General features: G+C 49.0%; 3 long non-coding RNA genes across 5 annotated transcripts; 1 reads left to right on the forward strand and 2 right to left on the reverse strand.

The window, feature by feature from the left end:
* Positions 1–11,936: 11,936 nt before the first annotated feature.
* LOC102899620 lies at positions 11,937–17,977 on the reverse strand. 3 transcript variants are annotated; one of them, XR_006587892.1, is made up of 5 exons: positions 17,846–17,977; positions 16,176–16,256; positions 14,962–15,738; positions 12,859–14,657; positions 11,937–12,661 (listed from the first exon to the last, which is right to left on the reverse strand). It is a non-coding gene; the product is annotated as an uncharacterized LOC102899620 (long non-coding RNA). The 3 variants fall into 3 exon arrangements; XR_006587893.1 differs by lacking the exon at positions 11,937–12,661 and having other exon boundaries at positions 13,023–13,059; positions 13,206–14,657; XR_006587894.1 differs by lacking the exon at positions 11,937–12,661 and having other exon boundaries at positions 13,023–14,657; positions 16,176–16,270; positions 17,846–17,920.
* A 22,492-nt stretch (positions 17,978–40,469) lies between these two features.
* On the forward strand, positions 40,470–45,729 carry LOC123381175. The gene is made up of 3 exons (XR_006587895.1): positions 40,470–41,226; positions 41,520–41,583; positions 44,856–45,729. It is a non-coding gene; the product is annotated as an uncharacterized LOC123381175 (long non-coding RNA).
* Positions 45,730–49,506: 3,777 nt separating this feature from the next.
* On the reverse strand, positions 49,507–59,605 carry LOC109493210. The gene is made up of 3 exons (XR_002147314.3): positions 59,292–59,605; positions 56,007–56,144; positions 49,507–49,815 (listed from the first exon to the last, which is right to left on the reverse strand). It is a non-coding gene; the product is annotated as an uncharacterized LOC109493210 (long non-coding RNA).
* Between the last annotated feature and the right edge of the window lie 1,343 nt (positions 59,606–60,948).

The raw sequence follows: 60,948 nt of genomic DNA on the forward strand, positions 1-60,948 counted from the left end.
CAGCACAGAGCCTGACGCAGGGCTTGAACTCGCGAACTGCAAGATCGTGACCCGCGCCGAAGTCGGGCGCTTAACCCACGGAGCCACTCAGGCGCCCTCTATAATCACCCACAGAGCATCACCCAAGACCGGGGTCTCTGTGCAGGAACGGCTGCATAATTTGAAAGGCTGGTGCAAGAGGAAAATGCATGGTCCTTGTTCTTAAAATAAAACCCAGCCCGATACCGCCAAGGCTACATTCAAATGCAGAGAGAGGAAGGGGCGCCTGGGGGGCTTAGTTGGTTGAGCCTCCAACTCTTGATTTCGGCTCAGGATCCCCAGGCCACGGGATCCAGACCAGCGTGGGGCATGGAGGCTGCTTGAGTCTCTCTCCCTCTCCCTCTGCCTCTCCCCTGCTTGCACACTCTCTGTCTCTAAAAAAAAAAAAATAAAAATAAAAAATAAAATAAATAACATAAAATAAAATAAAAGCAGAGAGAAGAAATGGTGGGCTTGGGGTCGTATGAAGTGTATGTCCTCGGCCATCTCTCCCTTGCTCGTTGTCCCCTCGGACCTCGAGTGCAAAACACAAAGATAAAGCTGTTAAGAATTTTGAGCGCTCAGAGGAGGGAGGTGAGGCAGAAGGAGGTGGACAGGATCTGCCCGGAGTCACTGAGCGGTCAGGCCAGGATTTGAGGGCGACTCCCCCTATCCGGCTTGGGCAGGGACCCTCGCCACCGCCCCCCCCAGGCCTGCCCGCACCTGTACACGGCCAGTCCCCACCAGCCCCTCTCCCCCAGCTCTGAACTTCTCAAATACAATAAGCCGGAAAAGCCATACATCTGGTGAGTTCCAAAAATAAAATGGAGGCCTTGTGGGTACGTCTATGATTGACACAACGTATTGGCTGGTTCCATTGTTAATTAATGCAGAGAGGAATCATTAAATCAGATCAGATCCATTTTCAGAATGTTCGGCTGTGCTCCGCTCGCGTCTTCGTGCCGTTGTGAGGGCTGTATGGGGGGCTGGGGCGGGGGAGGGCAGAGGGTACAGGTACCGCGATGTAATTTTTCAAGTAACACGGTTCAAATAAAAATACATTCGTTTGAATGAGATTGCCCTGAAACAGTGTTTGCATTGATGGTCTGGGGGTAATTCTATTAAGCTGAAGCATATTTTTCATCAGGAGGCAGGAAAACAGGGTGACGGAGGGAGGGAGGGAGGGAGGGAAGAACTGAAAGCAGAATGTAATGTTTTAGAGCCGCAAAAAATGGAATAGTTTAACCCATTTTATCTGGGGTTTCTCCGCTGAAGTTGCCAAGCCTTCTAGAGTGTGCCGTGGGGTTCAGAGGGCTCCCCCACTGTCTCACATGTGACTGCGCTGTGGTCTCCAGCCGGGCAGGCGGCCCCAGCTGGGCATACACGCGAGGTCTCTGGCCCGGCAGGTGAGCGGGAGATCATACACGCCTTCAGAATTTACTTCCTCCGTTGCTCCCGGAGAGAAAGGCAGCTTGAGGAAGCACTTTGTGTGGGTGTCCATGTATGTGCACACACACACACATGCATGCAAACACGTGCACACACGAATGCGCATGAACATGCTCAGGCATGCGCACACAAGCCACACGGGCGTACGGGTGTGCACGCAAACATGTTTGCACAAGGCACACACAAGCGCACGTGTGCCTACATGTGTCGCACGCGTGCACAATATACACGCATGAACACGCATGCGTGCATACAGAATGCACACGTATACATGCACGCACAGCTGAACGTATAGAGTGTGCATGTGTATAGATACATAAATGCATACACATATGCATTTATATCACCTTTGGATGAGCTTAGATGTATATGTATACACATGTACATATACAATGTGCATACAGGTTTACATATGCATGGAATCCATCCATCCATCCATCCATCCAGAAAATCATCTTAGGATGAGACTGTGTATATATGCACCCATATACCCACACATATATACAACATACATACACACACAACATGCACGCACGTATACAGCAAACACGTAACATGAATATACACACATGCTTCCTTCGGTTGAGACCGTGTGTATATACACGCATAAACATATAACACACATAGACATTGGATGCAACATACATATACATGCATGTGTATCCATACATATTATATAAATACCTTCAGATGAGACTGTGTGTATACGCACACGTTCGTCCTCACATATACCTTTGTCAGCGTCTGAACAAGTCTGCCAAATAAATTCAACGGTCACTTGTGACGTGCTTGCCATTTACGGGAGCCTGTGCTAAGTGCCACACACTAGGTCCCCACTCTAACCTGCAGGGTACATGTAAGGTATTCTGATCTCCATTTGACAGACGAGGCAACAGACTCACAGAGGGGAAGGGATTCTCCCAAAACTACAAGGGGTGAGTGACAGACCAGTGATAGATCCTAAAACTCGGGTTCCTCATCTGTTTTGTGTTTCTGAGTCGGTTGACAAATCCCCAGGAGGTCTCTGATGAAATCGCAATTTGCCTACTTTCTCAGCTTCCTTGTCTGTTCAGTGGGAGAAATGATCCCTGCCCTCTGCCTAATCGGGGAGGAGTGGGGGAGTGAGGGGGGCAGTTAGAGACCTGGAACAATCCCCTGATGCCCCCTCCCCCCACCAGAGAAAAGCAGTGCCCTTTCTCTTTGCTTCCCTTCCTTCCCTGTGCCTTCTCCCCTCCTCTCTTCTTAGAAGGACACTCCGTATTGGGTTTAGGCCCCACCCAGGGAACCCAGCATGATCTCATCTTGTGAACCCTGACTTAATTACATCTGCGGAGACCTTTTTTTTTCTCAATAAGGTCACATTCCCAGGTCCTGGGTGGACACGTACCATTCAAGCCACGAGGCTCACAGAGACTCTTTTACTCTCTTTCAGTTTCTAATCCTTCTTTCCTCGCTGCGCTGTCCCCTTCTGACATATTATTATGTATCTGGTCTATTTATTTTTCTTAGTGAACGTTTATCTCCCCCTGCAAAAATAGAAGCTCCCGGAGGGCAAGGAAGTTTGTCTCTTTTGCTGACCGATGCGTCTCAGATCTTCTAACAGTGCTGGCACACAGTAGACCTTTCATAAATATTATTATTCCTTCTGTTATTATTATTATTATTATTATTATTATTCTCTGCTATTATTCCCTCTGTATGCACCTGACCCCTCGACTGCTCAACGCCAGGGCCTCTGTCTTCCTCCTCACTGCACCTGTCGGACCACCTGTGGTCTGGTGCACAGGAGGGGTCCGATTAAAACGTGTTAAATAATTATCTTTATGGAGACCTAACTCTGTATCAGACCTTAGCCTCAGTGCTTCATGTGCGGTGAATCACTGAATCCTTACAATGCGACGGGAGAGGCAGCATCCATGTGGCCATTTTACAGAGGAAGAAACTGAGGTTCGGAGAGGGGAAGTAACTCATCCAGGTCTGTGGAAAAGGCCGTAAGTGTAGATCCTGAATAAATCGCTGTAATACCGTTGCTTTGTACCTCCACGAGTTTTAATGTCTAAGTCTTTAAAAAACACAACATACATGCACACATATCAACGCAGGCAACCCGAATACACACGCACACACACGCAGTTACCTTTGGATGAGACCATTTGTGCATACAAACGCACGTACATACACCTATGGATGCGTGGAAACAGTATTTGGCCAGGGGGAGGGACAAATGGCTTCATTACCCCACTGGAGGTCAACACCCAGTCGAGCATCCAACTCTTGGTCTCGGCTCAGGTCACGATCTCGCTGTTTGTGGGTTCGAGCCCCGGTTGGGCTCCGCGCTGTCAGTACAGAGCCTTCCTGGGATTCTCTGACCCCACCCCCTTCTCTCTCTTTCTCGAAATAAACAAACGTGCTTAAAAAAATAGGAAGTCAACGCCCATCTCTCTGGTGGACAGTCTGGAGCACGTGCTACACTTAGTTGCAAGCACGTCACCATCGTTTTTCCTGGTCTGGTCCAATGAGGGCTTTTCTCCGGTCGCCCACCTAACGCGGTAGGTTCCCACGGCAGGGCTGTAGGGACGCCGTGACATCTGGAGTAGGAACTGGAGGCTCTTGAAGCCACATGTGACATTTGAAATCAGAGGTGTCTTCGGGGTATGTCAAGAAATAGCCCGGGGGCGCCTAGGTGGCTCAGTCGGTTAAGCGGCAGACTTCGGCTCAGGTCATGAATGATCTCGCGGTCCGTGAGTTCGAGCCCCGCGTCGGGCTCTGTGCTGACAGCTCAGAGCCTGGAGCCTGTTTCAGATTCTGTGTCTCCCTCTTTCTGACCCTCCCTCGTTCATGCTCTGTCTCTCTCTGTCTCAAAAATAAATAAACGTTAAAAAAATTAAAAAAAAAAAAAAAGAAATAGTCCGGAGAGGGGCGCCTGGGTGGCTCGGTCGGTTGGGCGTCCAACTTCGGCTCAGGCCGTGATCTCACGGTTCGTGGGTTCGAGCCCTGCGTCGGGCTCTGTGCTGACAGTTTGGAGCCTGGAGCCTGCTTCGGATTCTGTGTCTCCTTCTCTCTCTGCCCCTCCCCAACTTGTGCTCTGTCTATGTCTCTCAAAAATAATAATAATAATAATAATAATAAATGTAAAAAAAAAAAAAAAGAAAGAAAGAAATAGTCCTGAGAGGGGACCAGACAGAAAAACAGAAAAGGCTGAGAGTTGGAACAGCCTTTGTGGAGGGAGGAGAAGGTGAACTTCATTTATCACTCAGTAATGAAAGTCCTCAAGATGAAGACTATGTTGGAAATTTCTTTATTGGATGGCTTAGAGACAGCTGCTCAATGTCACGTCCCATGTACTTCCCTTAAGGCAGTTGCGGAGAGGTTTAGAAAAAAAAACAGGTGCGGGGGAGAGAGAGGTAAGATCAAAAATCCCGAAATCCCTGCTGTGTCCCAGCCTCGGAGAGAGCCTAGCAGTCGTGGTGATTTTTAGCTCTGTCTGCACAGCAGCATCATCCAAAGAGATTTAAAACCATACAGGACACCCAGGACCCAGACCCAGAGATTCTGAACCCATTGTTCTCGGCTCGGCTTGCTCCGACAGAGGTATGTTCCAGAAGTATCTCAGATGATTCCATTATGAGTCCGGAGTTAAGGATCAACAGACTAACCAGGTCGATCTTTGCTGCAACTCTCCAAGGTCGACACTATCTGCACCTGCCTTTTAGGGATGATGAAACCAAGGCTCAGAATGACCAAGAAACCAGGCCAAGGCCACACACGGTGGAGCTGGGATGCATGCCCAGGGGCGTCCCGTTTCGAATTTGGTGCTTTTTCTACTGCCAAAGTGACCAAAGGGAGCTGGGCCCCTGGACACCTTCAGCCTCACTTGCTATGGCCCCCAGTCACGTAGGCCTGGTGATGATCGATGCCATCAGAGTCCAAGTGGCTCCTCCCAAACACTCCTCCCCAGAGGACTGAGCCTTGGGGACGCTACCTTGCCTGAGTCAGACTGGACGCCTGAAAACTGAAATAACCACGGAGGCAGGGCTGGATCAAGAGGAGGAGAGTTCCCCTGTGTCTGGATTTCAGCCTGGTCTCTTTTCTGACCCCAGGGTTTGCCGGGACCTTTTCCAATATCCCCTTGCACTGTATTTCCAGACAACAAGGAAGCACACGGGTTCCTTCAGGGGGTTTCAGGCTCCCAAGGGGGAGGGGGGGAAGGGGCAGTTTGGCCTTCTGTCTCTTTATTGCCTTAATTAGCTGTTTGGTGACCCGGCAGTCTCTTTGATGTACATCCAACGTCGGCCTGTGAAATATGGGGAAATGTCAGCCTGTCGAACAAGGGTCAGCCAGACTGTCAATACTGTCGTCCGTCAGGCTGATCCAGGCCGGGTGCTGACCTGCGGAGAGATGATTGAGCCACCTGTCCCCTCCCCCTGGCCACAGTGTTGGTGGCGTGTGGAACGTAGCCGGTGGCTGGAGGTAAGGTGACAGTGTCGAGGCCACGGGTCGGCCGACTTCAAACCAGGGGCCCAGGGCCGCAAACAGCAGGGAGAAAACAGAGGAAGCACAGTCCAAGTTAAACAAACTACAGAAAATCCAGAGGAAGACAAAAAGTCAACAAGTCAGGATAAGAGGAGGATCTTTGGGACACCCAGTGGGTGGTAAGGTTAACCCTGTCTGCACTGTTGGCTTCTGGGAACACCGGAATGTTCTCTGAATCACTGCAGTGATATGCAACACACAGAGAGAAACCAAAACCATTCGGTTTTGGAGAACGAAAACATCAGTCTACGCTAATAATATGACTTGGAAATACATCAAAGGGGTTGTGGATGCACTAATAAAGGCATCCTTATGACAGTAAAGGAGGTGAGTCATTCATTTCCCACGTATTAATTGAGCATCTGTTATGTGCCATAGATTATTAGAGTTGCTGGAGACGTTGCAGCAAACAAAGCAGGGACACATCCTTGCTCTCATGGAACTTTCACAATAACGAAAACAGATTTTAAAAGAATAACGATGAAATTGTGTTGTGGGCTAAAATGTGCGATAAGGAAACCGAAAAGATAGAGTTCAGGGGTTGGGAAGCGGTTTGTCACTTTAAACAGGGCTATAAAGAGAAGTCGTCTCTGAGAAGGCGGCATTTGAATACAGTTCTAAAAGAGGTAACAGAGCAAGAGACAGAGTAACACAAATACCTGTGGGAAGGGTTTTCCGGGCAGAGGGACAGCACGTGCAAAGGTCCTGAGGTGGGAGTACACATGGAACATCCGAGGAATTACACGGAGGCTATTGAAAATGGAATGAACCGAAATGCAGGCCAAGGTCTGTCAGAGATGAAGTTAGAGAAATAACGCAAGCTAGGCTTTATGGAGCCGTGCGGACCACGGAACAGCTTGTACCTTCCATTCTGAGGGAGACGGAGAGTTGTGGGAGGGTTTCGGCTGGGGGGAGTGATAGGCTGTGATCCCTGGGAGGATATGGGAGACCAGTTAGGAGGTTTCTAGGTGGGCTTCTCTGAAATGACACGGCTTGAAGTCCGTGTCTGTGTCTGTAATTACATTTGTATCTATACTTCTTTTTATATGCAGACACTGTATATGCCTATATACGTAAGCGGATGGAGGGATGAAGGGATGGACGGGTGGGTGGATGGCTGGGTGGATGGACAGATAGCTAGCTAGCTAGATGATAGATAGTGGTTTCATATAGATAAGTATCTATATAATGTTATAAATATATATATTTACATATATACCCAGATGTGTATACACACACACACACACACACACACACACATACATATATGGCATATTTATTTGGCTAATTGGAAAGAAGACAAACAAAAGTTCCAACGTGTGAGGAGTTGGGGAAAAAAGTCTTTAGGGAAGCATTTGGGCGGGCAAGGGAAGCGGAGACTGGGCTGGAGACACCCTCGGACAGCACCTTAAGGAGTTTGGACCTGATCTGTGAGTACCGAGGAGCCATGGCAGGTGTGAGAGCGAACCAGCGTGAGTAGCCTGGTTTCAGAAGGATCCCTGACTGCCGAGCAGAAGAGATACGTAGGGACCACAGAAAAGGCTTTGGGAGTCGTGCAGGTGGAGGCCCAGTAGCCTGGTCTAGAAGGTGGTGGTGAGGACGAAAACAAGTATGCAGTGTGGAGCTGGTAAGGCAACGGTGGGCTGAAGTTACCCTGGTGGGAGTTTATGATGTAGTCACATGTCCTCTTTGCGATGCCAGACGCCCCCAGCCCCTTCCCACCCTCTTCCGGAACCCCCTCTCCACTCACATGCTCCTCTCCACCTAGGAAGGCCTTCCCTGTGCCCCGTCTCCTTTTGTCTTCCTCTCTCCACTTGCTCCCCTTTCAAGACGGCTTCCATTTCCTCCTCTACGAGGCTTTACTTGGCACCTTGATACTGGATTCCTCCCTGATGTCACTTAGTCTGCTTAGATCCCACTTGTACGCTGTAGCAGTTTTTCTCAGGGCTGCCACACAAGGTTGTGCAGGTTGGGCATTGTGCGAACAGTCTGACCAGAGTGGCAAACAGGGGCTGAAAGCTATGAATATGCCAAACCTTGACTTCCCAGATGGGGCACCTTTTCACAGAAAGCATGGTGTAGGCTAGCCCTGAAGGCCACCCTGAATCTTAATTCTCCATCCACTTGTCAACCTCTCTCATCAGACTTGGATCATTTCTCCTTTGTTAGCACTTAGTACAGTGTCTCTGAGTGTTTACTGAATGAATAAATCAGCGTATAGACGGACGGATAGAAGAAAAGGTGCTATTCTTCCCGCAGGATAAGCAACTCATCACAGAAAAATAATCAAGTGGCTCATTAGAATCCTCTTGGAGCATCGTGTCAAGATAACCACCATCCTGGGGCACCTGGGTGTCTCCGTCGGTTAAGCCTCTGACTCTTGATTTCAGCTTAGGTTCTCATGGTTTGCGAGATTGAGCCCCTCCTGGGGATTCTCTGCTTGGGATTCTCTCTCTCCCTGTCTCTCTGTCCCTCCCCCACTCGTGCACACAACCTCTCTCTCTCGAAAAATGAACTTTTTATTATTTCTTTAAAAAAGATATCACCATTCCTCCAAACCGGGGGAGGACAATTTTTTTCCCAAAAGGCCGGAGAGTACTCAGCTCTAATGTTGTGTACGAAGGCAGAGTGGTAGACCATGAGTCAATGAAGGGGCGTGGCTGCGTTCCAATAAAACTTTATTGGCAGAAACAGGCAGCAGCTAGTGTGTCTACCCCTGGTCTAGATGTCTGTCTCGCCAAGAAATTCTCCCCTCGATTTGTTTCTTCCCAACAGTGCCCTTTCACCTTGTAATGATAGATGATGATGATGGTGATGGTGATGATGTGATAAAAGTGGTCATTGCTAACATTTAGTCTATGTTTGCCCCGGATCAGGCACTGGCCTAAGCCTCTTGTGCGTAGAATCTCAATTAGCTCCCACGGCCACCCCACAAGGTGCTGACGCTATCCTATGCCATAGCACGGAGAACAACGGAGGCACAAAGAGATAAGACAGCCCGGGGCACATAATTTTAATGGGCAAAGCAGGCGGTCTGGTCTGAGCACTGAGTCTGGGGCATGAACAACTCGACTCCACGTGTCAGAATAACCATGTTAGCAGTAAGAACCTCTGTTCTGAGCACCCAAACACACGCGAAGGGCTTTGCGACGACCTCTCTGAATTTTCTCAACCACAAGGCAAGGGTTAGCACCTCGCTGTGACAGCTACCCAGGGTGACACAGTCACAAGGTTGGAATCGTCCGTACCACCTGCCCCAGGCCCCAGTTGCTCGGAACTTTCCAGAAAATGGACCGTTTGACTCGATGGCCTTGTTCCCCCGACGCCTCGCTCCATCCTGAGTTTTTCCTTCCTGCGGGGGGCTGTGCCTTTGGACTCTCTGGGGGCCTTTTATCTTATCGGACCCTTTCCCCTGCTCACTTTGCTAGCTGTCACGTTTGTTATTCTAGGATAAACTTTCGGCCGATGTAGCACATACTTTGGGGTCAATGCCCTGTGTTATCCCCAGGATAGTTCAAATATTTGTGGCCTTGTCAACCTCCATCCCGCTGGACATGTGCGGTGGCGGAGTGGGAGGGGTGTTCCATGCCTGGAGACCAGTGTGGGCCAGCGCGTGGCAGGAGACCCTGCCTGGGAGGCCACTGAGGGCAGGTGGCAAACACATCGTTTCTTGGCCCCGGGTTGGATGCGTGCAAACGTTAAGAGAGAGAGAGGCGAGCATCGGCCGACCATCTCCTCTATGCCTGGTGCTTTCACACACGTTGAAATAAGTGATCTTCCAAATCCACCTGAAGGAAGGCATTCTTCATGACCATTTCATTGACAAGAACACTGAGGCCAAGAGAGCTTAGTGGCCACCACCAAAGGGATTCTTAATACTGTGCGTGCGTGTCTACACCGTATGCCGAGGCCTAGGAACCCCTTCTCAGAGTAGTGCTTCAGGATTCATAAAACAAAACTACGTAGGATTAGGGGCGCCGGGGTGGCTCAGTCAGTCGAGCATCTGACTTCGGGTCGAGTCATGATCTCACGGTTTGTGAGTTCGAGCCCCGCGTCGGGCTCTGTGCTGTCAGTGCAGAGCCCGCTTCAGATCCTCTGTCTCCCTCTTTGAGACCCTCCCCCACTTGTGCTCTCTCCCCCCAAAAATATTTTGAAAAATGCATAGGATTAGTAAGGAAACCAACCAGACTGAAATACAGTCATCAAGTAAGAAGTTGATGCAGTGTTATTTGTGCTTCTAAATCTTTTTTTAAAAAAGTGTTCTAAATGTTTATTTTTGAGAGAGAGAGAGATGCAGAGTGTGAGTGGGAAAGGGGCAGAGAGAGAGGGAGACACAGAATCAGAAGCAGGCTCCCGGCTCCGAGCTGTCAGCACAGAGCCCGACGCGGGGCTCGAACCCACGAACCGCGAGATCATGACCTGAGCCGAAGTCAGATGCTCAACCGACTGAGCCACCCAGGCGCCCGCCCCCCGCCGCCTTTTTAAAAATTTTTTTGCTAAATCAATTCTCGAAACGACAAGTCATAACAACCACGATGGCAGAGATGTCCTGTGACTAAGGAATTCGAAATTCTCTGTGACACCAGTGAGGTCGTAGGCCAGGATCTGTGATTTGTACCGGTGACAAGGTCGTGGGGACGGACGGTCCCTCCTGCCATGTGTCTGTTGCCTGCCTTCGTCATGGAAAGAAATTGCACTTTGATGTTCGTGATAACGAAGATGTGATATATTTTCTTCCCGATCGAGGTCACAGATGCCCTGAGTTGTATCCACGGAGCCCTTGGGGGTCTGGGGCCCCAGAGCGAGACCCTCTGAGCTGGGAGAAGCATGGCGGGCTGGGCCGGGCTCCAGAGATCCACACTCGCCACTGTGAGGTCCCCCCCTGGCTCCTCACATCCTGTCCTCTGGCTTTGTCCCCAAGTGAACCAGTTAGCCTGACTGCTGGCTGGGAGGGCAGGGCGGCCTTTGAAGCCATGCGTCTCTTTGATGTGCACATTCCATCAAGGCCCTTCCTCGAGTTGGGCAAATCTCCGTTGCCCCCTGCAAACCCTCCCTTCGTGAACATCCCCCCCACCCCCCCCGCCCCCGAAACAGTCCAAAGACCTCTCTCACACGGTTTCTGTTAGTTTTATGGTTTTTGTTTTTCCGACCCAGTAAACCGGCGGCCTGGGGGGGGGGGGGGCTGGACTTTCAGACAGAACTTTAGACTTTGGAGACCGACGTCGTTTTCAGAGAAGTCTTCATTCCAGGCCGGGCTTAAGAAACAGAGTGGCTTCGCTTAAGGAAACCATACACACGATTCAAATACAGCGGCACGATGACCGAGCCACGAGGGTTCTCGGACGTACACGGGGTTGGATTGAAACTCCTTGCTCTGTGGCTCTGGGGAGGTCACATACACTTGCTGAACAGAGAAGAGAGAGAAACCGAGGCAGGCTCAGAAGGGGCACCAACTGGGTACCTGGCACCGTATTAGGCATTTACAGGTGTTTTCTCGAACCTTCCCAACAGCCCCCCAACAGCCCTACTTTCTCCCAATGAGAAACCTAAGGTCAGAGAAGTGATACGGCTTTTCCCAGGTCACACAGCATGAATGGCGGAACCCAGGCCTCGCTGAGCCTTAACGCTCTGTGGAAGCAAAGCCCCGGAGATCACTCTGGGAGGCAGGGGACTGTCCCTTCCAGGGCAGGACTCCAAATGGTCCCACTCCCAGTGGGCTGCTCCTCCAGGATAAAAGTCAACATGGGCGGGGCATCTGGGTGGCTCAGCCCGTTAAGCAGCCGACTCCTCATTTCGGCTCAGGTCATGATCTCACGGTTCGTGGTTCGAGCCCCACGTCCAGCTCTGTGCTGACAGTGCGGAGCCTGCTTGGGATTCTCTCCCTCTCTCTCTCTCTCTCTCTCTCTCTCTCTCTCTCTCAAAATAAAGAGATAAACTTAAAAACAAGCTTTTTGTTTGTTTTTTTTTTTTAAAGTCAACAAAGGCTACTCGCAAAGATGACACAAGGGAAGGGCTCCAGGATCTTAGAACAGGCTGAAGAAGGAGGGGCAGTGGGGGCCTAACCCATTGGAAGAGGCAGCTTTCTGCCGACCCAGCAGATGCTCCAGGGCTGGCTGGGCTGCAGGGATGACACAGGGTTGTGGCTTATGTCCACGCCGATGCGGAGGCTGCAAGACGAGACAGCCGTTGCCCGGGATGTGCTCTGACAGCTACCCGCATCACAGGAGCGTGACCGTATCTTCAGCACCACCTTCCTGTTGCCAAGACTCTGTGAACTTGAACTCCCGGGACCCCCGCATCACGCTTCTGTGGCCTCCCGGGACCAGGCTTGGGGCCCGACATCCCATGCAAGGAGATGAGCTTTGCCTGTCCCCTGGCCTCTCTTGCAACCCGGAGCTCACATCTGCAGCCCATCTGGTGGGGCTGGGGAGCACGGTCCAGCGTCAAGGGGAAGGAAGCCTCTCTGTGGGTATTTCAGGCCTGGCCTGGACAGCCTGACCCGCCTCCTGGGCCAAGATCAGTGGAGAAATTCAGCCCAGAGGGCCGCCTGACAGAGAGGCTTCTGGCCTTGACTTTCAGATTCCTGAGTCATCTCTCCTTGGGCCCATCCTCGGCCTGACTTCCTTGCAGGGGCCTTTGATGAACAGATGAGATAATGGATCTGCTTTGAAAAAGATAAAATGCTGAACAAAAGGTTGTGCTGGCCACAGCAATGGGTGTGATGGGCGGGCTAAACCTTGAACTTCCTTCCCGTCCCAGGGCGAAGACGGCTTCCAACCTCCACATATCCGGGGCAGCCAGCTTGCCGGGTGACCCCGCCTCTTCCCACCCCCATTAGAGCGAGTCGCATCCACGAACCGGCGGAATCATCAAAAAGGGATGATCGGTTTGGCCGGCGTTTGAATTTGCCCATTTTACAGATGAGGAGACCGAGGCAAGGAGGACTTAAAGAACGGGCTCGAGATCGGACAGCTACGGGTACCGGCGCAGGCTTTGGACCCAGGCTTACTCATTCGAAACCCTGACCGGACACCAGGCATTTAGTTAAAATGTCTTCAGCTGGAAGAAAATACAACAGAACCATGGCAACAACAAACATGCGATTTTGCAAAAATGTCCGTGTCGGCTCCTCCAAACCTGTAGAGAAGATGACGCCCCCCCACCCCACCCCTCCCTGCAGCTGGAGCTTTTGGCGTGAGTTGTACCAAGCGGACATCCCACCGCAGAAGGAGGAGAGATTGTAGGATCACACACATGGAAGGAACGCCAACGACTATGTAGGGCCAGCAACCCCCTCCACCGCGGCTACGCCAAGAGGCTGTCCGGCCGATGCTTGGACGCTCACGGACATCCTGCAAAGTGGCTTCCGCTATTCCCACACAGCTTACCTTTGGACAAACCGACAGAATCTGTTAGCACAGAAAAAGTTCTCTTCCTGGAAATGCGCGAAAGAGGGATGGGGCTCTCACACGGTTAACAGCAAAACGTCTGAACCAACCTATGTATCTCCAAACAGGGCAATATGTGCATAAAACGTAGTACAATTAACCCTTGAACAACATGGGGGTCAGGGAGGACTGCCTCCTGGTGCAGCTGACAATCTGCACGTAACTGTGGGTCCCTGAAAACGTAACCACCGGTAGCCGACTGTTGACTGGAAGCCCTCCAGATCACAAAAGTAGGTGGTATTGTACCACGTGTTGGATATGTGCTGCGTAATATACGCCACATTCTTACAATGAAGGAAGCTGCAGGAAAGAAAACATCGTTGAGCCAATCCTAAGGAACCTGGCTGTGCTTCCTGAAGAAAATCTCACATAAGGGGACCCGCACACCGCATACCCGTGTTGTTCGAGGATCAACTGTATCACCCTTCAACGGAATATTATATAGTCGTGAAAAAGAATACGCTAAGTCTAGCTGCCCAGTCTCTCCGTAACCCCACCCACCCACACGTACTGTCGTGAATTCAGAATGCATATCCCCGTTTTCGTATGAGTTTTACAGACTGTACGTGAATTCTGAAAAACATACGGGGCCTCTCGGGGGTTTCAGTTTCTTAAATGGGCTGCGGATCACTTCGTGATCAGCATTTTCTCTCTCTGCCACGGTTTTGAAAGATCCCCCTGTTGGCACACAGACCTCTGTTTCATCTACTTTGATTGCGATCTTTTTTAAAAATTTTTCTTTCATTTATTCATTTTTGAGAGAGAGAGACAGAGTGTGAGCAGGGGAGGGGCAGAGAGAGAGGAAGACACAGGCTCGAGGCTCTGAGCTGTCAGCACAGAGCCCGACACGGGGCTTGGACTCCTGAACCACAAGATCTTGACCTGAGCCGAAGGAGGATGCTTAACTGACTGAACCACCCAATTTGTGGGTGTCCCCGACTGTGCTCTTAAAACATGTGCGTGCACGGAGTTACCTGTGTCCAGTCCCCTGTTGGTGGGCATCTAAGTCGATGCCGATAAAAATTCTATAGTGGACATACTTGGATATGTCTCCTTGGCCACACGGGTGAGGCTTTCTCCAGGGATGATGCCTTCGTTCCCCACGAAGTGACATGTATGTCTTTCTCCTGATAAGCAAGGGCGTCCAGAGTGGAATCCAGTCTTCCAACTGTGGCCTCGTCAGACTAGAACCTGCTATGTGCCCCTTTCCTAGGCATAGAGAACACAAGGCAAACATTCCACCCACCCCCACCCCCGCCTCATCAGGGTTTATGACCTCATGCAGGAGAATGACAGTAAGAGAATATTCCAGGCTGTTAAGTAAACATAAGGGTGCAGTGTTTTGTGATGAAGAAGGGGGGCAATGAGAGCAAGGAGGGGGACCTAGCCTCGCCCGGTTCAGGGAAGGCTTCCTGGAGGAAGTGGCGATTAACTGTGTTCCAAAGGTTGGGTGAGCAGAGAAGCATTTCAGCAGAGGAGACCTAGAAATGCAAGAGAATGAGTATGGTCCTACCTCAGGACTTTTGCACATGCTTTTCCCTCTGGTTGGAATGCTTCCCATCCGGTTTCTTTGTTGAGATCTTTGGAGATTGGCAGCTCCCCCTCATTTATGGTCCTGTCTGCCTCCTCGCATCACCAGGTCCTATTATCTGACCGCCGAATGCCGTGTTGGTTCCAGCAAGGAAGAGCAGAGGGTGGGAGGTGTCTCTGGCGTGGCCTCCAGCCCCGGCCAACAGAACCCCTGTTAAGGCATAGACTCTGGAGCCACACTGCTTGGGTTCAAATCCCAGGTCTTCTACTTTCCAGCTTCGTGACCTCAGGAAAGTGAATTCCCATTCCGAGCAGGCTGTAAAACCCTGAGAGTTATAGCAAGGACTCAATGAGGAAATGCATGTAACACAGTTAGCTTAGGGCCCCGAACACAGTGAGCACTCAATCGATGGTGGCAAAAATAATAACAGTGATAACAGTAATGACGTGGGCTGCTGCTTAAAGGAGTAAAAGGAAGTGGGCACTCTCCCCGGGAATGAGGAAGGAGAACTTCCCGTGAGACAGCTCCAGACTGTTCCCAGAGACAAGGTGGGCAATTCCTGATGACTGATGACCTTGAGGCCCAGCCACCTTTCCTGGAAGCCTTTCGCCTTGAACCCAAGGGTGTCTCTCCAGCCGGACTGTGGGCGGAGAGCTAAGTAAATACTTCATCATCGATCAGCCCCCGCGGTCCAGATGTTTCCCCAGAGGCTCAGATGGGGGTGAGTGGGAGGTCCCGTCCAGGTCTCGTTAGCTGTGCCTGCAGAAAAGGTGTAAGAGGAGGTGGGGTGGGATACATCTCAGCCCTGCGCCTTGGGACCCCTGGCCTCTGTTGTCACGACTGGACACCTCGTAACTCCTGACTGATGTAGGCGGGGAGACCTGATGTGGTAGGTCCTTGGGACCTCTGAATCAGTAAGAACAAAAGTGTATCGTTGATACACTTTTAATAAATACCATGCACTGGGGCGCCTGGGTGGCTCAGTCGGTTAAGCCTCCGACTTCGGCTCAGATCACGATCCCGCGGTTCACGAGTTCGAGCCCCGCGTCGGGCTCTGTGCCGACGGCTCGGAGCCCGGAGCCCGCTTCGGATTCTGTGTCTCCCCCTCTCTCTGCCCCTCCCCTGCTCGCTCGCTCTCTCTCTCTCTCTCAAAAATAAACAAACATTAAAAAAAAGTAAATAATACTAATAAATACCTGGCACCATACTAATCATATATCATCTCGCCAAAAACTCTCGACGGCTCTGCGGTGTGGGTCCTACTTTACCTCCGTTTTCTAGAGTGGGGAAACTGAGGTTCAGAGAGGTGAAGTCATTTCCCCAAGGCCTGTTTGGTCAGCTGCAAACGCAGGCTCTTATTTAGGTACTTAGAACAATCCTTTTCCCCTCTACTGCCTGTCTCTTAGCAGCTGGGATCTTGGGACAGGGACCTCAACCCCCGTGTGCCTTAGTTTCTATAGACATTACCTCTTACTGTCGCAGAAAGGATCAAAACCGGTTAGTGGGTGCCCGAGGCTCATGTCAGTATCTGCCCTGCCGCAACGATGCTGTGGGGGATTATCTGAATGATGAATGTATTTCTTCTGCGGCGTTTGTTGGTCATTTTATTTCTTTATTTTGTGAATGGTCCCTTCATGGAGTCCCCTCACCAGATTGGCATTTTGATAAGGTGTGGGTTTTTTTGTTTTTGTTTTTTTTGAAGACTGGAGAAACTTTGTGACAAAGGACATATTGGCACTCAGCACCAGGCCCCCCCCCCCCCCACGAGTATGGGATGGGGATTGATCACAGGGGCTACGTCAGGCTTTGACTCCCCGCAGCCTTCAAGGACCAGGGGGTGGCTTCCACACTGGGAGACCAGCAGACAGACTCCAGGGGAACAGGGAATCAGGAGTTCACACGAGAATTAAACGAGATTCCCCTCTTAGTGGGCCACCCGGACTCATCGAAAAGAGCCAAGGTCTTCGAGGAGAAGGTCTGTCTCCCTTCTATTACTGAAGAGCTCTGAACTCCCAACGGGCCTCTGCCGGGGTGGGGGTGGGGGGCTGACTTCCTGCCTGGGACCTTTCCAAACCTTCCTCTTGAACCCTGGCCGACCAGCTCTCCTTCCCTCCTCTCCGTTCCCTCCATGCCCCCCTGCTGTGGGCCCTGCCCCGGATCCTGGCAACATCCTGTTCTTCCCTTGAACGAAACTCCCCCTCCAGCTTCCCAGCGCGATAGGAATCTTAAAGAAACGCTTCCTGTCTCTTGACCACCTTATCGCCCATTCCTCCCGAATGGCTGACGTTCAAGAAACACACAGGCAGCCCTGCACTCCCTTCTAATTTTAAACCTGTCCCCTGAAGCTCTCTCCTCTTCCTTCTTAAGGTTCCGGGAAAGGCCGGGGGGGGTGTCAGAGGTCTCTGGTGACCCGCTGAGTCAGCAGAGACTGAAGGTCTCCTCCAGTTCCCAGGGAAGGAGTCTGGAGCTGGGAGATCCTGGGTGAGGCCACTCGCGGGCCCGGCCCCGGCAAGCCTGATGTTCCAGGGGCAGCAGATGCTTACGTAGGGTATCTTTCCTGAACTCATAAACGAGGTTAGGAATAAAGGCCGCGCAGGGGTATCCGAGTGGCTCCGTTGGGTAGGGACGGGACTCTTGATTTCAGCTTAGGTCGTCGTTTCGTGGCTGGTGGGTTTGAGCCCCGCTGACGGCACGGAGCCTGCTTGGGATTTCTCTCTCTCCCTCTCTCTCTTCCCCTGCCCCCCTCCTCTCTGTCTCTCTCTCAAAATAATCATAATAATCATAATAATAAAAGAATGAACGGGGTAGAGATACTCAAACACGTGTATCACGTAAGGAGCCAGGAAAAACTCGGGCACGGACGTACCGGATGGTCCTTTGACTCGTGCAATACTGTGTGGCACAGGCCCCAACACCCAGGCATTCACGTTTGCTCGCAGAATCTGACCCCTCTTGGTCCTCGGGAGGCTGACTTCCGGCCGCGTCACGTGACCCAGTCAGGCCCCGCCAATGAGAGCGCGGCTGGCCAGTGATTGGCTGCGGAGGAAGACGTGACGCAAGTCGGCCCGTTTGGGACCAACGGAAAGCGGAGGCTGAGGCTGCCGTTTCTGAACTTGGGGCAGAGTCGTTCTTTCCGGCGGACGGAGCCATCCGGCCGCTGACGTCCCTGTCGGGCTGGCGCCTACGGGAGGGGAAGCGGAGCCGGGATCCAGAAAGGACATGCAGAAGACGTGACCTCACCTGATTCCTCGAGTCTCTCTCTGAAGCCAGTTTTCATTTATCTACTTATTTATTCATTCATTCATTCATTCATTCATTTAAAATTAAAAAAAAATTTTTTTTAATGTTTATTTTTGAGACAGAGAGAGACAGAGCATGCGCAGGGGAGGGGCAGAGAGAGACGGAGACACAGAATCCAAAGCGGGCTCCAGGCTCCGAGCTGTCGGCACAGAGCCCGACGCGGGGCTCGAACTCACAAACCGTGAGATCATGACCTGAGCTGAAGTCAGATGCTTACCCGGCTGGGCCACCCAGGCGCCCCCGAAGCCAGTTTTCCTCTTGGAATTTTCAGTCACCTGAGCCAATAAAATCCCTTTGTGTTTAGTTTTCTGTTGCTTGTAACCACAGACAATGGTCACCTCCCCGCCCCCCCCTCCCCTGCACACAAGCATACACAGCAAGGTGGGGAGAAAAAAAAAAAAAAAACGTGTACTGAGCCTGTATCACATGCCAGCTTTCCGAGCAAAAGATCATTAGTCCCATTTGACGGATCAAAACCGCGAAGCTCAGAGAGGCTAAGAGGCCTACCTAAAGTCACACAGCCAGGAGGTTGTAGAGACCAGATTTCAATCCAGGTGTGCCTACATCAAAGTTCTCACTTTTTTGCCGAACGCTGAGCTGTCTTTAAAAGAAGACGAAGGAGGGGCGCCTGGGTGGCGCAGTCGGTTAAGCGTCCGACTTCAGCCAGGTCACGATCTCGCGGTCCGGGAGTTTGAGCCCTGCGTCGGGCTCTGGGCTGATGGCTCGGAGCCTGGAGCCTGTTTCCGATTCTGTGTCTCCCTCTCTCTCCGCCCCTTCCCCGTTCGTGCTCTGTCTCTCTCTGTCTCAAAAATAAATAAAACGTTAAAAAAAAATTAAAAAAAAAATAAAAGAAGATGAAGGAGGTCTTCTAGCGGAGACTGTGGGAAGTGAGTTTGGCCACCGTAATTAACTGCAAGGCTTCTGTGTACCGCGTCCCGCGAGAGATGCCCATTCATCTTGCCGTAGTTCTGTGAAAGAGTAGAATCTCTTCTTTCTCTTCCTTCTCAGGAGTTTTCACTCGCTTCTCTTCCTTGGCTCGCCTCCCAGCCCGGGGATGTCCGGTGGTTCACCCTTCGTCGACTCCTCGGCTCTTCACGTGCCTCTTCCCTAAGCCTCAGACCCATAAACACCTACGTGCGTCTCCTCACATCTGCTCCTGGATGTCCCCCAGGCACCTTGAGCTCGGGACGTCCAAAATGAAGCTTCTCACCTGCCCCCAAACCTGCACTTGCCCCTCTGTTTTCCAGCTCCTCTGTGGCATGATCAGCCATCCGCTCAATCACACTAGAAAAATCTTGGAGTCCTGTTCAACCTCATCTCGTCCTGCACGCGCCCCACCTGATCCATCATGCAGTCCCGTGACTTTTCCTTCCCACATAATCCCCGAGCTCGCCCTTGCACTCCATCCTGGTGAGCGCTGTGAGCACCAGCACAAGGGGGGAAAAATGATGGCGTGCCTCCTGCTTTCGGAAACCAGACCTGGGCAGCACCTTGTGGGCACCAGGACCTGACACAGAGCTGGATATTGTTGTCCGTGCTGCTATCTTCTCGTGCTGGTGATATCTCATAATCGACACGACTACAGGCTCGTGGAGTTTGCCCCTCATGAGATACAAACTCTTTCTTGACCAGACCATGGTGTGTGTGTGTGTGTGTGTGTGTGTGTGTGTGTATCTATACACGTATGTCTTTGTGCATATGTGTTTGTGGGTTTCCTTCCTTTTTTATTTTATGTTTTTTGGAGAGAGAGAGAGAGCTCTAGTGGTAGAGGGAGAGAGAGAATCCCAAGCGGGCTCCACACCGAGCATGGAGCCCGATGTGGGGCTCGGTCTTATGATCTTGAGATCACGACCCAAGCAGAAATCAAGTCAGACGCCTAATGACTGAGCAAGCCAGGCGCCCCTGTGGGTTTCCTTCTTGATACTTATTCCTATCCCCCTCCATTTACAGAATCCACAAGATATGGAGAATCCCACAGGATGTTTTCTCTGCAAACCCCCAAACTTGTTTCTTTCACTGGGTCATGGTTAGTGTCATTTCCATAGCCGAGCACTCATGTGCTACGAGACGAGCACATGCTCGTCTCTGAAAGCCGAACGCAACATCGAGATTTACCGGAAGGACCATGGCAAGGCTTAAATAAGGATCTGCCTGCAAAGCACTTAACCCGTACCTGGCACACGGAAGCATCTAGTACCTCCTAGGACTGTGGTAATCATTATGACCATTCTTATAAGGAAGAGGCTCTTTTTGTTATTATTCTCATGTTCTTTCTGGGTCATGTCCTTAAAATTTCACTTCTTGATAAATGATTACAGACAGCTCAGACAGAGCAGTTCCCTTTTCATCCTGAAAATGAGCACCACCTCCTTAATTAGCAGCCGCTGGGAATATCACAGCGTTGTTCTCTCACTGTTTATATTAACAGCTTTCATTCATCACACATAAGATAATAGACATCGCCTCGCACCACACCACGTGCGGAGAAAAAAAACACTCGACTTAATTTGGTCTGAGTAGATGTCTGCACCCTCCGAGGAAATGCTCAGAACGGAAACTAGTTAAGCCTCTCTTTCTTTATACCGTCTGGAAGTTGAGCAGCGGCTCCCTGAAAAGGGTCTAAGAGACGGGCACTCACTTTAATTGTGTTCCCGTCGTGGAACAGGGACTTAGCCAGCGTTAATGTTTGCGCCTGCTTCACCAGCTTGGAAACTGAGGCTCAGAGGGACCAAGCCAGCCGTCCGAGTTGACAGACCTGGTCACTCCCCATACAAAGCAGTCGGCGCCATGGGTGAATGGTTGTTTGTGGGGATTAAGTAAAACAACACAGGCAAAGTGCTTACAGCAGAAGCGACCCCAGAGGACGTGTTGTGTATGTGCTGGTCATTGTGCCCTGGAAATGAAAAAAAAAACAATTGTGGATGTTCTGCCTCGTCCTTTTGTAACAGCTGTCTGGGATTCTGAGGCGGGGGCCAGCATGCTATGGGTTACTGGCTAAATCCAGTTCCCCGCCTGTTTTTGTAAATAAAGTTTTATTGGCACACGACCACACCCATTCGTTTGCACATCGTCTGTGGCTGCTTTCACAATAGAAGGGTAGAATCGAGCAATTGTGGTTGCAACAGAAAAGCTAGATGTCCGCCAAAGCCTAAAATATTGACTCCACAGCCCTTGACAAATATTTTGCTGACTTTTATTCCTTTGTTCTAAACAATAGACATTCAGATTGAGTCCTTTTTTTTGCAATTACCTCCGTATCCATGCATATTTGTACATTCATGCCAACGTAGCCGTAGGATATATTCTTAGGTGTTGCCTTGCTGAGACAGGTAAAAAGCAGGCGGTTTCTGAGAACAGAGGGTAGTAGCTTTTAAAGTGTTGGGGTCCCCCGCAGAATTGGCACCTGACCTTTGTTGTTTGGGAAGGAGAAGTAGCTGTGAGTCAGGTTTGGGGCTTTCAGAGTTCTTCACTCATAGCTGCAACGACTCGAACACAAAATCAGAGCAACTCGGAATCCCTGGACCATATTTGCGTCACAGTTTTATGCAACAGTGCGGTGACAGACATTTTGCACGTGTCTGCCTTGGGCCGGGTAACAGCGATACAAAATCTCCCAGAACTTAATTTTTAGTGCAGTGGATTCTGAACGGGTTTGAGTCTTGATGTTCTTTGGCAACTCGGGAAAGCTATGGAATACTGTCCCTTAAGCTGCCCATTCACGTAAAATTTTGCAGAGTTTCAAAGGATTGACGATTTTCCCCAAAGCCCTTCCATTGACTTTCATCTATAGGCTCTTGTGTTAAGAATCACTTCTCTAAGGGAGAGACTAAGCCATAAAGAGCCAAATAGTATAAAGTATCGTAAATGTGTGTTTGAAGTACACACAACCTACAGTGGGTGTGTAAGAAGTGAGAAAGTCAACACTGCTTTGTGGGAGAGCATGGAGTTGGGGAGGTCAGGGAAGGGTCCTCATAGGAAATGGGTCTTGAAGGATGTGTAGGAGTTCTCTGGGCTGTCTAGAAATAAGGGAGGCAATTTCATCAAGGAAAAATCAGTTGGGGTAGGAGGAGCTCTGAGAAGGTCTTAATGTTGATGCCTGAAAGTCTGGACTGTTTCCGGTTTGTCAACTGACTCCGGAAGGCAAGGGCAAATGTCTTAGCCTCAGTCCTCCCTCCCATCCGCCCTTGTCCCCCGTGCCCTCATCACACGAGGAGCAGAGCAGAACTCACTCCCTTTTAAAAGTTGTCTGGAATCCAGAAATAAAAGGCTACACATGAATAAAATATCATCACCAACGCTAAAGAGGTCCAGTTCTCTGGTTTCGCTTTTCATGTCTGAAGTTTATCACCAATCCCCCCCCCCCCACCTGCGTGGTCAGAGTTACAGTAGCAACGTGTCTGTCTTTTTCTTTTCATTCCCTTCTTGAGAGTTAGTAGTCATGTCAAGAAAGCGCTAAGAAGGCTTCCTGGTCATTCCGCTTCTCTGAAGTGCATGGTGCCCACGCATGCACACACGCGCGTGTGTGCATGTGTGTGTACACGTGCACGTCTCCTAAAAACCAAAACACTCTGGGTGGTCGAATTTTGGAGGATGAATACATTGCCCTAACACATTGGAAAGCACAGAACTGGTTCTAAAGGCGTGACTCGTGGGTTACTGATAAAGAGTTCGGGCCGACGCTTAGGTTCAAATCCTACCTCATCCACTGAGCTGGTTTCTTAGAACTTCCCTAACAAATGACCAGAAACTGGGGCTCCTGATACAACAGAAATTCCCTTACAGTTCAGGGCTGCAGATGTCTGAAATCAAGTGTTGGCAGGGTTAGCTCCTTCCAGAGGGGTTAGCTCCTTCTATGCCCCTCTCCTAGTTTCTGACGGTTGCTGGCGACCTTTGACATTCCTTGACCTACAAACACATCACTCCCAATTTCTGCCTTCATCTTTCCATGGTGTTCCCCTCTGTGTCTGTGCCTCCAATCTCCCTTCCCCTTATAAGGACGCTAGTCATTGGATTTAGGACCTTCCTAAGTCGAGGATAATCCCCCCTTGAAATATTTAATCACATCTGCAAAGATCCTGTTTTTATTTTTTATTTTTTATTTATTTATTTTTTAATTTTTTTTTCAACGTTTATTTATTTATTTTTGGGACAGAGAGAGACAGAGCATGAACGGGGGAGGGGCAGAGAGAGAGGGAGACACAGAATATGAAACAGGCTCCAGGCTCCGAGCCATCAGCCCAGAGCCCGACGCGGGGCTCGAACTCCCGGACCGCGAGATCGTGACCTGGCTGAAGTCGGACGCTTAACCGACTGCGCCACCCAGGCGCCCCAAAGATCCTGTTTTTAAATAAGTTTGCATTTGCAGGCTCTGGGTGGACATGTCTTTTGGGGGCCACCATTCAGCCCGCGATAGCCACATACTCCCCGAGTGCCCCTGGATGTGTTCCTTCCCCACTGCTGAGCCTTAGAGGTGCTCTCCTCTGGAAGTCGGGGCTGCTGGTAGAACTTCACTCGACAGTGTAAGATAATGCACGTAAAACCCACCGCGCCAAGCCCAGCACCCTCGAGGCGCACACACAAAGGGCGGTGCTGTTATGCATAGTAACAAGAGTGATATCAGCGTTGCTGTCTCTCAACCAGGAGCTCTGACACGCAGAGGGTGGGGCAGCGCGACCTCAAACATCTGGATGACAAGATCGTGGTGCTTTCCGGCTCCGGCTGTTTGACATCCCGTAGACCCCAGAAGCAGATGACGGAATGTCAACATGAGGGACTACCCTCTTCCTTTTCCCCCAGACGCGGTTTGGCAGGTCGACTGAGCCTCCGTCTCGTGGACACCTGCCACCGAAGACACACGCTGTGTGTTTTCAAAGTCAGTTACCAATGATTCCCATTGACTGGGTGGCTGCCTTGAGATGGTGTTAAATATACACATAGTCTAGAGGCCCCTCTAAAGGGACTGGCCGGGAATGTCATGAACCCGGGGTCACGCAGAACTACAGGTTTGAATCTCAGTAGTGCTACTTGGGAGCTGAGAGCCTCTGAGCAAATCTTTGCACCCCTTTGGCCCCTCACTTTCCTCTTCCTTAGCCTGGAACCAATTATGCCTCTTGCAAGGTTATTCTTACCATTAGCTGAAATGATATATATTATATATTACATATCATGTATTGAATACTACATATCATCTATATTACATATTATATGGTATATATTATATATTACATAGTATATGTATATATTATGTTGTATAAACAACATATAATATAAAGTATATATTATTATAATATGTAAAAGTATATCTATGGTTTCTATATGCTGCAAGCACTCAGTAAGGTTGGCATCATTATTGTAATCGCTATTCATAGTAAATTACGCAGCGTATTGGTTCCGATGATTTGTATGGAAAGTTGGTGAATTCTGTCGCACCCCCATAGCGGACCGTTTTGCCAGGCAATTGAATTGACAGTCCCCAGGCACTTGTGGCTAGAAAATACAGGTTCAAGCCCTGCTTCCCCTCTCCCGGCTATGTGACTTCCCCTCTCTGAGTTTCAGTGGCTGCCTCTGTAAGTAAAATGGAGGTGATGAAACCCTCTCTGTTTTGATGAAACAAGGCTCCTCTGGGGCTTAGCAGAAGCCTCTGTTCGTCCTTGTCCAGTCAACAGCTACGCACTGAGCCCTTACTAAGGTGCAGGCCTCGGCCAAGGATGGGAGCGCGGTGAGCACAAGACAAGGTTCGTTCTTGCTCTCGGGGCGCTTGTAGTTCGGAGAGTGTGTCGGAAGCGATGAGGGATCTATCAATGTAAAGGCCTCTTCTCATTCAGCCTTATCATGCCTTTTCCTCTGATAGATGAATGCAGGTGGGAGTGCATCTTAGGAGGCTTTTTCAAATCTGGCCTGACTCGGGGCAGGGCTTGTGTCCTACTGGATGTGAGTGCATGCGGCTGGCTGATGCTTCCGCAGCCCGGGCCTCCTTGCCTGCCCCTCCCCCACCCAACCGGCAGCATTCCTGGTTTCGGGGGGGGGGGGGGGGCATTTTCCAGAGTCTGGAAAACCGCTGCGAACCCAGAGCTTCTGCTTTGTAGGAATCTGGGCTTCCGGGTTTCAAAAACTCCAAGCCCTCCGAATTGCACGCTTAAAAATGCTGAAAATAGCAAATTCCGTGTTATGTATATTTTATCAGAATAAAAAGAACGTTGGAAAAAAAAATTCGAAGCCCTGACATCCTCTGGGCAAAATATTTCTTCCAGAAACAGAAGACTGGAAGGCATGGGGGGAGGGGGGTGATTTGTGGACGAGCTGGCATGCCTTGCCTCAGAGCTGGGCAGTAGAAAGAGGCTCCAGAGCTTTCCGTGACGGCCGTGTCCCTGCTGTGGGCTCGCAGGATGGAAATCCAGCCTCCAGAGGAGCTTAGAGAACAGAAGGCAGAGAAAGCCTGTGCCTCCCCCAGGCAGGCAAGGCATCTGGAGTGAAAAATGGGAGATGCTCGTTGTCCGCTGCCCAGCATCAACTTGCAAGGCTCTGAGAACATCGCCTCCTCGAGTTGTAGGCCCTGGGCACTTCTCTAAGAAAACCCTCTTCATCGTGGTAAAATACGTGTAACATAAAATCAACCATTGTAACCATTTTTGACTGTACAAATCGGTGACATCAATTACGCTGACGATGTTGTGCAACCATCGTTTCCCGTTTCCCAACTTTGCCATCACCGGAAACAGACGCTCTGCAAACATGTGGCAGTCATTCCTGATTCTCCCCCTCGCCTTGCCCCTGGTAACCTCTTACCTACTTTGCGTCTGCATGAATTCACCCGCTCTAGATATTTCGAGTAAGTGGAAGCATGCAAAGATCTGTCTTTTTGTGCGCTAGCTTGACGTTCTCGAAATTCACGCGTGTTGTAGCATGTACTGAAATTCCATTCCTTTCTATGGCCGGATTCCATGGTGCGCACAGGCCACCTTTCCTCTATCCATTCATCTGTCGGTGGACATTTAGGTTGTTACCACCTTTTGACTCTTGGGAATGATGCTGTTGTGAACACGGGTGCATAAATAGCTACGTGAGGCCCTATTTTTCAATTTTGGGGGCGATCGTGGGGGGCGGAATTGTTGGGTCATCTGGTATTTTCCATATTTTGCTTTTTGAGCATCTGCCACGCCGTTTTCCATGCAAGCTGTGCCATTTTGTATGCCCATTTTTTGTCATTTATATGTCATTTATATGTCATTTTTCTTTCTTTTAATTGTAGCCGACCTAGTGAACGTGAAGTCGTATCTCATTGTGGTTTTGATTTGCATTTCCCTAATGACTAATTACGATGACTAATTACATTCCTTAATGACTAATTATAAAGCACTTACTAGCCATTTATATATTTTCTTTGGAGAAATGTCCCTTTAGGTTCTTTGCCCATTTTTAAACTGGGCGGTTTATCTTTTTGTTACATTTTAGGAGTTCTTTATATATTCTAGATCTTAAGCCCCTGTCAGATATCTTACTTGCAAATATTTTCTCCTATTTTGCAGATTATCTTTTCATTTCCTTGATGATGTCTTCTTGTGCACAAATGTTTTAAGTTTTGGCAAGGTCTAATTTGCTAGTTTTTTTCTTTGTGGTTCGTGCTTTTGATGTCATGTCTAAAAATCTGTCGCCAAATCTAAGGTCATGATTTTCCACTACTTTCTTTTTTTTAATGTGAATTTGTTTATTTGGAGAGAGAGCGTGCACCAGCGGGGGAGGGACAGAGAGAGAGGGAGAGAGCATCTCAAGCAGACCCCACGCTGTCAGGGCAGAGCCCGATGTGGCGCTCAATCCCGTGAACCCTGGGATCACGACCTGAGTGGAAGCCAAGAGTTGGATGCTTAACACACTGAGCCACCTGGGTGTTCCAATCCCGCCCCCCTCGCTGCTATGTTTTCTCCTAAGAGTTGGTGTCATTTCAGCTCTTACGTTTGAGACATGGATCCATCTGTTTTGGTGTCACACTCTTGAGAAGGCACTCACACTCAGGGTCGTGCAAGTGAGAGTTGGTATCTGACAGCGAGTTGCGTCTTCAATTGTCCACCCTCGGTGCCTCCCATCCCTTCCCTGGGGGAGCCCTTGGAGGTGGCAACCCTCCCACACCTCACCTGAACCAGGCACAGTGAGGGAGGTCAAGAGTAGGCTAGCCAGACTACCTTGGCGGATGGGTTTCGGATGATAAACACACGAAGGAGGCACCAGAGCCCCATCCTGCGTGGCCCCAAGAGCGGCGTGGAAGCACCCAAGGAAGGTGACAAGGTCCGGACAAACTCTGACAATGAGACAATGCAGGAGACACCCAGGCACTGGGATAACTCAGCGCTTGCTGGGAGGGTGGAATGGCCATGGCCTCAGAGCCTGTAGATCTTAGCCATGACTTCATAATTTCAGAGAATGTGGGGGTGATCAGGTTCCAGACAGACTAAGCCAACCCTGGATTGACCGTCATTAGCCTCAGTTACCAGACGGGAAACTTCTGCGACCCAGTGGGATCGAAGTCTACCTAGGAATTACATTCCGCCATAGAAGAGGCAGGAAAGAACCATGGCGGGGCGACGCTGACACCATCCCTGAAGAGAATGCGTGGAAGTGATACATTTTACCTCAGTTTCCCACGTTCTACGTCACTCATTTTCCCCAGGAAGGGAGGACTGCTTTCCAGCCTATATTTCCACTTTGGGGCAACCGTGTGCAAGCAAAACTTTTACGAAGAGGCAGAAATCTCTTTTGGCGGTGGTTTTCACTGGGGGAAGGGGGTGACTGTTGTCCCTGGGGCGGGGGGACACTTGACAGTGTGTGCACTGAGGAGGAGATTCTACTGGCATCTAGAAGGTAGAGACCGGGGATGCTGTTGGACACCCTCCTGTGCACAGAGCCCCGCCCCGCCACGATGACAGAGTCCTGCTCAGGTGGAGGACCCCGGGGTCCAGTGGCATCTGTCATGCTCTCTGCACAGGCAGAAGGCAGCACGTCTTCACGCTTCTCATCGTCACGTCTCAGGGAGAACGTAGGGCTGGGGGGTGTCAGCTCAGGTGTCTCTGACTGGCTAGGAGCCTCCGGCGGACCCTTCCACCACCAGGAGACTTTCATTCTGCATAGCTTTAAAATTCCAAGATGCCTCCTGATCGTAGTCAACGGTAGTGGGAATGAGCTGATTATTGAAACAGTGATGGAAAGTTCTCCAAAATGCTTCCAAACACTCTAGGAGACCAGGATCCCAGCCCAGACCGCCTTTCCTCTAGACGTTTGTGTTATTCAAGGGGATTAGCGCTAGGTGCCGTAACAACCCATCACACGTTGGTGGTTCAGTGCCATAATGGTTTGGATCTCGCTGGTGCCACAATCCAACCTGGTTGGGTGACTCCTTTGGGTGAGCCTTCATAATTAGCAGCTCAGAGACCCAGGTGCCTGTCTTCCTTCTTTCCTTCACCTTCTGTATCCTCCGAGCCTTGGAGTACTTTGCCTCCAGTTCCATAGATGGAGAGAGAAGGCGGAGAGGTTCAAGGGGGAGGTTTTCTTAGGGGGCAGACCTAGAGGTTGTGGGTTGTTTTCCAATGGCTGACCCTTGGTCACGTGATCCCACCTGACTGCATGGGAGGCTGGAGAAGGTCATCCAACTCTGTGCGGAGGGCGGAAAAAAAATGGGTTTGGAAAACACGGAGTGGCCTCCTCTACAACGTCCTTTTTTACCCACACAAACATATGCGGGTTCGGTCTGGATTGGGTTTTGAGTCACGCAGACTGGGAGTTTTATCTTCCGTAAGCACCAGAAGGTGTTACACTCGCTCCCCATCAAAGGGTAAAGTGCATCCACCCTAGAGCTTGTCTTCCACACAGCAAGGATTTGTGGACGTCTTGCCGAGGGCCAGGAACCGTCCTGGATGCTGTGGATACAGCCATGAACAAGGAGACAGAAAGATCCCTATCCTACGGCACTTGAAATCTAGTTGGGGAAGACAGTGCATGGGCACATGTAAACACACAGACAGACAGACATGTCTTTGAGGGCATTCTGCAGTACAGACACTAGCCTGCCTTTATTTAAACAAAAATATTTTTAACGTTTATTTTTTGAGAGACAGAGAGTGAGCGGGGGAAGGGCAGAGACAGAGGGAGACACAGAATCCGAAACAGGCCCCAGCTCTGAACTGTCAGCACAGAGCCCAACGTGGGGCTCGAACCCACGAACTGTGAGATCATGACCTCAGCCGAAGTCGGAGGCTTAACTGACTGAGCCACCCAGGCACCCCATAGCCTGCCTTCATTTTAAGAGGGTTTAGACCAAGTGCCTAACTCTTTTTTTTTTAAAGCTTATTTATTTGTTTTGAGAGAGAGAGACAGAGAGAGAGTAGAGGCAGAGAGAGGGGAAGAGGCAGAATCTCAAGCAGGCTCCGCGCTGTCCGCACAGACAGCCCAATGCGGGGCTCGAACTCACAAACCGTGAGATCATAACCTGAGCCGAAGTCAGGAGTTGGATGCTTAATGGACTGAGCCACCCAGGCGCCCCCTTAAGTGCCTAAATCTCACTGAGCTGGGCCAGTCGGATGTTTCTCTCCTGGGAATTTGCAGTGGGGATTTGGAGACTGAATTTTCCACACGGTTTTGGAGGCCGGAAGTTCAAGATAAAGGCATTGGCGGGTTTGATTTCTTCTGAGGCCTCGGTCCTTGCTGAATCCCTGGTGCCCTAACCTCCTCTTATAAGGACTCTAGGCATATTGGATTAGAATCCTACCTTAACAGCCTTGTTGTAGCTCACTTACCTCTTTAAAGGTCTTCCTTCTCTCCACTTACTGTGACATTCTGAGCTGCTGGGGGGCTGCGACTTCAACATCTCCACTTTCGGGGGAGGGGGGCACAAGTGAGCCCGTCATACCCGGCTAGCTTTTCTGTCCTCCCATTGCGTGAGAACGTGATTTCCCGCCACCGGCTCTTCTCACGTTACCCCCCAGCATCTTTAGTTGGTGTCTGTCCCCGTCCGTTGCAGAATCCCGGCCCGTTCGATTCCTTCCTTCTTCCGTGCTGTCCTCAACAGGACATTTGTTCTGTAGCAGACACGGTCTTAACCTTTGGGACACACCCAGGGACCCAAAGATGAGTGAGACCTGGGTGCCGCCCTCAAGGAGTTAGCACTGTGGCCTTCTGGCAATTGTGGGCTGGAAGTTTCAGGCAGGAATTAGTCCCTATGGCCCAGACACGGACGGTATATGGCCACATCATCTGCTGATTTGGCAGTGGTCTCTCCAGGCATCGCTTCTTTTAAAAAAATATATTTATTTATTTTGAGAGAAAGAGAGAGTGGGGAGGGGCAGAGAGAGAGGGAGAGAGAGAATCCCAAGCAGGCTCCGCGCTGTCGGCTCAGAGCCCGACGGGGGGCTCCATCTCACGAAGTGTGAGAGCACGACCTGAGCCGAAATCAAGAGCCAGACCCTTAATGGACAGAGCCACCCGGGCGCCCCATAGGCACTGCTCCTCTTGACGAAGGGACAGATGACCCAGCCTCAGACAGGCCTATGGCTTGGCCACGGAGTAAGAACCACATGTGCACAGGCTTTGAAGAGATGTAATCTCACACGTGGAGGTTTCAATTTGCTGTGGGCTCATCTTAAACTGATGAGCCTTTGCTTGGCCTGACATTTACCCAAACGTGCATTATTATTTCTAGGTTAGGAGGCAGTCTAGCTATGGACACTGTAGATCTCAAATGGACAAATCAGACCCGTGATGAAATTTCCAGCTTCCTCAACGATAAAATAAGGGCAGTGTAGCAATGACTTACCACGTCTCCCCTAGCAGATTGGCAATTTCTGCTTCTTTGTCTTTAATGAATTAAAAGGGCCACTGTTTGGGAAAACGGTCCACACAACAGGCCGTGACGGAAGGAAAATGTTGCTCAACCTGTATTTATGAAGATTCAAGCATCTTCAAAATTTTCAAAGCAGCAGATTTGCTGCGAGGAATTTTCTTAGGAAAGTCACAGGAGAACGGAAAAGTCCAGCGACAAAGATGTTCCTTTCAGTGAGAGTTGCAAGAGTGAAAGTGGGAAAAAGCCAAGGGCCCAGGAACCGGGAGTTAGCAGATAAATTATACTTCTGGAGGATGGAATGTTCGACCATTATAAACCATTGCTATAAAAGACTGTTTAGGGGCGTGGAAAGATGTTTGTGGTGTGTTTTTGAGTGAAAAAAATGAGCCCATCATGCACCATAGAGAGGAATATCCCATTTAAAATTTTTTTTTTATTGTTTATTTATTTTTGAGAGAAGACAGAGAGACAGAGTGCATGCAGGGGCAGGGCAGAGAAAGGGAGACACAGAATCCGAAGCAGGCTCCAGGCTCCGAGCTGTCAGCACAGAGCCCGACGTGGGGCTCGAACCCACAAACCGTGAGATCGTGACCTGAGCCAAAGTCGGACACTTAACTGACTGAGACACTCAGGTGCCCTGGAAGATCCCATTTTTGAAGAAGAAACAAAAAAAAGGTGCCGAGGAGAAACACACACAATGGGCAGTAAAGTAGAAATAATAGGGGGTGCCTGGGTGGCTCCGTCAGTTAAGCGTCCAACTTCGGCTCAGGTCATGATCTCACGGTTCGTGGGTTCGAGACCCGCGTCGGGCTCTGTGCTGACAGCTCAGAGCCTGGAGTCTGCTTTGGATTCTGTGTCTCCCTCTCTCTCTGCCCCTCCCCCACTCATTCTCTGTCTCTCAGAAGTAAATAAATGCTAAAAAAAAATTTAAAAAAATAGAAATAATAGGTATCTCCAGGTGGCAGGCATGATCATTTTCATTTTGTTTCTGTTTTATTTCACTGAGATAGTGTACAATGCTGATCACTGCCTGACCCCGGGAATCACTAAATAGATGCTAACTCTTGTTATTCTTATTCCCCTTGCCCCCGTCAACTGAATGGAGTAAATATCAACTTCTTAGATTCGTTGTTACAAGTAATCAAGATCATAAAGCCTCTGGTACTCAGCAGGCTTTCAATGGATAGTGTTTTTCTATTTATTCCTTTTTTTCTTGTCTTCCCCGAAGAGAGGGTGATATATACCACAGGGGTGGAGAACGAAGATTCCGCAGACAGGTAGACTTAGATTCACAACCTACTGTTTGGCCGTCTGCAAGCTGATCGAGAACGGGGGCAAGTTACGTCCTCTGAACGTAAGTCATTTGAAGTTCATTTGAAGATAGAGACAGGAGTGGTTTCGTCGTGTGATGACTGTCCACGTGAAAGATCGCGTATCTAAATCATGTAGCACGTGGAGTGTTAAGCGTTAGTCTCTGTTTTCCACCATCTTGTGGGACAAGGATATGGATGAGATTGTTAAAGCAGAAAAAGTGCCATTTCAAACGTCAGAAATACATAGATCTTAAAGCATTCCACGTCCTTCCTTTATCTCTCTGTTGCAAAGAACAGCGGAGATACATTTGGCATAGAGCGAGGCTCTTAGCTTTTTCGGTAGAGAAAAAGGTGGAGAAGGAGCTCAGGAGAGCCAGGAGTTGCTGGTGGGAGGCACAGAGGAGAGAGGCTGATGTGAACTAAAAGGAATCTAGCTCAGACCTTCTGCAGCAAGGCTTCAGGCTAGCACAGGGAGGGTGGCAGGAGTGTGAGCCTTATCCAGTTTCCGAGGATCATCTGCTTTTCATATCTCACAAATCCCCTGTGATCCCTGAAACAAAGCCAGCTCAATTAGCAAGCTGCCTTCATTTGATTGGTAAAGAAGTTATTTGCAAGCAAAATGGACAAATGGATAAAGCTGTATAGTTACAAGGGGCATCATATATTATGGATACGCACGCATCATATATATAATTCTACGCTATCATCATTCCTTTTTCCTCTTTGATTGACCTCTTTATTTTTTTCTGGCTTTATTGAGATGTAACTGACACAGAACATTATATATGTTTAAGGTATACAGTGTGTTGAGTGGATACTTTTATATATTACAAAATGATGACCATAATAAGGCCAGTTAATGTATCCGTCATCTCAAAGAGTTGACGTGTGTGTGTGTGTGTGTGTGTGTGTGTGTGGTGTGAGCGTTTTAAGATCTATTCTCTTAGCAAATTTCAAGTATCCAATATCGTACTGTTAACTATGGTTCCAGATCCCTGGAACTTTTTCATCTCATAACTGGAAGTTTGGACCCCGTGACCTACGTCTCCCCATCTTCCTCACATCCTCGTCCCCGGCAACCACTAATCTCTCTTTTTTATGCCTTAGCATTTGTTGGATTCTCGCTATACACGATGTCACATAGTATTTGTCTTTCTCTGATTTATTTCACTTAGCATAATGCCCCCCAGTTTCATCTGTGTTGGCGCAAATGGCGCAACTCACTCTGTGTTGGAGTGTCAAGGAGCTTTACTGCTATCCTTTCTTCTAGGAGTTTTGGGTTTTTAGGTCTTATAATTAAACACTTAATCCATGTTGAGTTAATTTTTGTGAGTGATGTAAGATAGGGTTACAATTTCATTCCTTTGCGTGTGAACATCCAGTTTTCCCAACACCATGCATTGAGGAGAATATCTTTTCCCTATTGGGTATTCTTGGCTCCTTTGTCAACTTTTAGTTGACCATATATGCATGCACTGATTTCTGGGCTCCCAAGTCTGTTCCATCGGTTTGTGCCATATCGTTCCGATTATTATCGCCTTGTTGGACGGCTTGAAATCTGGAAGCGCGATGTCTCCAGCTTTGTTCTTTCTCAATATTTAAAAAAATTTTTTAAGTTTATTTATTTATTTTGAGAGAGACAGAGCATGTGCGTGGGGAAGGGGTAGAGAGAGAGGGAGAGAGAGAGAGAATCCCAGGCAGGCTCTGAGCTGTCAGTTCAGAGCCCAACTCAGGGCTCGATCTCATGAATGGTGAGATCACAGCCTGAGCCAAGATCCAGAGTCAGATGCTTAACAAACTGAGCCACCCCAGCCCACCCCCCACCCCCGTTCTCAAGATTTTTTTTTTTTTTGGCTGTTCAGGGGCTCATGTGATTCCATGGGAAGCTGAGAGTTATTATTATTATTTTATTTCTGTAGGCAAGAAATACCATTGGAATTTTGCTAGAGATTGCATGGAGTCTATAGATGGATTTGAGTTGCATGGACATTTTAACAATATCACTCAGCCGGGAAGGGGGAGTGTTGCACCCAAACCCAGGTCTGGGACTTTATAAATCTCACTGTCACATTCTTCTAGAATTCGTGCTCCAAGTTTATGGTGATTCTTTCCATCCTTTTGCTTGGAGTCTCTTCCAGGGGGCCCTCTTTTGATTTCAGCCTGATGGCGAAACTTGGAGGATGAAGATATGGAGAGAACTCTTGAATTGTTCCCCCAGGTGTCAGAAAAGGCCAAGGACTTGCCTGGTCCAGGGCTTGAACCCGGGTGTCTCGCCTCCCCGCCGTAGCTCCTGTAGTATCCCTCAAGCCACGGGAGGAGGTGAAGGCAGAGACCCAAGCCAGCTGCGTTTGACCCAGACAAGCCCAGGAGAGCTGCCGGAGGAGGACAGATTTCCCAAAATGAGGGCATTTATTATTTAAACATTGATTGTTCTGTTTAAATCATACAGATGGAAAAGGCTTTCCATTTGTAAAAGTCATTTTTTAATGGCAGATCAAAGTCTGCCGACATTTTGCTGGACCCAGTGTGGTCGTAGATGCCAAGGAGGTGTGAGGCCAGCTTGCCAGGGCGGGATGGGGAAGAAGCGACTCGGGATAGTGCTGAGCACCCCCTCTCCTGTCTGGCAAATGGCTAGATCAGCATCATTAGCTCCCGATAGTGGTCAGTGCCCTGCCGGGAAGACGGACACCATTCCAGACCTTTCACATGGAAGGAATTTCACGTAAAGAGGGAATGACCCAGGTGACAGAAGAATGTGGAAGCCAACAGTCAGTGGCAAGGCAGCTCAGGGATTAGCAACGTCCTCAGGCTCGGGGAGTGACCGTAGGCGTCAGGGCCGACTGGCCAGGGTTCATCCATGGCAAGGACTACTCTCCAAGAACTGGACCGACATGAGAAGCTTGGTCAAGGTATGTCATAGGACAGCTCAGATCCAAGGGAAGGAGAAATAGACCACTTCTTGACATGTGGAGGGACATGTTACCTCTAAGGAAGGAAAAGAATCGATGGCGGCCATCTTTGGAGACGCTATCACAATACACATTTAGTATTAATTTGTTCCAGTCATTTGGTATTTTTGACACTTTTATCAATGTAACGTGCTCTGGTTTAGCTCTAATAACACTCCTTATCTGGAATTATGCTTCATCGGATGTTAATACAACCATCCTAGCTTCTTTGTTTTCACCTATCTGTGTCTTTTGACTCGCGGTGTATCTCTTGTGACACAACAGAGTTGGTTCTGTTATCCGGCTAAATGATCCCTGTTTTATAATTAGGATATTTAGTCCATGTATGTTCGATGAAATCATTAGCATGGCTGGGTTTGTCTATCATCTTATTTGTTTTCTATTTATCCTAGCTGTTTCGTTGTTGTTGTTTAACCCTCATTCCTGCATCCTTTTGCACTAACTGAATATTTTTGAGTTTTAAGTTTTTAAACTTAACGTATTTTAACGTATTTAAATTTTAACGTATTTTTGGCACTTACGTTGAAGATCATAATATGTATCCTTAACTTAACCCCCACTGTCATCTGAATTAGTGTTTGACTTACCGACACATACACTGAAATTAATTTTAATGTCCTACTTCTCATATAATGTAGGAACCCTCCCTCAGGACACTTGTATTTGTCTGTCCTGTCCTTGATGCTATTATTATAATTTACTTTGCTTTTATAAATACCGTAAAGTGCACATTTTGTTCCCATGTTTTGCTATAAGCCATTTTCTCTTAAGGAAATTAAGAAATTGCACATTTAAAAAAATTTTTTTAAACGTGTATTCATTTTTGAGAGACAGAGAGAGACAGAGCATGAGCAGGGAAGGGGCAGAGAGGGAGACACAGAATCCGAAGCAGGTTCCAGGCTCCGAGCGGTCAGCACAGAGCCCGACGCGGGGCTCGAACTCACAGACCGTGAGATCATGACCTGAGCCGAGGTCAGACGCTCAATCGACTGAGCCACCCAGGCGCCCAAGAAATTACATATTTTTAAAGTCATTTGTGTGTATCCATATATTTCCCATATCTGGCCCATTTCATCCTTTTGTGTAGATCTAATTTTCTGTCTCAAGAACTTCCTTTAACGTTTCTTGGAGGCAGGATGGCTGGTGATGAATTCTTTCAGTTTGTTTATGTTTGTCTTTCGCTCATCCTCATTGTTGAAGGATATTTTCAATGGATATAGCATTTCAGGGCAACTCCCTTTCTCTGCTCTTTAAAAATGTCATTCCTTGTCTCTGATCTCCACGGTGTTTTATGAGAACTCAGCATTTATTCCATTCTTTGTGCGCCGTGTGCCTTTCTCCTCTGGTTGCTTTTAAGATTTTTTTTGGTCTCTGTGTTTCATTTTCAGCAATTGGATTATTATGTCGCTAGGTGTGTTTTTCTTTGTGGAGACGGTATTGTTGAAAATATGAATCACTTTCTCTTCCTCTGAAGAGAACGGAGTGTTGTTTGGGCAAGTAGTTCATTGGCGGGACGCTCAGGTGGATCTTAGTGAGTGACCTGGTCGGGCTTTGTTGGCAGGGGTGCAGAGCAACTCTGTCTCCAAGGCTGGAAAGTTCTACTGCTAAAGGCATGGACTTTCTGAGGGCATCAGGTCAATGCTTGGGTTACCCAGCATGCTCTGTTCCTTTCCTGGCCAGAACCCCAACATCTCCTGGCCCCGGGGAACCTCTGGAGTTGCTCTGCAACTCTCTCCCTCCCTGCCCCTGCCAGCCGCCCTTCTCTGTCAAGCATCAGAGTCTTGTCCTGCACATCCGCCATTACTATCTGGCCCAGACATAAGAGGACCTCCATGCAGGTTGTGGTGTTTCCTGGGGGTACAGCTTCTTGTCTCTTACCGTCCTGTTCCCCAAATTCCAGCTGCCTCACCGAACTCCAGTCTCTCTTTTCTCTGCCCGGCAAGGTCACTGCCTGTCTGCTTCAGCCACACTTCTCTGTGCTGGCGATGGAAAACAGGGTGAACACGGGGGCGGTCCCAAGCGTTCATTTCCCTCCAAGGTCGCAGCTCCTCACTCTGTGGCGGCCCACGTCTGAAAACAGTCGCTTCCCATGTTTGTCGATGAGGGAGAGGGAGGCTCGTATCCGTGACTCCGCTGTGGCTGGGACCAAAAGTCTCACGGGGTTTTGAGAATACACGATAGAATGCTCATGAAGTCTCGGGTATACAGTAAATGATTAATAAATGCAGCTGGGCTTGCTTTCCTATTTTATGACACATTTAACTCTGCTTCTAGACCATAGATTCTTGAAGTGAAAGACTTCGTCTTCATCATTTTTATGTCCTCAGTACCTCGCCCGGAGCCTGGCAGGCGGTGCCTATCGGTAGACGTTGCTTCAACTCGCGACACCTGACCTGGGAAACGGGCCGGCGAAGCCCCTGCGTGGGCGCGAAGACAGAGTTCTAGAAGCATAATTGTCAGTTGGCTGTCGGCGCTTATCTTGAATGCATTCTGGTGTTAAATCGGGACCAAGTATTTCAGAATCCCCAGGAATCTTTCATTTACTTATTTCCCCATTTTGAATGTAGTATTCAATATCTAGGCTCCTCCTGGGGCACCTGGGTGCCTCAGTCGGTGAAGGGTCTGACTCTTGGTTTCGGCTCAGGTCATGGTCTCAGGAACTGTGAGTTCGAGGCCCGTGTCGTATAGGCTCTTCCCAAAGCCCTTTGGCAGGGCTGGAGTGGAGAGATGGAATGAAACTGTGGCCCCGACTCCCTCAGTCCCTGTATCAGAGAGGAGTCAAATATGTGCACGAGACTCTAATGAAAACCCAACTTTGGTCAGTCTTTGAAGTGAAGTGATCAAAAGACTTCAGGAATTCCAGAAATGGGAGATAATGCATATATTCCGAAGTGTGAAGGCATGGGGTGAGGGGTGGGAGATAAGACTAGGTGAGTTACTGGTTGGATCAGATTTTATTTCGGGTCTTGACTTTCCCACTAACCCTCAAGCACAAAAGCTTGGACTTGTGGGGTGGTGTCGATGGGCAGCGCCTTGGAAGGCTTCGTGTGCAGCGAAGCAATCGACTTTGACGTTCTCATATATGTTGTCTTTTTACCGGACGTACTAAAAAAAGAGGACAGTAAGACAGCTAGAGAGAGCCAGCCCGGAAGAGGAAAGAGAAGAGTCCAGGTGGCCTCAATGTCTCCTAAAGAATCCATAGAAATCTGACACAGGCTTCCAACTCTCCGATTCCTTGTTTGGGCGATCCTGGCTTCCGCTCATACATTTTCTTGTTCCTGGGCGCCTGTCTCAAATTCAATAGGACAAGCCTGGCGTGTGGACTCACCAGCAGCCGCCGGCCGATTTCGGATTGGTCCTGTGCACGGGGACTTCATATGGCCATATTTGCCCTCACAGCACACAAAGTCCAGATAAAGGTCCCCTTCGTGTTTCCCATGGTCTGATTCCCGAACACTTTTCTTGGAACACCAAGCTTGATTTGCTGTTAACTAGTAGGACTTCTGACCTGCTATTTGCTTTCTTGTTTTGGCCCTACTCAGAAGGGCTCTTTTTGGGTCTCCTGCCTTACCTCCATTCAGTCTTCCAATCTCTCATCTGGTCTCCCGACGGAACCCTTCCTCTTCGAACAGCTCTGACCCGCGTATTCTAATCCCAGACACGCTGTCGCACTTTCCTCCAGGCCCTTCCCACTTCGTCCCAGATTCTTATGGAGAATCTAGTTGGCTTCCTTCAGGGAGGCAAGAGAACACTTTGGTTAAAAACCATGGGTTTCAGGGGCACCTGGGTGGCTCGGTGGGTTAAGCGTCTGACTTCGGCTCAGGTCATGATCTCGGTTCATGGGTTCGAGCTCTGCGTCGGGCTCTGTGCTGCCAGCTCGGAGCCTGGAGCCTGCTTCAGATTCTGTGTCTCCCTCTCTCTCTCTGCCCCTCCCCCCCTCTCTCTCCCTCTCTGAAAAATAAATAAACATTAAAAAACAAAACAAAGAACCACCACGGGTTTCAGAGCTAGGCCTGGATTCGAATCTTGGCACTGAAATTTTTGTAGATGAGTGCCCTATAATGCTCTGTTCTCATAGCCTCAGTTTCCGCATCTGGGGGCGGGGGGAGGCAGCACTTATGGGGATTAAATGGGATATCGAACACAAAACCCCCTAATTCGGGATTAAGCCAAGGTTGTTGTCCTTCAAAAACTCCTTCCCTTAGCTGCAGCTTTCGCTTACCTAGGTTTTGGGGATTTTTCATCAGTGCCTTGGAAAATCCAGACATGGTATCTAGGTTGCCCATCTATTATCCAAATGGATGGCTTATTCTTGAATTTTTTTCATCAGAATTTCTTAAGGCCTCGCTCCCTTCCCTTGGGCCTGGGTCTCCTCCTGGGAGAAGTGAGGAAGAATCACAAAAACAGCACAATCCTTTTCCAGGAATGCCCAATGACATCTGATTATGCCCAAGGCCCCCGGTGGTATTTGGGATAAAGTCAGAGACAGGCAGTGTATCTCCATCGAGGGGATGGCGATTTACTCTTTGGGGTTTTTCTGGCTTCTTTCAGGAAATGGTTCCCTCAACCGTCCTCTAGATGAAGTGTCAACATTTCTAAAACCATCTCCTAAAAACTCTCTTTACGGTAGGGCGTTAACATCCGTTGGGGATCTATTTTGTGCCAGTCATCGGACTAAGCCCCTTAGGTAGAGGCTCCCTCTCTCTCTTTGATTCTTCACTCCAGTCCCAGGAGGTTTCCCTTAGCCCCCTTTTACAGATGAGGAAATCCGAAAATGTAGGTTATTTGCCCAAAGGTGAATGCAGACAGGTGGGCGGAGCCAGATTCAAACTCCTGTTCTGTTTCCATCAACCAGCCTCTGTGGGGCTCCTTTGAAGGGAGCCTCCTTTATATTGGGAAGGAGTCTACACACTGTGACGGTTTTATTTTTTAAAGCTGTTGGTTTTCCTAGCTTCTTCCCCCCCCACCCCACCCCACCCCCGCCCACCCCTCCCATTACTCTTCGATAGAGCATTCAATACACGCCCGCCTTTGAAACGAGAAACAAATCTAAAAGCTCCAGTGGAAAAAAAAAAAAAATGCAAAGGCGTCTTCAAACTTAAGTAGCATTAGAAGCAATTACATTTGTGCAAATGTAGAAAGGTTTGTTGCTATTTCTGACTCCTTCATACCCCAAGGCAGGAAACTGGGAGGCAGGGCTGTTAACCCTTTCAGGGCAGAGTTCAAGGTAGCCAAGGCTCCCCCCCTTGCTTTGTTGTTTGCATCCCCGATGGTGTAACACCAGGCACCTCTCTTTTCAAAGCGAAACCCACGCCTGTTTACTCAGGAAGAAATTAGTGTTTTCATTGCAAGGTATGTTTGGGTGAGAACAGGATTGCCTGGCAGTCCATTAGAAAAAAAAAGCCACACTAAGAAACCATAACCTCAAACGTCTTTGCATGTAGTGACAGCTTTTCTTTCTAGGTGTAAGTAACATCTCTTGCGGAGTGCAAAGATGTAAAGCGTGCAAAGATAGAGGCTAAGTCTGAAGGAGAAACAAATTCTGCCCAGCTGACTCCTTAGGAGTCCTTTCCTTCCATCTGTTGTTACCTTCCAAACCACCCCGAAGTTTAGGAGCTTCAAAGGACAATGTATCCATTCTGATCCTTCTGCAATCAGAGCTGGGCTCTGCTCTGCCATTTTTCTGCCCCACCCGGCCTCCGCTGGGGCTAGAATGTTCCAGATGGATGTGGCACCTAACAGCTGGTGGTGGTCCTGCTGGCAGGGCCGGAGGAGCCGAGGTGTCCTCCTCGGGCATCGTGCTCCGTCCCCACGTGGGTTCCTTGGGCTTTCTCCCAGCGTGGTGAGCTCAGGGGCAATGAACTTCTTAAGCAGGGCTGGCTTCAAAGAGGCAGAAGCCGTCAGTACCTTCATAAGGTCTGGGTTCCGGAGCCTGAGGGCTTCATTTCCTCCGTCTTTTATTGGTCACACCAAGTCACAAGGCCATCCCAAGTTCAGGGGAGGAGAACAGACCTCACCTTTGGAGTAGGTGCTGTGCACGTAGAGGTGGGGAGGGATTCGTGGAGACCACTCCTGGGGACTTTGCCCCACACCAGCGCTGGCAGGATGCGTCATGTCAGCTCTTTCCTATTTCAGTTCCGACTCACGGAATATTCTACAGCAGTGAAAATGGAGAGCCACAGCTATACGCAAGAGCTTGGTAAGTACTGCAGATGTCACAACGATAGAAAAAAGACGCACAACAAAGCATACTATAGGATTCATTTTATGAGGTTCAAAAGCAAGCGAAGTTAACGGTATTGTTCATTGATGCATGTATAGGTGGCAAAATTAAGAAAAACCGGATAATGATTGTCATAAAAATCAGATTAATGGTTAATTCTAGATAGAATACAGGTGGTTGTAACCAGGAAGGGACACTAGAGGCTTCTTGCTGCTGGTAATATATGTATGTTTTTTGCTCGATGTGGGTTATGGTCACGTGCATGTTTTCACTTAATTGTGTCCTTATGCATATTTTGTACTCGTAGGCTCTATTTCTAAATTTTAAAAAATTGCGAAAAGTTAAATTTTGGCCAAATTTAAAATCATCATCGCATATATACCTGATGTGTACGACTCAGAACGCTGGCTAATCTCTGTTTCTGATGAAACCGAAAAGTAATCTCAGGTTCATTCACGGGGAGGATAGCTTGTGATCTTCGAACGGGTGATACGTCCCAGGCTCTCAGCAGGTGCTTGAGTATGTTCTTGTCCATAATCCAGAGAAAACTCTGAGAAGTAGGTATTCAGCCCATTTTCTAGAAAAGGATACAACGGCTGGCTACGGGTAGCTCTAGGGTCACTCGACATCCGAACCTAGTCTGACTCTGAACTTTCTCTGTAAAAAAGCCCTTGGCACGGGGGTCCTGAACATCAGCAAATTTCACCCATCCCCCGCGCTCCGGCCGGTCAGATCCAGAATGGGCCGCACGCAGGTCCCCACCGGCACAAAAGCATAATTGTTCAGGGCCTGTTCTCACCGGACAAGCGGCCCATCACAGCCACCAGCGGACTTGGCTGAGCGTCAAAGCCCGGGCGGAGGCCTCTCCCCTTGGCTCCCGGCCGTTGACAGGCAGAGTGGCGGCCTCAGCCACGCCGGGTTGTAATAAAGCCGCCTGGCACCCAGGATCTGCCAGCGAAGGGAGTGCAAGGGCAGTGGAAAGAGCCGGCCTCCAAATTCCAGGAAGCACATGGTGTTTATTCTGAGGCCAGCCTCCCATCACCCACCCCGCTGGAAGCCGCCGCTGCCCGCAAGGGCCGAGTCTGGAGGGAATCCAGATTAAATAATAGTATAATAAGGAGCACGTCTCTGTTTGGGTTTTTACAGATTGTGCCATTTCAAAGGGACAAGAGCAAAGTCTCCTAAGGCCCTTATTGGGGTCTACTGAACCGTGACCTAATTAAATCTATTGGAGAAAAGTCTCTTGTTGAAAAAAAGGGGGGGGGGCTGTCAGCATTGTTTCTTCTGAGAAATTATTTAGTCCTATGATGGCACTTATTTTTATGGGTACTAGAGAAACACAGACTGAATACTGTGTTGCCATTAGTGACTTCAAGGGGGTGGGGGAACCGAGGGGATGTTCTGGGGTAATGTTCTCTGGTAATGACAATGCTCGCATTGTCAGAACTCTTTCACATCCACTATTGTCTTCCAACTGCTGGGCAAGGCTGATGGGTCAGATATCATTAGATTCGTTTTAAAGGTGAAACCAAGAGTTAAAGAAGTTGTTTTCTAAAAACTCAAGTTTAGAGACCGTGTTAATAACGTTCCCTGTTCTTCACATTCGTAACTGAGGAGGAAGTGCTGAGGAATGATGCTGATGTTAACATGAATACAAATACGGGTAGTAATATTAAGATGAAGATTAAGGGGAACAAGGACCATGGCAAAGGGAAGAAGAGAGGGAGAAGGAGGGAGGGGGGAGGGGGAGGGGGAAGGGGAAGAGGGAGAGGAGGGAGAGGGGAAGGGGAGGAGGGAGAGAAGAAGGGGAGGAGGGAGAGGGGAAGGGGGAGGGAGGGGGAGAGGGGAGGAGGAAGAGGGAGAGGAGGGAGAGGGAGGAGGAGAGGAGAGGGGGAGGAGGGAGAGGCAGAGGAGGAGGAGGGAGAGGAGAGGAGGAGGGAGAGGCAGAGGAGGAGGAGGGAGAGGGGAGGAGGCAGAGGAGGGGGGAGAGAAGGAGAATACACAGTAAAGATGCACCTCGCACAGCCCCCATACACAATTTATCGTGTGGACTTCTTCTCACCTGCTCCTCCCTTGGGGGAATTGTCCCTCCAGAGTCCCAGAAGGGACCACCATGTCTCTCCTAGGTGATCATGCACGGAATACCTGGCCCTTGTTGGTTCAATTCGAGATGAATCGTTGAGACTCTCTCTGAGCCCTTCACCACCTCAGCCAAATTTTACAGTTTGATAGAAAAAGCAACAGGAGCACAGAGCGCGCTCAGAGGCACGCCATTAGCAGGGCGGAACTGAGCTAAGAATCAAGGTCCCCCAGAGTCTGAAGTCTTTACCCCTACTAACGATGGCTGGGGACACCTATGGGTGTTTGTGCTCACATCCTTATTATTTGGCCACCCAATTCAAGGCTCCTTTGGTTCCAAAGGGGGGAAAATGATCCCATTCGAGGTCATGTGCAATTATTTAAAAAAAATAAGTGTATTTCTCGTATAAACTAGGAAGTCCATTCAAGGGATATAATTGGCTTTAGCCGTGACCGCGTTCAGAGGCTTAAGCTGTTGTCAGAACCTGTCCTCTCTCCCTCAGCCCTATTTCCTCTTAGTTGGCTCCATTCTGGAACAGACTTTCTTTACTCTGACAAACGTGGCTATATGTAAGCTCCCGGTGTGTATCTTTCCGGTGAGTCAATCCTAGCTGGACAAGGGAATCACTCACTATTCCAGCCAACCTCCTAGGAATGGCTCTCATTGGCCGGAGTTGAGTCACATATCCGTGCCTGAGCCAATCGCTGGCCAGCAGGAAGGAATGCTTTGATTGGCAATAATGAGGCCCCACTCTGGGACCCAGCTGCCATACGTTCAGCCCACGTTCACCACATGGCATGAAAATAGGAGAGGGTTCATAGTTCACAGGGAGGACTGTGTGTTGTTACGCAAAGGAAGGTGGACAGGGGGTGCATAAAATCCACAGACGTTCAGCACAGACGTGTGCAGTTAGTCCTGACATGGAACCTACCACTGTACGACACTGTCTAGATTTCTCTAGAATTGGATCAGCAGGCTTGGTGGGGGATTTTAGGAATTAGGCAATTGTAGATGTTTTGAAATCGATTAGCTCAAATTCACTTTACAGCTGAAAAGTTAAGTGACTTGCCCCAGGCACCCATCTATTGGGAAAGAGACAAGCTTGCTCCTCATACCCAGGCCGGGACACCAGGTTGCCCTTGACCCCAGCGTCTGTCTTCCTTCCCAGGACTGCCTTGACTAATCCAGCAACCCCGGCATCTGGCAGCCTCCAGGCTTCTCGCCCTTTCCCAACGAGACTTCTGGCATTGCCTTGACCAAAGGGGATGTTGCAGACTCTGCAACGAGATGATATCAGGAAGCCAAATGCAAAACAGGCATTCCCACATCCCCGTTAGCCAACGTGAGTGGAAATCACAGAGCATTTCTTTTTTCACATTTGTTCATTGCATCGTTACCAACGAGTCCTCTGTAAAAAACGTGTAAATGAGGAAAGGGTCAGATGGAATATCGATGCAATTGCTCTTATCGGTGTAAGAAGAAGAGAAGTCACCCAAACGTGTTAGCAAGCGAGAGCTTGAACTTGATCTAATAATCTTAAAATAAAAACCAACTGTTCTTTGCTTTTGACGGCGGTCTGCAGGCCTGTGTCGAGAGTTGTCCGTTACTAAGGACCAGGGTCAGCAGAGGGTGGCCCAGGGGCCCAATCCAGCCCCCCCCACCTTATTGTAATGTTCTGTTGGAACAGAGCGCACCCATCTATAAATGTTGTCTGAGCCCGTTTCTGTGCAACAATGATTGTGGTACAGACCAGACGGCCTCCAAAACCTAAGGCGTTTACTGTCTGCGCCCTCATGGAAAACCTGTCTGGCTCCTGGGTTAGAATACTAGATTTTCAGAGCTAATGGTAATCCGAGCATTCATTGCATCTAGAAGTCTTTAACTAGGTGTATTTTTCCCCAGTCTGTCTGTCGGTCCGTCTGTCTCTCTTTCCCCCCTCTTCATCACCGAGGCTGAGTCTCAGCTGTTGTGAATCATTGCACTGCCCTCTCAAAGTCCAGAGAAATCCATCTGTGGCGATATCCTTATACAAAGAGGGAAAATAAAACAGCACCTCGGGGCGCCTGGGTGGCTCAGTCGGTTAAGCGTCCGACTCCGGCTCAGGTCACAATCTCGCGGTTCACAAGTTTGAGCCCCGGGCGGGGCTCTGTGCTGACAGCTTGGGGCCCAGAGCCTGCTTCGCATTCTCTCTCTCTGGCCCTCCCCGCTCATGCTCTCTCTCAAAAATAAATAAAAACATTTTTAAAAATTAAAAAAAAAAAAAAACCCAGCACCTCAAATTGTTGCCTGCATAGGTGAGCCTTGAACAACACGGGACTCTGCAGATCCTCTGCAGGATCCATCCCGCACGATCAGCTAGTGGTAGACACAAACCACATCCGGGGTTACTTCATGACCTGGCACTTCTGGCTCTGGCCCCCATGTCACACTCAGTGCCAGCTTTTGTGACAAACGTTTTGTAACCTCCCTTTAGCAGAGTGAAGTGAAAATCAGAGATAACAAAACGTGCACGCGTGACTTGGGGCTCACACAACCTACCTACCCGTAATTCACGTGCACACGGTCCCTTAACCGCGAGAAGCAGGACAAGGGGGCGCGTGACCAACAATCCGTGTTGCTTCTCCGTGTAGACCTGCTGTGCACCCCACCGCTACCGTTCCAGCTCCCGTGGGGGAGCCGTGTGGCACGGGGCGGGCCGCTCCGGGCCTGCTAATGGCATTGTCGTGGGTGACGTTTCTGCATCCTGTCACCAACACGGCCAAGTCCGATTTTCCCCTGGATGTGGCGGGTATGGAAAACCCGGGGTACGTTGAAATGGGGAAAAAAAGGACTCGTGCTCTTATAGACACACCAGGGTTAGGTTCTGGGCGCAGCTGATCATTAACAGGCTTTTCACCCACCCGTGGCGCATTCGAGAGTCCTGCGGGAACCAGGGCCTTTTTTTCATAGAGTGAGATTGTTCTGTTTAGTTCAGGACATTTCTCGTCCCCAGCCCTTGCCCGCGAACCACCAGTAGTGTGACTAAAGGACGCCCGCACACGTTTCTGAGACCCCACCCCCTTAGCCGGGTGCCACTGAAAACCACTGTTCTAGACCTTTCCCTGCGCCACTCTGGATTGTTGGGATGGATCTGTGCAGCTGGAGAGATAGCCCGGAGGACCATGGGATATTTGCAACCACTGGAAGCGATACCTAATGACCCCGATCCCTGAGAATTTGGCCAGCTTGCTTAATAGGGAGCATCCTGCAGTGATTACTTGGGAGGGGACTCAGAGGAAACTCAGCAAGACCTGGGAACAATATTCCAAGTGCCCACATATGTACTCCCAAGCGAAAGCAAATGTCCCAACCGAAACCAGTCAGATTGGGGAATACAGGATCTGTCGCGAAATCCTGGAGCGTGGACAGAAAAGATGACCCCAGTGGGGTACCTCAGCCCCCAAAATAGGTCCAAGAGGTCCGATGAGGCCTTGGCCTGTGCAACAGACAAGGAGAGCCAGGGGTGGTGGTCATTGTTATGCAAATGAGATGCAAAAAAAAATCCCGACCGCTCCCTTGAACAGTGGCTCGAGAGAGTCCACAAAGATGTTTTTACCACATGTGCAAGAAATTAAAATTAGGCTTAAGCTATCTAAAGAGCCACTTTGACATTGCCATATGGTGGGAGCAGAGCTGCTTTTTGGATTTAGCAAACATCTTAAACTATTTTTCAAATGATTTAGGTTCAGCAAGACCCAAAATGTATTTTTTTTTTCTTCTCCAAGTACCTTCCCCACCACCGCCCCCCCCCCCCATTTTAAACCCTAGGGTATTTTGAAGGGAATTCAAGCCACATGTTTCTGATTCATTTACACTTAACTCATCAACATGTTGTTTTGCAAGAGTCATTTGATGTCCAGAAAGACCTTTTGAAATATATATTAAATGTACGTATACACACACATTTATATTTACACACACACTTCTAACAACTTCTTCTCACGAGGAGCTGCATTTTGCTTAGAATTAACCATCGCTAAACACCAAAGAAACAAGTCAGACGAGAAAGAAGCATCCCTCAAGTTCTCCACTTGGCAAAAAAAAAAAAAATTTCTCCCTTCCCGGCCAAAGGTTTGTGTGCCAGAAGAGGCTAGTCTGAGAGAGGGAGAGGGAGGCCCACTGAGCTGCAGGACCATGACCAAAAGGTGCAGAGTGCCTCCTTGAGGACAGGAGGCTGGATACCAGCAGCACGTGGACCCTGCCTGCTGTGCGAATAGGTGCTAACCAAGGATTTGGAACTGTGGTTCTATGTAAATCTATCTTGTTTGCTATAGTTTGCTTTGCAACCTCTTTCTCTCTCAATGGATAGATGATTGATGGAAAGATAGATAGACAGGATAGGTAGCTAGATGATAGATACAGATATGCCTTTAAATGCATATATATATGTGTATATATATGTCTATATGTATGTGTATATGAGTATAAAAGTGTATGTTATTTGAAGAGAAACCACTCTAGGGAAGTCCATGTGGAAATCGTTTCTGCTTTTGGGTTAATAATGTGTGAATCATTTACTTTTTCAGAGTTGCCTTTCTCTAAGCTGCCTTTAGGAGAGCTGGGGCCTTTGGAAGGCCCTTTCTCCCTCTTGTGCCCAGGGCAGACATCACTAATTGATGTCTGAGTGCTTCCCTGGTGAAAAGATAATTCTCCAGGAAGTCTCCACTCAGGAGTAGGAGTTGATCAAAAGAGCCCACCTCTTTGTCACCCCTGCGAGAACATTAAGAAGCACGAAGCGTTCTTATTTTTTATTTTTAACTTCTTTTATTTATTTATTTTTTTGAATTTACATCCAAATTAGTTAGCCTATAGTGCAACAATGATTTCAGGAGTAGGTTCCTTAGTGCCCCTCATCTATTTAGCCCATCCCTCCTCCCACAACCCCTGCAGTAACCCTCTGTTTGTTCTCCATATTTATGAGTCTCTTCTGTTTTGTCCCCCTCCCTGTTTTTATATTATTTTTGTTTCCCTTCCCTTATGTTCATCTGTTTTGTCTCTTAAAGTCTTCCTGTGAGTGAAGTCATGTGATATTTGTCTTTCTCTAATTTCACTTAGCATAATACCCTCCAGGTCCATCCACGTAGTTGCCAATGGCAAGATTTCATTCTTTTTGATTGCTGAGTAATACTCCATTGTATATAGATACCACATCTTTATCCATTCATCCATTGATGGACATTTGGGCTCTTTCCATACTTTGGCTATTGTTGATAGTGCTGCTATAAACATGGGGGTGGATGTGTCCCTTCGAAACAGCACCCCTGTATCCCTTGTATAAACGCCTAGTAGTGCACTTGCTGGGTCGTAGGGTAGTTGTATTTTTAGTGTTTTGAGGAACCTCCATGCTGTTTTCCAGAGTGGCTGCACCAGCTTGCATTCCCAGGGTTATTTTTAATTTATGACAAGAAAACAGACCACATTAGCTTGCTTGCTCAAGGTCGGCAGCTGGTAAACGGCAGATGTAAGGTTTGAACCCAGGCTTGAAAGACCTGTGAGTGTTCACGGGTGTGTTTTCAAACGTTCTCATGGTCATTATCATCTCTCTCACCATCATCGTTACTGCTGTCATCAAGCCGAAAGATCCTTCTTAAAAAGAAAAACAATCTGGGGGAAAAAAAACTTCACAGGGAACATGAATAAAGAAAGTAGATAATATTTGGGCGCCTGGGGGGCTCAGTCGGTTGAGCGTCCGACTTCGGCTCAGGTCACGATCTCACAGCTCATGAGTTCGAGCCCCGCGTCGGGCTCTGTGCTGACAGCTCGGAGCCTGGAGCCTGCTTCGGATTCTGCGTCTCCCTCTCTCTCTGCCCCTAACCCCCTCGCATCCTGTCTCTGTCTCTCTCAAAAATCAATAAACATTAAAAAAAATTTTAAAAAAAGAAAGTAGATAATATTAGTATTTTTTTCACCTCTTAAATTCAAGACATTCAGAATGTTAATATATACCACACGTAAGATCAGACGCTGGGGAAACCAGCCTTTTGTGATGATGAAAATGTGAAATCAGGTATTCTCCGTGACATTCGCGTCTTGTACAATGTAATTCAACTTCTTATTGTTTCATTCTTCGTCATCACCATGTCAGGATCCTATAGATCAAGAGACATTTACAGAAAGGATACTTTAGGATCTCAAGATACTCTCAGTCAGCTCAATTTAAAGGCTTGGAGAGGGCAATAGGAAATTTATGTTTTGCGTTGAATCCCTGAAACATTCGGTAACTATTCTTTAAGTACATGCAAGCCAGCTAAGGGTTCCTTAATTTACTGCCAGGGCAATAAACACCCATAATAAAATGTTATCTCAACATAATATGTTCCACATTCAATTTTTCTTATAACCCAGTGTCTTAAGGCAGATCCTAGTCAAAGGTATCTCTTCCCCCAAGACAAAAAAAAAAAAAAAAAAAAAAAAAAAAAAAAAAAACCCCAAGCAAACAAAACAAAGGGAACACAGAGGACCGCAAGCTACCACTCATCCATCGGGATACCTTTGATGAACATAGAACGCTTGATCAACAGCCGCACAAGCAGCAATGATATTTCCTTATCTCACAAGTTATTCTTAAAGACAAAAAGAAGAAGTATAACAGGATTCTTGTCCTTAAAAGCACCCTATCTGCTGTCTGCAGAGTGAGCGAGTTTCCGTGTGTCGGGCACACTCCGCCAAAGTGGGGACAGATTTGATTTGACAAGATGACCAGGTGTTAAGAGCGAGAGACAGAGAGGCAAGAAAGCATCAGCACCGCCTCCAAGGTGCCCCATGATCTGGCATTTCCAGATCAAGTCCCCCTCTCTTCCCTCGCGTCCCCTCCCACCTGATTAACCGCTTCGCTCTGTGGACCAAAGCCAAACATTCAGCGGCACCAACAAAGCTCCAAGCCTTTGCCTGGGCCGTGCTGCCGGCTGGCTGTCTCCTGGAGGATCTGACCCAGCCTTCCATCTATTAAGTGCCAGCTCACATGCCTCGTCCCCATCATGCTTTCCCCCCATCGTCCACGGCAGAAGTCATCCCTGAGTCTCTCCTTCCTAATGTTACCAATACTACGAATATTACTCCTACCGACCATTGCCTCGGGTGTCGCCATGACCTGTGTCACACCCTGTGCTGAGCACTTTACACACATTGACTCATTGAATCCCCACAACAGTCCATCGATATTGTTTGCCTCTCCTTCACTCCCCCTTTTCCTTCCTCGTCGTCATCGTCCTTGTCGTCTTCGTCGCCATCATCATTTTCCTCCCTTCTTCCTCCTCTTCCTCCTCCTCCTTCTTTACCATCGTTATTCCCATTTCGTAGACAAGGACACTGAGGTCTCGGGTGCTCTGCCTGGCACGCAGTAGGCCTTGGCAACTATTGACAATTTTAAAAGCTACTTTCTTTTGAGTGGGGAAAGCCTTCACGTGGTTGAAAAATCACAAGGCGCAAAAGGGAACAGAATGGAAAGTCTCTCAACCCTGGCGTCCAACCCTCCCCTCCTCCTGTTCCCCTGTCCTCTGAGCCAATCTGTTAATGCTGGTTTCTTACCTACCCTTCTAGAAATGTTTTACGCACATACAAGGAAATAGGTAAACACGCGCTCATCCCTCCTTTTCAAATATAAATGGTAGGGCACTGTAAATGCTGCCCTATGCTTTTACGTTAGCTATTTGTTGCTGTTGTCGGCTATTCAACTTATTGCAAAGTTACCTAAAAAACAACAAAACGAGAAACCTATTACCCTCCCTTCTACACTCAGCCTAAAAACGTACTGAGGTTTGTCTCAAGTTGGAAGGAAAAAAATAATCCACCCCTGCCAGCCTCTCCCTACGTTCATTGCTTTTCTTCCCAACTAGACAGAAGCCCCTGTGGGGCAGGCCTAAGGTCTACTTTTCCAGTGCCTTCTACCGGACCAGTGCTCCTCAGTGTTTGACGGAGCCGGTGAGGCCCCAGAGGGAAGAGCCGAGGGTCCAGGCTCCAGGGTTTTGATCACAGGCTGACCACGCTAACCCATGACGTTCACACATTTCAGCAGGCAGGTCTGGGTACGGGGCAGTAGATTCGGGAGTCTGAGACTACACAGAGGCTCTTCGTGAATCTCCGGTGGCTTCTGGGTCTCCATATGGAATTCTAGCCTTCACCTTCTTTAATCTTGTAAGTTCTCTTTGGTTTTATCTCTGACCAACAGCCTCACTTCGGCTTTGTGTTCTGGTCGTGTGAAAGCCAGAGGGTCTCGAAGCAAATTGGTAGCTTTCTGCCCACCACCCTCCCCATCGGATGGTGCCATCGACACCACTTGCGTTGGAGGAAGGGGTAGGCGATGTGTCATCATTTTTTGGTTTCTGGAAGGACATTCCCCTGTTTTGTTCCCACGGTGACTTCCCACAATCCTCAGAATGTCGTGAGGCTGAAAGGAAGGGTCAGCTATGGGCAGCCGAAGTCCCAGGGCCCCACTGACAGGCGACAAAGGGGGAACGTGTCCTTGGGTGTGCCTTCGTGCTAGGCTTCTCTCTCCCTTCCCCAAACTTCCTTTCTCTTTCCCCTCCGGTGTTTATACCACATGCCCCTGGCCTACCACCCAAGATGCCTGGCAGTCTCTGACTCAGAGACTCTTGAGTTTTCACACTCCTTCTGCCTCTTGGGTCCAGCTGCTTTGCCCACACGAAAAAACTGATTTTACCATCAGCCGCCTACACGAGGTTCCATTTTCCGGTGCAATTTCCTTCAAATAATCCCTCTCTCCCCCAAGCAATCCTCACGACCAGAGTTTACACCTCTTTTCCCGGCCCTTCTCCCCGGGTCCCCGTCAGCATAATTCCCCGTCTCCCCTCCCCACGATGAGCCCACTTTTCCAGTGAGAATTTCCAAGTTGTAATTGTTCGGGAGAGCTGAGGTCTAAGCTCGAAGCTTCTGTTGAGCAGGCTTCAGGGGCCCAGACGTTTTTATATGAATTCAGACTGCTGGAACACCCAGCCACGAAGGGTTTTATGTTCTGTTGGCATAGGCTTCTTTGCCAACTAAGCTTCAAGAAGTTTATAGGTTTGGTCGAGTTTCACGGCAAGTCTTGGAAGGATTTCTCAGAGTTATGTAATCATTGGAAGAATAAAGGGTGTGTGTGTGTGTGTGTGTGTGTGTGTGTGTGTTTCCTGATGCTGTGCTTTTTCTTCTGTAAGGGAAAAAAAAACCCTTAATACAAAGGAATGTGTGAAAGGCCCAAATGTAAAAGCTCTAGGGCCTTTGGAGGACTGCTAAGGAGTAAGAGGGCCAAAATGTGTTCAGCACAATTGTCTCCGTTCGAGCACTAACACGATGCAACAACACTTCCAGCTCCCCGGGGATTCCTGGCAGACCTGTGCGCTGGCTCGTTCCTTCTCCTGAACCTCTTCATAACACGCATCCCCATAGGTATTCGTGAATTAGTGGTGGACCTATTCGTGTCCCAGCTGCCTTTCCTGCAAACATAGGGGCTCCCTGAGGGGAAGATTCTTCCCCTCATGTGTGGTGCTATACTCCAGTCCAGTAAAGGAGCTGACACCGCGGGGGAGCAGGAGGGGCTCCACGAACATGTGTTCATGAGGGAGCAGAACTGGGTTCGTAACTGCATCCCCAGCATTCAGCATGATTGGCACCTACGAGGAGCCCAGCAGGTGTTTGTGGAAACAAGTGAAGGGAGAAAGGCTTATTTTAGGTCCAACTGCTCATTCGTCTCTTGAGGGATTTTGGACGGCCTCCTGGACCTCGTCAATGCCATCTTGTGCAAACTCGGAAGTCTGTTCCGTTCTACCGGGCTGCCGGCCTCTCCACCTTTGGGAGGCAGCAGCTAAAAGCCTTCGCCCGGCTGCTTGGGATCTTCCCCTGCGTGTTCCGGGGTCCGCTACCCATCTGGGCAGAGGTGATACACACAGTGGAGGGCACTTCCTCCCTGGGTTTTCCTTTTCTTGAGTTGGTGCAGGTCAGTGACTGCTCCCAGGCTAGAAGCAATGGGAACAGGACGGTCACCGAAGGCAGTTCCTTTCTTTCCACAGTCAGTCACTCTTCAGTGCCTTCAGGTAGCTTTTCTTCCCAATATTTTGTTTAGGGTTCATTGTTATCTGCCAGAGGGGTAAAAGACCTGTCCACCTAGCTATCTATGCATCTTTCTATCTAATTACTGTTGTTGCTTGTGAACGATTGAGACCAATCTAGCTGGTCTCAGCGGAATATACGTTTGTTAAAAGATACTACGTGACTCACAGCATCTCCAGGAGGGCCGGAGGGGTCAAACCTGTAGCATAGATAACCAAGGATAACATCCAGACCACACTACGATGCCCCAGCGAAACCTGCAAATCCTCTCGCTACTGATACTACAGCTCATGCTCACGCTCCAGTTCTCACTGTACTGTTCTCCACCCTACGGTTCTTACCGGGGAAACTGGGAGCCAGATATCAAAAGCTCTCCTTGCCTGGAAATTGGGACATTGTCACTTCCATCCTCACAAAATGATGGCTTTTATGCAAGCCTGCTTTTTTTTTTTTTTTTTTTTTTTTTTTTTTTTTTTAATGTTGGGAGTGTTTGGTGGAACGTGGGCCAAATCTCTAGCTGCAAGGGAGGCTGGAAAATTAGTCTAGCTTCTGTCTTCAGAAGGGGCTTATCATGTGGGGAATCCTCGAAACAAAGGTAAAATTTTCAGATGATGTTAGGTGGCCGAAACCATGAGAGACACCAAGAAACAAACCTACGTTGGGGCGCCTGGGTGGCTCAGTCGGTTGAGGGCCCGACTTCGGCTCAGGTCATGATCTCACCCTCTGTGAGTTCGAGCCCCGATCTCACCCTCTGTGAGTTCGAGCCCCGCGCGGGGCTCTGGGCTGACAGCTCGGAGCCTGGAGCCTGCTTCGTTTTCTGTGTCTCCCTCTCTGCCCCTCCCCCTTTCATGCTCTGTATCTCTCTCTCTCTCTCTCTCTCTCTCCCTCCTCTGTCAAAAATAAACATTTTAAAAAAATTAAAAAAAACCCAAACCTACAATAACTAGTAGTTTTAACTAGTAGTTACCCACAATAACTAGTAGTTCTAACTAGTAGTCACCTACAATAACTAGTAGTCTTAACTAGTAGTTACCCACATTAACTAGTAGCTACCCACATTAACTAGTAGTCACCTACATTGACTAGCAGTTTTAACTAGTTATCTACTTTAATTAGTAGTTTTAACTAGTAGTTACCTACATTAACTAGTAGTTTTAACTGGTAGTTACCTACGTTAACTAGTAGTTTTAACTGGTAGTTAACTAGTAATTAACTAGTAATTTGTCCATCTCTCCCTCTTACCATTCCTCATCTATATCTACATACTTTTCCATCTTGGGGGACCGAAGCTCCGTCTTGTTCATCAATTCATCCCTAGCATTGAATCCAAGCCACGTAGTAGACAGTCACCATAATCATGATACAAATGCACTTTGCACAGTGATTTATAGATGCAAAGAGTTTGACACAACTACATATTACTTGTCACAATGCCACGGGGTGGGGTGGGGGGTGGATAGGTTGTGTTGTCGTCTCTCTTGGACGGATCGGAGAACCACTGTCCAGGGAATTAGAGGGAAGCGTCACAGGGCACAAGGGTGCATACGGTACTGGAACTAAGCATTCGCCTGGAACACTCAGCCTTTAAGTCCCGAGTGTTTCCTGTTAGCGCAGTTGGGAAGGACTAGGCTTTACTGCTGTATCAGGCTAATCTAAAGATCTGTGATATGGGGCACCCGGGTGGCTGGGTCGGTTAAGCGTCCGCCTCCATTTTGGCTCAGGTCACGATCTCGGGGCTTCGCGGGTTTGAGCCCTGCCTCAGGCTCTGCACTGGCGGCTTGAAGCCTGCTTGGGATTCTCTCCCTCTTTGCTCTCTGTCCCTCCCCCACTCGTGCTGTCTCTGTCTCTCTCAAAATAAATGAATAAACTTAAAAAAAAAAAAAAAGATCTGTGCTATGAGGGTGAACAGCATACAACTTTATTCTTGACTCATGTAAGTGACCAGCTCCTTGCACTTCCCCCAGGACTGTTGTATTTGGAGGTGTAAACAGCTCTGCCCCGGGGCCCCTGGTTGGCTCCGTCAGTGGAGCCTCGTAACTCCTGATTTTGGTTACGGTCCCGATCCCGGGTTGGTGGGATCAGGCCCGTGGCAGGCTAGATGTGAGCACAGATCCTCTCCCTCTCTCCCTGCCTCTCCCCCCACTTGTGCATGTGCATTCTCTCTCTCTCTCTCTCTCTCTCTCTCTCTCTCTTTCTCAAAATAAATAAATAAATAAAAACTTAAAAAAAAAATTACTTGCTGACAGTCCTGACACCCGGAACTCCAGCGTCCCAAGGCAAACCGGGGTGTTGGTCATTCTGTTCATTCAGTGATGATGCAGGTCCAGGCAGGGCTCCACCATTTCGTAGGCCTGCCCTCTGGAATACGTGGCCTCTGAGATCAAAACAGAAGAGAGGACCAGAGAGTCACAGGGAACACGTTTGGAGGGGGTCAGATGGGGGAATGGCTTCCACGACTTCTGCTCACTGCCCATTGGCCAAAACTCAGTCATGTGACTCCAACCTAGCTGCAAGGGAAGCTGGGAAATGTAGTTTCCCTGTGTGGACGGGAAGTGCGTTTGCCCCGAGGACGGTGCACTAAATTCCGCCTCTCGGCAGTGTTGTCTCTTTTATCTTGGTGTTTCCTACAGGGTCCGGTATGGTCTCTTGTAATCTGGTGGGCAAGGACTGCTTGCCCATCGGGGATATTGTGATCTGTAATAATGTATTGCAATCAAAGGAGCCAAATGAATTTTTTGGTTTTTGGTTTAGGGGCGCCTGGGTGGCTCCGTTAGTTGGTTGAGCGTAGGGCTTCAGCTTAAGTCATGATCTCGTGGTTGGTGTGTTGGAGCCCCGTGTCGCGCTCGGAGCCTGGAGCCCGCTTGGGATTCTGTGTCTTCCCGCCCCCCCGCCCCTCCCCCCTCTGCCCCTCCCGCCTCTGTCTCTCAAAAATAAACATGAAAAAGACATTTTTTTAAAAGTTGCCTTTACGCCACCCCGTAGGCAGTCACGCGTGCAATAGCGTTACACCTAAAAAGCAATGTACACACCTTAATTTAAAAAATACTTTATTGGGGCGCCTGGGTGGCTCAGTCGGTTGAGCATCCGACTTCAGCTCAGGTCACGATCTCACTGTCCGTGAGTTCGAGTCCCGCGTCGGGCTCTGGGCTGATGGCTCAGAGCCTGGAGCCTGCTTCCGATTCTGTGTCTCCCTCTCTCTCTGCCCCTCCCCCATTCATGCTCTGTCTCTCTCTGTCTCAAAAATAAATAAATGTTAAAAAAATTTTTTTTAAATAAAAAAATAAAAAATACTTTATTGGTGAAAAATGCTAACCATCGTCTGAGCTTTCAGTAAGTTGTAATCACTGATCACAGATCACCACAACAAATGTGATTGATGAGAAAAACGTCTGAAATATTGCAGGAATGGCCAAAAGGTGACACAGAGACACAAAGCGAGCAGATACGGTTGGAAAATTGTGCTAATAGACTCTCTTGTTTTTTATTTTTTTTTAAACATTTATTTATTTTTGAGACAAAGAGAGACGGAGCACGAACGGGGGGGGGGGGTCAGAGAGAGAGGGAGAGAGAGGATCCCAAGCAGGCTCTGTGGCCAGCACAGAACCCGATGCGGGATTCAGCGTCACCAACAGCGAGATCCTGTTCTGAGCTGAAATCAAGGGTCAGACACAACCCACTGAGCCAGCCAGGTGCCCCATATATCCTTTTTTTAATGGTGGAATAGTATATACCTTTATGGATGTACTACAATTTATTTCGAGAATCTCATCTTGAGGGGCACGTTAGTTAAGGGGACAGGCTCTGGATGTAGGTTACTGGGGCCCAAATGCTGGCTCTAACATCATGGTTCCACTTGTGTAAAGGAAATGCATACTCTGGCCCCACACTCGAGAGGATCCTGTGCTGGTCCTCCCCCACGCCAGCCCTCCCTGGAGGTGGTTGAGTAGTCTATGCAGTGAGGAGATGCGCTTTTGCAGAACCCACATCCCCTTCCAAACCACACTCCTGTACCTGGGGTCTCCGAATCTCTTGCCCTGGCAACCCCGAATCGTCTGGGGCCTGTGCTTGTTTTAATCTGGGCGTGGCCTCCTGAGGAACAACTATGCTTCCAGTGTGTGTGCTCATAGATCTGAAGGGTGTCAGGGGCCCCTGTTTAAGACGGAGGGGTCTTGGGGCGCGCCTGGGTGGCTCAGTCCGTTAAGCATCCGATTCTTGGTTTCTGCTCAGGTCACGATCTCGCAGTTTTGTGAGTTTGAGCCCCATGTTGGGCTCTGCGCTGGCAGCACGGAGCCTGCCTGGGATTCTGTCTCGCTCCCTCTCTCTCTGCCCCTCTCCCACTCACGCCGTCTCTGTCTCTGATGGAGGGGTCTTGGGTAAAGCTTGGATGTGCTGGCCGGCCTGTCCACACACGTGGGCAGGTGGCCCCTCAACAGCTTGGGTTGGAGCCAGGGGTGGGAGGAGAAAGGGAGCAGGTGGCCGGCTGTGTCCATCCCGTGCCACCACAGCCAGCCACAGAACTCCAAGGAGCCTAAGGATTCGACACTCAGACGTGGCCTCACCTATTTGTCCAGACTTGAGGATAGAAAACCCAAGACTTGACGGTCGATTAGCTAGATTTGTAACTTTTCCAATGGCCTGTAGGCCTCCCGTGTTTTCTCTCGCCCCGGGCCTGGCACACATTGAGCATGAACTTCCCTGGCTCCGTGCTCACAAGCTGTGCAACTTTGGGTAGTTGTCTAATCTCTTCGTGCCTCAGTTTTCTTACCTCTAAAGTGGGCCACCTGAGGCTACCAACCTCACAGGGTTGTTGTGGGGATGAAATGAGCTAATACAGGCAGAGTGCCTAAAATAGTGTCCGGGCACATGGGAAACACTCAATGTTGAACATGATCATTGTTATGGCTGTTATTATTAGCAGTGCCATGATCGTTTTTTGTTATTAAATCTTAGATTCGTTCCCAGTCTTTGCTAACCGAAGCAATAATTCAGCGAGCACCTTTTGAACTGCATATCGGTGCACATCCATAATCATTTCTTTAGGGCAAAAACAAAAAAAGCCATGTGCTAGACAGGAAATTTTAGGGTCAAAGAGGGTGCACTTTTTAAAGTCTTTTGATATGTTAATAAGCTGCTTCTAGAATTAAATTAGCTGAACATATTATTCATTAGTTATAATTCCCTGACCGTTGAGGGTTTGGACCCTAAATTACCCAGGTTGTTAGTGACATGTTTAAAAAAATTTTTTTGTTGTTGGTGACATTTAAATTTAAACTCTTAGTGGGAGAAAATAAGTCCGTGAATGAAAAGCTGGATTAACCTGAACAAAAACTAATTAATAGCCGTCTGCTACCCAGGAAATCAAAAAGCATATAATGAAGTCAAATGCAAAGCCCAGAAGTTCTTTCATTGACGGTAGACTGTATTCAGTATAGAGAACATTCTTTAGATCTCTTCCTTGCCTCGGAAAAGCCTGTGGCTGCAAGGCTTTATCCCAGCCTCCCCTGCCCCCTTTCCAGCTTACCTCATTTTCCTTCCTGGACAAGGTTTTTCATCCTGTGCACGGAGGAGTTCTGTATTCACTTTGCTCATCTTTCCCTTGAGAAATCAATATGCTTCTGTGACTTACTGTCAGCCCCTGGCAGCTGGGGGTTCAGAGAGGTGGCCGTGGCAGGTGGAGATTTGGGGCAGGTGTTATTTCCTTTTGGAAATGAGCTCTAGGAAGGTGACAGAAGCCGATGGAGTTGAGTGTGGGGTTTAGTTACTCCATAACCCCCAAGAGGACAATATAGCTCATGTATTTTCATCAGCGTTTGGGAAGGTCTAATTTCCACCTGTACCAAGTGTGGGAAAGAGGGAAACCATGACCAGCTGGGGCTGTGCTGTTTGCCGGGGGTCCACTCTGTACCCTCCTCCTTTCTGCTCTGTGCCCAAGGAACTGGCCAGCACGGGCTGCCTCAGTGTGCTCCCTTACCCTGGGGTTTCTATGTGGGTTTAGCCAATGGGAGGCACCAGCTGGGAAGGAGGGAGGGGAGAGAGGCTGGGGTATTTCTTCCTCCGGCTCCTCTGTTCCAAGTGGCAGGCTTGAAGTGGCTGCTTTGCTGTAAGAAAAGCCACATGTCCTATTGTAGCTCTCCCTGATGCTTCAGTTCTTGCCAAGTGCTGACGACCTTGCAGGCTAAAGAGGGGCAGGTAGCATTTTCCTGATTTTCCAGAGTGTTCTGGACCATGCGTGCCTAGTTAGTTGCTCTTAACTTTGTCCACAGGGTTATGAATAAATTCTCCCCTTTGGAGTAGGCTGGGTCCTGCCGGGGGTCTGTTTAAGACAGAAACTCTGTGGTTTGGACCAAATGTCAGAAGGGGGTTAACCTGCTGTTTTTCACAGCATAATCAAGGGACAACAGAGCGTGGTGGCTAAGGATCCGAGAGGCTGAGGTCCTGATTCTATCACTTCCTAGCCGTGTGACCTGGTGCATGTGACGTCATCTCTCTGATACCAGGAATACTTCTTGGGATTCTTGATGAATCAGCAAGATGGCGCCTCTTAAGCACCTGGGCATCTGGGAGCCACTGAGGAAAGGTGAACTGTTACTACCGTCTGTCCCACTTATCTGTTGCGCATAGCCAACCACCCTAAAACCCGGGGGCTCGTGAGTCTGCCTAGGAGCTTGTTATCGGGGCGGGATTCGGTGGGGATGACTTGCCTTTGTGTCACACCTTGCCCGGGGTCTCTCTACTGGCGGGCTGGACCATCTGGGGGCTGGTTGGGCGTTACTGTCTCTTCATGTTATCTCAAAGCTTCTGTGTGTCCCCCCATCCCCACCCAGCACAGAAGTCTCAGGGCAATCAGACTCCCTCCACAGCAGGAACAGAAGCTGGGCAGCAACTCAAGGATTCCTAAGATGGAGTCTAAGCCATCCCAGAATATCCCTTTCACCACTTTCTGCCAGTCAGACAAATCAGTAGGGCCAGCGGGGAAATTCCAGCGTGGAGGAATTCGATGCCACTCCTCAACAGACACAGAGAGAAGAATCTTTGGTCATCTACACTGTCATTCACTGAGGGGAGCAGTGTGGGTGGTTGTGGGCTATAAATAAAAAAGGGAAATTTGGGGATTTTTAGCCAATTTTTCACATTTTAGAAATACGCCTACCATGGGTGAATATTTACTATATGGAAGT

This window comes from Felis catus, chromosome D3 (assembly GCF_018350175.1).
Source record: "Felis catus isolate Fca126 chromosome D3, F.catus_Fca126_mat1.0, whole genome shotgun sequence".
Classification (NCBI taxonomy): domain Eukaryota; kingdom Metazoa; phylum Chordata; class Mammalia; order Carnivora; family Felidae; genus Felis; species Felis catus.